The sequence below is a fragment of the Chanos chanos genome, chromosome 3, assembly GCF_902362185.1.
Source record: "Chanos chanos chromosome 3, fChaCha1.1, whole genome shotgun sequence".
NCBI classification, from domain to species: domain Eukaryota; kingdom Metazoa; phylum Chordata; class Actinopteri; order Gonorynchiformes; family Chanidae; genus Chanos; species Chanos chanos.
The window spans coordinates 31,061,941-31,134,029 of record NC_044497.1 but is presented as its reverse complement, the minus strand read 5'-3'; the positions used below and the strand labels follow the sequence as shown (position 1 = coordinate 31,134,029).

Sequence of the window (72,089 nt, the reverse complement as noted above, 5' to 3'; positions counted from 1 at the left end):
GGTGTTTGTTAATTAAAGATAGAGTAATTAGAGACAGTTCTTACAACAGCTTTTAGGAGCCTGATAAGGCGCTAATCCTCTGAAGTAAGGCAGGGATAGATGGAAGTAGTCCCTGGTGTAAGCTAGCCCACCCCAGTGCTGCCAGGCCGGAAGGGAAATCTCTCCTATTTAAAGACAAGGATTTGCCACGATGAAAATAAATAATAAATAAATAAATAAATAGAAACAGCAGGCATCACCAAGTAGGCCAAGCATCACTGAGGAACCTAAGAGGGGTGAGGTACTTTTCAGTAACCCTCTCAGCCCCCTGTTGTCTTAAAACTGTATGCTAATTTAGGTGGCAAAATGCTTGAGTTTCAAGGAGCTTCTGCTGGAGAAGAAATATCTTTGACTATCCTGGATACATGGCATGAATTAGGGATAGTTTTTTTACTGATCCAAATGTCAACATAATAAATGATTGATTCATGAATTAATGATGTGAATGTGATCACAATTGACTGTATGAGCTTGTTTTAGTAGATGCTTTTTTTTGACACCTTCAGATGTGATGTTCTCATTCTCTGTGGTAGCTGGAAGGAAAAGCCCTATTGTGAAAACAGGCAAAATTTTGTAATAGTAACACATGGCAGTTAGTTCCCATATGCTTCACTTTGGATAATCTATAATTCAGTGGCGGCAGATGTCGGTGTGAATGATTCATAAGTGTACTCAAGATTGCATTCTTCATGGTACATTGGTGTTACTGCCACCTTCCTGAATTTGATAATTCACCATGACTGGTAAACCCCCAAACTTATGTTTTTAGCACTATGATGGCCTTTGACACCAGTCCCTTTGCCTTATCCAAAATGTCCATTATAAAGCTAATTATATCAAGTTATTTGACCTCAGAAAGACAACACACTTCAATGTACAGCAAGCAGTCCTGTTCATTTGCAGGGGCCATTTTCTTGACTGTCCAATGAAATTAAACTGTTCACCATTAGACTTGTTGTAAGATGTTGTAAATATAACCAACAGTTTAGTTTAAGGTGGCATTTTGGAGTGAAACATTACAAAGAGGAGACTTCAGAAAGAGAACTCAGAGTCGGGTCAGACGTGATACGGGAAAACTGCTGCAGTGATTTGAGGAGCTGAGGGCCTGAGTGAAGGAGGGTTGAGGTCCTAATGTTCGGTAATTGGCCTGCGGCGACGGCGGCGACAGCGGCGGTGGGGATGGAGGCGACGGTGTCTGTATCCAGGTGCCTGCACACCTTGCTGTTTTTTTTTTTTTTTTCAAAAGCGTGCCTGCAGCGATGGTGGGGAGGGGGGGGGGTGCGTGGGGTGGGGTGGGGTGGGGTGGGGTATGAAGCATTCCTCAGCAGGGGGATAACGCAGCCGCCACTCTGCCCCAGCGCCAGCCATAAAGCAGCCGCCGCAATCTGACACCTCAGCAGCGGGAGAGAGCTCACGTGGTCTGCTAAAGACACACACACACACGCACACACACACACGCACGCACACACGCACACACGCGCGCACACACACACTCTGGGGAAAGATGAGACGGGGTTGCACATCAGCGCTGCCTCACAGTAAGCCTATCCGGGAGACGTGTCTGGGCTTGTGCGCTGTCGCTGTGCTTGCCTCACGCACGCTTGCATATGCTCACACATTTTTGGGGGGGTGGGGGGGGGCAAGGATTCTCAGCTCATAAACACAGCTATGAATGAACACTCTTAGTTACCATGAAAGAGTTCAGAAAACAGCGTCCTTTCCCAACCCTCTGTCCTCTTTGTCCCTCATCCCCCATCCAACCAAAGTTTAGAGAGGAAAGAAGCAGAGGCCTAGGACACTGCTGAACTTTAGAGGTGAGTGGGCTTGCTAGCTAGCTTGTTAACCACTGATCTTTGGGATGTACCATCCAAACTAAACTAATTCCTTTTAACACTCTTTGGGTGTAGTATTTAATGAGGAGGGTTGGAGTGTTGGTGTATGTGAGCTTTGGAATTAGGTGGCATTATGTTTGTTAAATTTTCAACAGTGAGTCAATCCCGAGATCAAACTTCATTTGAAGTCATTTTACCTTAAAATGAACATGTGTTTTTAATGAGTGGATTCAGCTTCATCACTGAGGTGTTAAAGAGTTCTTTGAAGGCTGTACGGAACGATTTAGAATAGCAGTCCTGAATCTTTACCTCACACAGCAATGTGCCCATCAATTTTCTATTCATTAAAAAATCCGTCTGGAAACAGCGAGTCTTAAAATAATGTTGAATAAATGGAAAAGAAGCAAGCTCTTTTGGAGTCTGTGGTCCATACACAATAAGACAGTGGAAATGCGTCAGTGTTTAAGGAGTAGAGGCTGCAGAATGGCCCCAGTCCCTGAAGAGGTTAGCCAGGTCACCGTGCACTGCCATGCCATGGAGATATATTGACAGGTTGAAACCTAGAGGCTCCTGCAGGTGAAGAACACTGCTTTAGGGGGGGAGAGCAGAAGTGTAGTCTTTCTGAGAGAAAGGGAGAGAGAGAGAGTGAGAGAGAGGGGGAGAGAGAGAGAGACACAGAGAGAGAGAGAGAGACACACAGAGAGAGGGAGAAGGAGAGGGAGAGAGAGAGAGAAACAGTGAGTGAGACAGATTGCTTATCTACTTAATATCTCTGATGTGAGCTCTCTGTGTCTGTGTTGAGTGTTTTAAGCAGGAACTGGGATGTTGGTGCTGGAGGTCTGGTGGTCTGGGTGAGGAGAGGACTCACTGGGCAGTGCTGTCAACTCATAGTGAGTTTTGCTGATAGTCTGATATGACTGACCATTGTATGATTCTGACACTATGTCCTCCTTAAATTTTCATTTGTCCAAATGTTCAAATGTTTTCTGTTCAAATGTTTTCTGTCTCATTTGAGGTAAAGGAAGACTAGGCCACTTGAGGGTGATTTTTTTTCTGTTGTATTGTGAGACCTGAGAAATATATCTAGACATACATTCAGGGTAAAAAAATAACCCTGTTGTGGAAACCTCAAAAAAGTAAAAACTCAAAAGGTCTGTAAGGTTACACTTCACTGAAAATGTTTTGAGGCAGTCACTAGCCTAACATTTTTTACTCACTTTAATGCATTCAGGTTTATAGTCTACTGTTTTTTTTTTTATTTTTTACTGGCATTATTTGGCAATCAGCTGCACTAAGAATGAATCCACTTGAATCTATGTAAATAAAGAGGAACAACCCGGCGTTTGTTTTTGGTTTTTCCTTTTCCCTCTCAGCTCTGTCAGTGTACAATGAACATCAAAAAATAGCATAACCAACACTTAAAAATTTGCATAACACAATTTTGACAAAACTCAAAATATTTAGTGAAGAATCCATACTGTAAACTTACACTTTTCTTCAAAGTTTCAATTTTGTCTCTGAATTGTTATGATAAAGAACATAAAGGATTGTTAATTAACCACTGTGATTCTAGAAGTTCCACAAAGTATTTTGAAGAAGCACAGCATTTCTTACAAACACCTACTACCATAATCAAAAGTCAGCATTAATGGAGAATCTTTGGTTGTCATTTGTGAAGAATATCCGATTTAGAATCCATATATAGAAACCAAAACTGCATCTCTGAGGGGGCAATGCACTGTACGAGAGTTTTTTTGTGTGGTTATACTTGTCTGACTCACTCCTAAATTAGAAGTGTGTCTTTTTTAGAAGAAAAGCAGTGGTTGTTATCAGCACTCAGAATTCAGCTGAGGGTCTGCCCGCCTCCCTCCTCCTGCGTAAGATTGGGGATGTATGTGGGACACGACAACAATGATTCAGAATTGCACCATTATTTTTTCCATTCACAAAAACCCTCTGAAGATGTGATTCGAGGACTCCTTGTTCTGTTTAAACACACCCCAAAATGCGTTGCCACACAAATGACACTAGATCTTCTGTAATCAAAAGCATCTCGCACAGCGAGTGGGAGTGTTGCAGGCAAACCCTTCTGTGGCCTACTCTCATTCTATATCTACACTCATGACATTTTCGCTTTTCGCTCATGTCTCTCCTCCTCGTTCTCACTTTCGTTACCCACAAGCACCAGTCGCAATGTGTGTGTGTGTGTGTGTGTGTGTGTGCGTGCGTGCGTGTGTGTGTGTGTGTGTGTGTGTGTATGTGTATGTGTGTGTGTGTCTGTGTGTGTATATGTGTGTGTATATGTGTGTGTCTGCCCACCAACAGCAGGGTTTCCCTTCAGCGTGTGTGTGTGGGCTCACTCATATCTGAGTAGACGTTCCACTCTCCGCATTTTCAAGGGCTCACACATTTCCACTCCTTATCGCTTTGGTAACTCTTTATTCAAAAGACACGATTGCTTAATGACAACCGTTCTCTTTGCTACATTTCCAAACAGCAAAGCTGGTAAACTGACTTGCCAGTTTGTCACAGTTGAACTACGCTGATTTTAGTGTGACATAACAATGCCGCAATTCGCCTTAACCACCACAGACATATCACCTCACTATGGTAACAGCTGTTACAGAGTGTACCCAGTTTATGACATATTTTGTTACAGCATCAAATCCAGTATTTTATATGAAAATTCATGAAGCGGTCATTTATTGAGTGGTTTCTGATATTGCTTCACTGGTAGATTTAACATTCATAAAAAGAAAATAAAGATACTACTTCCACACAAAACAATAACCCAGATAAAAAGCACAAACAAACAGAAAACAGCACTGCTGTTTTTATCACGGTAAATGTGTACGTTTAAAGCTTTTGGATCCATGTTTCAAAAGCAAATACGTTTATGAAAAAATAATACTTTTTATAAAACTATGCTCTGTTTCTTAGTCTATTATTAAAACTGTATCAAACCCATCCCTTTCCAGTACCTCTGTGTATGAAAAACAGCTCATGCAAATGCAGATGACATTAGAGTGAGTTCTGTGAGGATGTCTGCGCATGTGTATATTTGTGTGTTTTCTCTCCTCTCTTCAGTGTGGTGTTTGACTTGTGCAGGAAGCGCGTCACGCCGCTAACTGGAAGCAGATGTCAGAGGCCGCTGGGGATTGTCACAATGGAACATGCTTGTCAAAGGGAAACTTTCCTCTCCTCCTCTCTCTCTCTCTCTCTCTCTCTCTCTCTCTCTCTCTCTGCAGCACTATCAAAGCCATCGCCTGTTTGGGTGCTGATTGATCGCCAGAGTCGCTACCTCTGTAGGTGCAGAGAGAGAGAGAGAGAGAGAGAGAGAGAGAGAGAGAGAGAGAGAGACAGGGTAAGAGAAAGAGAATGAGAGAGACCAGAAGTATGTTGCCTTGGAAACTGTGGGACTCAAAAAAAAAAAAAAGAAAAAGAAAATAAGAAAACCTCACTGTGGTGGTTAGCCTCACTCTCTGATGGGTCACGGGCACTCTCCACCTGACACGTTATCTTAATTATTTATTGTTTTAATTTGTAGACTCACCAGGCAGGAGCACATTCACAGATGTGTGTGTGTGTGTTTGTGTGTGTGTGTGCGCGCGTGCGTGTGTGTGTGTGTGGGTGCGTGCGTGCGTGCGTGCATGTGGGTGCGTGCGCGCGCATGTACATGTGTGTGGGTGTGTGTGTGTGTGTGTAGGTCTGAGTGGAAGAGAGAGCCAGAGAGAATAAGACTGATGGACTAGAAGAGAAATTTTCAAAACTGCTTCCCTTATATTGATATTAACAATGGTCAGATGGTCAGATCAATGTCCAAAGAGAAAACCCCTTTTTTTTTGTGGAGACCACAGTTTCTTCTCTGCCCTCTTTTCCGCCACACAATCACAGGACGAAAGGCAGACTTGTTCAGCACCTGTCTCGCCCTCTACCCCCCCCCCCCCCCGTTTCTCTCTCTCTTTCTCTCTCTCTCTCTCTCTCTCTCTCTCTCTTTCTCTCTCTCTCTCTTTCTCTCTCTCTCTCTCTCTCTCTCTCCTTCTCTGAGTTGGTCTCTGCTTCCTCCGCGCCCTGAGGCACAGCCCGCCCCCCTCTATGCTTCACTGCGTCTGCTGCAGCCCTCCACTGGGCACACTGCCAAGTGTAAGTGTGCCCCCAGCTTTGCCCAGACTGCCAGCCTGTCTATTCGCTACCAATTTGGTGTCCAGAATGCCCACATGTATTTTCCCAGAATAGAGGCCACCAGAGAGATTTTCATTTTGGGACTAGCACATGCACTGTCGGTGTATGAATATGTAAATATTTCTGATTGCTTAGATTTCAGGTGGTGTGAGAGGAATTGTTTGTGTTTGAATGAATGGTATAATTTTGCCCTGAATAAACTGCTTCAAAACAGGGATATAAGGCACACAGACTTAGCCTGAGGCTGAGGAGTCAGCATAACTACCACCGCTACTATTACTACTACTACTGCTACTACTACTGCTACTACTACTACTGATATAATAATCCATTTATTATTGGTATTATTGTTGTTGTTGTTAAATATTGTTTAATGTTTAGATGTGTTGATTGAGTATTGTGGAGCCCTATGAAAGGAAATAAAACTCTGAGAGATGGAGTGCTCCTGTTATCAGAGCCCTGGCTCCCCTCTGTACAAACCATGCTGCACGTCTCCCTGCCCCCCACAGATCTATTGGCAGTACGTCCTGTGTGTCCCCCCAGATCAATACCCGTCCTCCCAGCCTGAGTCAGGCCTGACCCCGGTGTGACCACACACTATGTGCTGGCTAGGCCTGCTGCGTAGCTGGGTTTGGTGGACTCTGTAATTTGCCACTGAATACTAATTAATGTATCAAGCTATCTGGGTCTCTACGGAAACAGAAATAGTCTAAAAGTCTGTCATCATATCAAGGTCATAGCAAGGTCAACTCTCCTGAGTTCCTGAATCAGGACAAACCGGATGGGAAACATGCTGGAAAATATCAAGCCAATTCTTGTGATTCATGGTCAAATTATTCTTTTCTTGATGAAGCTAGAGGATAGAAACTGTCTTGGCAATTGTGATATTGTGCCACATTTTAGACAGGCTTATGCGTCATGCATATATATATATTATTTCTTGGGGTTCAGCAATCAGTTCATTGCTCCCAAAGCTGGCTGTAAAAGAGTGTGTGTTTTCCACAGAGGAAGCAGCAGTTGTTAGCCATTTTTAACAGTCTACTTGTGAGAGTGTGTTTGTGTCTGTGCATGCATGTTTGTGTGTGTATTCAAAAAAAGAGGAGGGATGATTTGGTGAGTTGGACCCTGCTGGTACCATGCTGCAGGCTCAGGGTGTGAGTTGCCATCAGTGATAATTGAACTCTGCCAGTGAGGTAAGGATAGAGCACGACGGTTGGTGAATGAGAGCAAGAAAGAAAGAAAGAAAGAGAAAGGAAGAAAGACAGTAAAAACATTAGTGAGGTGGAAGTTCCCCTGGGGTTTGGGTCCCTGTCTGTCTTTTTTCTCTTGGTTTAAATATCTAGCCTGGTGCTTGAGGGAGTCCGCTGTCTTATCTGCTGATAATTGGGTTCTGCAATTACAAAGCACACTTATAAACTACAGACCCACAAAAGAAAAAGGAACACCCGCAAAATCATCCGTTTGTGGCCTCAAAAAATAAACTGGGATTTTACATCCAAAACATCTATTTTAGAGTCCATGCGGTTCTATATTACTCATCTGTCCTGTTCAACACTGCTGGAGAGGAACTGATGGAAAGCCATTGAAAAAGGAAAAAAGGCTGTCAGTAAACTCATGTGCAATCTCAGACATGCAGTCAGGAAATGAACATTTATGTCTGACCATATTCTGAGGGGTGTGTGTGTGTGTGTGTGTGTGTGTGTGGTGTGGACCAAATGTCCCCGTGATGAAGTAAATATCTGACAAGTGGTGGTTTTATGGGGACATGTGCTGGTCCCCACAACTTTAAATGTTTTTTTGCCCAAAAGATATTGCTGTTCTTTGTAAAACAAAAAGTGCCAAAACATTTCCTTGGTCAGGATTAAAGTTGGGGTTAGGGTTTGGTTATTATTACAGTAAAGTTGGTGTGGGAATTTCCCACTAAGATATGAATACAAACATGTGTGTACGTGTGTGTGTGTATGCGCGCGTGCGCGTGTGTATTAGTAAGGTTCGTTCATGTCTAGTTATTTTACAGAGAGCCACACCAATATCAAATGCATACCTTTTCAGTACCAGCTATAGGCCTATTATTTCACTGGATCACAGTGCTCTCTCCAGGCAGACTGACCCTTAGGAATCAAGCTTTTCTGGGGTAGAAGAAGAAGAAGAAGAAGAAGAAGAAGAAGAAGTACAGTGTGTCACACACACTGACCAGTGAGCAGTGAAATGCAGCATCTGCATTTAACCCAGTGAGCACACATACACTAGAGCAGTGAGCAGTACTGGCATATCATAACCTGTTCCAGCCCTGATGTTCCTCTGAGTTGCTTTGAAGGCCTAGAATATCAAATAGGCATGTTTAAACAACACTTTTACAGAAAAGAAAAAAAAACTGGCACAGAGAAACAAGCAGCTGAAATTAGGCCGGTAGAGTACACTGTGATCTGTAGGCATTGAGAACTTGAGAAGGTGTGAATCAGGTTATATGTGGAGGGCTGTGGGTTGTGGGGGTTCTAAGTGGTTTTCAGGCTGTGTCAGTCGCTAACACCGTATCGTGAGTGCTGCGACAGTGGTCACAGAGAAAGTGAAGGGACAGAAAGGGCGTGAGTGAAGAACAGTGCTGGTTAAGAGGATTGAAGTCAGGGGCCCTTAAGCCTATAGATACTTCTGACATGACAGCCCCCTGGATGACTGGTCAGTGTGGTGAGGAGGATATGAAAGAGAGGCCTGTTGACAGAGGATTGTATGGTTTTCAACCATCCATACTGTGCCAGCATTTTAGGAGAATTGTTTAGGAAGACTGTTGTCTTTCTGTTGTGCCCCCCATTTACTTGTGTCACATGTGCTCCTGAATTAGAGTTAAACTGAGTTAGATTGCCAGAGACTGGTGCCGTTAAACAGTAAACACAGGTGTTCTCTGCAGCTTCTCCACAATAAAAACCCCAAATCAGTCCTTTTTGGTTTCATGGGGAAAAAATGCTAAGGAGGCTGTGGTGATCAGAGAATGTGGTCTTCTGAGAGGAAGTTCTTTCACTGGGTGCAGTCATCTTCTGCCACTCACAACTCGGTCACATTTAGTTTCAGTAGCAACCTCTTATCAGCATACGTGTCAGTTTTAACATTTGCCTTATCGTTTTAAATCATAGATTCAATCTTTCTCAAAGATCATTTAGGCTGACTAGTGTTTACTTTGTTTTGTTTTTGATGTTTGAAATTGAGTGGGTATATAAGTGCGCTGCAAGCCATCCAAGCAAAAACAGTTTTACATATTCTGTCTTAAAGACCAATGCCAATATACACATTGCTTCGTCCTGCCTCTCATGAGAACCAATGAAAACAGCATAAACAAGGTCATGCACCACTCAAAAAATAAACAAAAAACAACAAAGGAACCAAACTTTGCACACTGACCAGAAACAGGTTATCTTTAACCCATCTGACATTTATTGGAAATCTGCAGCAGCCAGCACTCTTAATGGCACAGTTTAATAAATGAGGTTTTAAGAATGGTTTATGACATTGCAGATGAAAAATACAAAACACTGAAAATCCAGGAATATGATCGAAAAACTTTCTGAGAGGGCCATCAATACCAAGCTAAGGGCTAATTATGGGCCTCTATGTTAACAAGAGTGAAGTTCCTCATTAACACTTTCAAACACTATCAAAACATATCCCAGATCATTTGAGAAGGCAAAAAGTGCTTGCCTGAGTTTGACGCTTCCTGTACATACAAACCATGGAAAACCAGGAGTACCAGTATGGGATCAGTATGGGATAAGGTACTAGATATCAGGTATAAGAGGAAGAACAAAGGAAGAGAATATAAACAAGAGTTATTCTCAACTAGCGAAAGTTCTCGAGGATACACAGGTTAGCTCCTCTGTCCTGTAAAAGTACATCTTACAGCAAGATATAAAGTATGATAATACACTAGAATCACTCACACAACCCATCCATGTGTGGCTCCTTAAATTCGCTGTGGCTGTGCTTCACACAGATACATACAGACCTTGTGATAGATAACCCTGCATGCATTTTCTCTGCTTCGTTTTCCGTGACCACCAAGACTTTGGTCAATAGCAATTGCAGCGTTCGTCCGCGAGCAGACAAATTCATTTCAATTACAATTACCTTAGTGCCGACATTGATTTATGGCATTGTTTTCTTTCCTACGCCGTCCCCATTCCCATTAATCACTACATGCCTGCCCCTATGATCGACACTTCATCTGCCTGCCAAGTCCAATCGCGTCGCCAAGCATTCCTGAGCCGTGCCCCCTGCTCGGGACTCCAAAGACTGCAGGGAATATTACTGTCCTTAATTTACACTCCATCTTCCTACATTTAAACCAAACAGTGCAAAGTTGTGGGAAAGCTCACAAAACACTTTGCAACCTCTTTATTTTGTTTTATTTTGAAGTGAGGACAATCTAATCATCAGTGGAATAAATCTGTCTTCAGAGAGTGACATATTCTAAGCTTTGGTAAAAATGGATAGGTAATCCACATACATCTGGGAAGTTGACTCATTTTATGATAATATTTGTACATGCTGTCTTTGAGGGATTTATGAATAAATGGCACTAAATGATTTACTCTTTTATGTTGCTTCTCACAGAAACAACAGAATAATCCATCTACAGTCTGAGTCAAAGGAGAAATTACTGAAACTGTGCTAGAGTCCTCCTTTGACGCTATTTGGTATACATGCAGGGGGTTTCCTGTCCACTCATATACAACCATTACTACAACATCCCAACCAATAACCACTCAGCTGATGTGATGAATAAAAAAGTTAATCTACATTTACAAGCTTTTGGCCATGTTCAGGGATTCATAAATAGAACTTGCGATTTGGAGGCTTGAACTACTAGTTCCAAGTCCTTCCCTTCCCTAATTCACCATACGGTCAGTTTAACACAAACAGCACCTATTTTAGTTTGTCTGGAAACATTAAGGGCTTGTAAGGTCTTCCTCCTTCATGCTGCGCACCGAGTCACCAGACATTTTCTAAATTTGAGAGGAGGACCAAGAACAGGCAAGCCCATGGTGCCGGCACTACGTCAAATGAAGTGCGGAGGCCACTCCTCAGGGCTTTAGCAACCACTGGTCCCGCTGTGCTTTCCCACTGCTGTGCTGTCTTGAATGTCACGTGGAAAAAGCCCACACACTCAACGGTACTCCTACAATTTGGAGAAGACTCGGGATTCAAGACTCCTGTAAAAACAAGCTGCCGTGGTCTTGTCTGGACAGACTAAACATCTGTTTGGACAACATTCTGGTTGTGTGTGTTTTTGGATGTTGGGAATTGGTGCAGATGAATATGGGTTCTATCCTGTTTGTCATGAAAAGAAAATCTACAGGTACAGTTTTGTCTTAGGAAACCAAATGTAAGAGCATACCTCTTGAAAAAGAGTGAGTGAACAGATTCACACAATTTCAGAAATTCCCACGCCATTAAGCGTGATCCAGGAATGAAAATATTACTTAACTAATTTCAAGTGACCAAAGTAGCCTTTGTCCCCATTCAGAGTTCACCGAGAAAACCGAGAATGCTTTCTGTGGATTGGAGTGTTTGAAGTCTTTGGATTCACCTCAATTACAAAGTTCACGTGTAAACATAGAGAGGAATTTTCAGCTGGAAACATCTGTCATCAGGCTTTCCAGGTTGCCTTTCCCTTCCAATGTATTGCTTCCTTTGCCGGTTAAAGGTAAAAAAGTATTTCCAGGGAATCCTGTGCTTAAAACAACTGGTCTGTCTGGATCTGCTAGAGACTTTGTGAAGCATCTGCATTTCTGTTCTGATATAACTCAACACTTCCATCATCTCCAGTACTAAAGATTATCTCAGGTGTGTATAAATCTAGAGCTTGGACACTGCATAACCTCTAAGGACTGAGCTTTTGTTTGAAAATGCATTCTGTATTTGCCATTCATTCTAATCACATTTCCATACTCTTGATAGTAGATTGCCCATTTGACCACTGTCCTCTTTCACTGTAACAGGCGGCAGCACATCCACTGGCTGCTGATGGGAAGTGTTTGTTTCACACCCATGGGAGACCAAGGCCGGACACTATCAAACTGTGGGAGTAACAGACTAAGAGGCAGGTGGAGCTAATTAATTTGTTTTTGTCTTTGGGGGCCAGTTTTGCCATGTTTTTAGTCTACTCAGGTATCGAAGACCACATCTACATTCTGTTGTAAGTTGATCTACGTTTGAATTGCGTGATTAAGAGACATTTTTTTGCTGATGATACAGTGTATCTGAAGCATTAATTGAATATTAGTCTTAATGGGGTTTTTATTAGATAATTTCAGAGGATCTGTTTTGAGTGTGGCCACTTGTAAGATTCTCCTGGGGCTGTGATCTAGATTTTCTATATAGCTTATCAAATAAGATATAATGACATGATTATGGAAAACTGGCTTAATTCCTCAGAACTCTTTGAACCAGTTCATTCTTGCAAAACAACAAATATCCGTACAGAGTGTACAATATCTCATGCGCTCATCTCTGCATAAGATTATGGTTTTTGGTTTTTTGGCCCATGCCTTTGATATACAACTCACAAACAGACACAAAAAAAAACTCTGCCACCCCTCTGTACCTGAGGTCCACCATGGAGCCAGCAGTGGGCCAGGTGTGAGGGTACTACGCCTGGTTCATTCAGAGTTGTATTGGGTTTTCTCCAGGAAGTGCAGCTCCCCCGGAGCACCGGTCAGATGAAAGGCACAGTGCAACATCGATCGAACTGTGGAGGGGGGAGGGATGGAGCATGGTGAGAGCGATGCAGAGCTGCCAGAGAATGCGAAAGAGAATGAGACTGAGGGTGGCCAAGGAGCACAGAGTGCAGTGGTGGGGGTGGGGGGGCAGTTCGAGTGTTAGGGTGAGGGGAGGGTGGTGGTAAGTGCTGTCCAGTTACACCCTATCTCACTCCACTAGGCCTTCACACTAATCTGTGTGAAGTGTGCAGTGTAATGTTCTTGATGAGGGTTGTCAGGCCAACGCACTGTGCTTTAAGGTCAAGGAAAAAGCTGACCTTCAAGGATGTTATGCCCACACACACACACACACACACACACACACACAAAGTCATCTACAGTATTCCATGGCAGTTCGTACTTTAGAGGACAGTGGTCAAATTTATCTTTTGGGTGAATGAACTGAACTGAATCACATCCATGTAACAATGTGTTGCTTTTACTTACCATTGTGTTGCAGAAGCTTTGCCTCTCTTTGTATTTTCTTTTCACCATTTATTTCTGATGTATCCATGAGCCAATGAGAGCTGTGATCCCATAATTGATGAATAAATGAATGCATAACTGACCATCTACTAGCCAGCAACCAGTTTGAAACCGGGTGGTGAGGGACTCACCAGGATTCAATGAATGAATTGGTGAAGTGTTTTTGAAATCGCAGGTTCTACATTTATTAACCTTTCATGTATTCTCAAGAATACATAATCCTGAGCTAACATATACAGAGTTGACACAAATGTGTGCACATTTTAAATGGACTTGTCTATGCCTCTTACCCTATGACCCTTCATTTGAACTGAAAGCACAAAGGATCAAACTATGGTGAATTTAAGGGTTTTCTTATAGCATGAGTTGGATTTGTCTTTTTATTCTCTGTGCATTTTTGTTTACTGCTCTGATATCAAACCTGTTCTGTTTACTGACTCTGTCAGAGTGAAAGATCACGTCATAGGAGTTAGCTCATTTCTTCACAGGATTAAACAGAGGAAAACACATCTTTTATGCGTCGTAATGTATACTAGCATGACAACTTATGCACCCCCACGTTAAGTCCATGGTAACTGCTGTTACGGATGTTGTTGGCTCCACCAACACTCCTATTCAAAGGTTTCGGATCAAGCAGCATGACAGGATACCAACTCTCAGGTGATGCATGCATCCATGAATGCTCATCCGTTTGTCATGCTGGACAAGTGTGACGTATGTATTTGAAGCATAGAACTAATATTATGGAGATTAGAAAGCATACATTCTCTCCCCACCTACTGGCCAGCAACCAGTTCCTGAAGTGAAAATGGTGGTAATGAATGAATCAGCACATGAATGAGTTGCACATGTCCATTTTTGGAATGTCATTGATTGCAGCAACCTGATTTACAGCTTTATTACTACCTATCTGTGATGAACTGAAAGACTATTTGAGAGCAACGCAGTCAGTATGGTGCTGTGTGATAACTATCAGATGTTAATAGGGGCAAAAACATCAATAAACACTTTACATACTGTTACTAATTACATAATAATGGAAGTTCAACCCATGACATGGGCATTAGGCTCTGAAAGGAGTGACCAAGTCAGACAGCAGTACAGCTCATCTTATTAATTTAGCATATTGTCAGGGACCAGCAAACAAATCCATGTAATATTTATTTTGTGTGTACTGTACAAAATGACCATGTACCCATAGAAAAAACAGTTGTATATCAAATTTCTTGCTGTGAAGACACTTTTTTGCTGCCTAAGGAGTCAAAAGTGGATAAGGTATAAGCAAAAAATCTGGATAAATCAAAATATACGGCATTCCTCTGAACAATGAATCAGTAAAAGTGAAGGAATCGGTTGGTGAAGGAATCTTTCCATTAAACTCAAGCAATAGTCCCCTACTTGATTTGAAAGCTAGAGCAGACTTTTCACAGGCCTGGAGGGAGTGGCAAAGCAGGTCGTTAGACACATCCTGCTATGACTGTTAATTTTTTGCAGGTTGTGATTTGGTTACATGACAGTAGTGTTCCTAATGTGTGTTCAAAACCCTATAGAGTTTTAGAGTTTTAATCTGCTTAAAAAATAGATAGATAGATAGATAGATAGATAGATAGATAGATAGATAGATAGATAGATAGACAGACAGATAGATAGATAGATAGATAGATAGATAGATAGATAGATAGATAGATAGATAGATAGATAGGTGCATACACACACATACATACATACATACAAGACACTTTGGCATTTTCAACAAAACAAGAGTAAATCATTTTGTTATTTTAACACAGATGTGTTCCATAAATTGTAGCTGGCAATATCAGGGGCAATTATGACTTACGGACTACCATTTTCTAGATATGCAGACATTTTACATGGCAAGAAACAATAGCCAACTTATAACAGGTCAGTGATCCATCTGAAACTGCTAGGGCTTGCTACTTCAAATCAGAGAGAAGCATTTTTATTATTTGCCCAACTTGCCAGTGAAAACTGTCTTCTGTAACTTGCTAAAGGTGCAATTTTGATGTTTGAAATATTGTAAAAATGCAGAATAGGGCAAATTAGGAGATATTTTTGGAGGATAATCCTTACAGTGTCATTTCTGAAACAGAAACTGTGCCGTGAGTTGGGCACTAACACATTACCAAGTCATGACTCATGTTTTCAGTTGGTCTTTGTAATTTGTCATGATCATTGAATTGCTGGGTCATCTAAAAATAAGAAAAGTCAGTTAAATTAATTTGAATTTTGATATGGGAAAGCTTAGCCTATTCTGTATTCCCTGTTCTAAGGGAAACACACACAGAAAAGACTTTACCCTTCAAGTGCATTAAAGATAGAAACCACTGGTCCACCAGACTCCAGCTCTTTAACAGAAAAATAATCCTTCATTTTTATCTGTTACAAGGATCCAAAGATCTGCATTGTGCGGGCCTACAAGACCAAACCAAAAACTAAAAATAAAATAAAAAAAAGTGTGAAAGAAATAGCTGACTTACATGCATCATTATTCAGATTTTTTCACTAGTGGTTTTCAGTCCGTATGTCTTGAAATTTCATCTCCTTTGAAGGCGATTTAGGGCGTGACCGGCCGATGGAGACAATGTGCCCCGGGGGACAGATCGGCCGAGGCGGCACGCTAATTGAAACGTGTCGGCGACTCATCGACGTCTTGGCTCTGGTTTCAGGGCTATTTCAAACCACAATGCTGTTTGCTGGTTTCACATCACACAGGAGAAAAATCAATATGGTCAGTGGTATGGAATTATTCTTTGCAAGCGCATATAACTCCCACCGTCACTGGTAGATGCTGATGCCGTTTTTATGTTAAAAACGCAAATCATACTGAAATGAATATGAGTTACAACGTTTCACGTGTATGTTAATTTTAACTATTCTTGGTAGTCTAGAATGAAATCAAGTAATTTTAAGCACTAGGACCAATAGTAATGCTGCATTAGCGCACACAAAGACGAAATAAGAGGGAGTTCATGTGTTTTTCTTGAATTTGCCCCTACTTTAAGGCATCAGCGGCATGCGTTGCTCGTGGGCCAATATGAACTATCTGAAATAGATTGCCGGACAGATAAGGAATAATTTACGTTCCCGTAACTACCTTGGACAAAGATAGCGAGTTACTGGTGCCGATAACTCCCACACACACAGGGAAGCTATCTTTAACTGCAAACCGTAATACACCAGGGGTAGCTGTTGAAACTTTGCATGCGAGTGGCTTCCATGAGCTAGTCTATTTTAACCGTGATCTCTCATGGTAGCAGACTGTGCTAGTACACTATTTCAAATTTGAATTAACCGAGAGAAAACCGAAACTCTGGATGATCAAAATGGGTGACCATAGCAATTAATGTAATGTATGTATGATTAATGTATGATTATCAAATTAGGATGTTTTTCGCATTGGCGTGTGTGTGTGTATGTGTGTGTGTGTGTGTGTGTGTGAGAGAGAGAGAGAGAGAGAGAGCGCGTGCGCTAGTGAAAGGAAAGTATCTGAGGAGAGCGCAAGAGGGTCGGGTGTCGTGTCTTCGATCGGCGCTGCGATGACAGACACAGACGCTAGTCTAAAATCAGTATCCTCCTGGGCTGCCTGCCCGTCCGTCCTACAAGGAAATAAATCCCATGTGGACGAGCCGGCATTTGAGATCAGAGACAGCAGCCTGGCCCTTCAGATCTCCCGACCGAGGCGGAGGGCGCCGGCACAACAACACAAACCCGATGAAGCTAGTCAGGTCTTAGGTTAGGTTACACAGGATCATAACTCCAGCACAGCAGAAACTACGAAGAGGTTTTTGTTTTTAAGTGAGGACGAACAAGCTGTAAAACGGATAAAATTACGTTAGATAGACAGTTAACCTATGAGAAAGAGTTGTTTTGGAGTAGTTGGCCGGAGGAAACTCGACCCTTTTATGCAGATTGCAGACACCTGCCATTGGTTTAATGTTCCGCACACGTTAAATATCATGGTATGAAGTGGATCACTAAATTAAAATTAAATGACAGAGCATACTCTCTATGTGCTCACTTATTTACCATATTATTAATACCGTGTAATGTCATTCAGTAATAATGTGGGATAGTCAACAGGTCGATTTGGATCATAATTTTTCAATGTTATCGACACAATGATTTTTCTTATTTGCGCCATTTGTATAACCAATCAGTGTATCAGGTTTTAATCGTTAAAATTAAATATATTCTCCATTTTATAATTCTCTTGTGATTATGTAAAACGCCTAAAGAGGAAATTCTAGCTTTTCCACTAAAGAGTTAATTACTCCCGCTGTGTCTCTGAGTGTCTGGATGTCGATTGGGGGAAACGACGGAGAGAAAGACGCCGCTTTTTCCAATAAGGGTAGGCCCATATATTTTGCAGCTCATGTCTGAAAGGCTGGCTCCAAGCACTAGGGGTGGGCTCTCGCTCTCTGATGGTTTTCCAGTGAGTATTTGTCAGGTCAGACTGTGCACCGCCCGGCGGTCTCCGCTCCTCTCCCCGGGTTATTTATTACCTCTCTCCCCCGCCGGCAGCGCTGCGGCTCCGGGGCTGCTGCCAACAACGGCGCGGAGGCGGGGGGCATGTAAGGGGGTTAGCTACAGACGGCAAAGTAGAAACAAATCAAAACAACTACGTTGTCACCAAGGCTTTCACACACGTTTAGTCAGTAGACACGTATTTACACGATACATGGCAGCTATTTTGTTTATTAAGTGTGCGTTGAAAATATCAGTTTGTATCATAGTCAAGGCTATCAATCCTCCAACATTAACCAATTGGTTCTCTGTTACGTTTTCTGTGTATCCTTGTAAATTACCTAAATGCTCCAAAACAGTCCCAAATGCAAGAGGAACCTCCATGGAAAATAGGATAGGGCATCTGACTTGACAGGAACATACAAGAGAGAAACAAAATTGACCACTATAGCACAAAGTCATGAAATAACTCAACTGTACACATCATTCACAAAGCAGATTACTAATGTGTATTCTCAAACATGTACATGATTCAGCCCTCAGGCAATGAAGACCTGAGTGTTGTAATGTGTAACGTGTGTGTGTTTGTAGTCATGTATTACTCATTCACGCAATCGACCTTACATGTAATTCAGCAAAAATATTGTTTTGCATTATACCAGCAGCCCTTCATTCTCTCTCTCTCTCTCTCTCTCTCTCTCTCTCTCTCTTTCTCTCTTTCTTTCTTGCTTCTACCAGAACAGTGTCTGCTCTCAGAGGAGAATGCTGAAGTAAAACATTAGGCCTGTGTATTTTCTGTGAAGGTGATTTAGGGACACCTGAAATGTAAGATATCAAAAGGAAAGTGAATATAATCATCTGAACAGTGTAGGTGGCTTGTACAGTCATCTTGAAACGGTGAAAATATGGGGGAGGGGAGAAAAGAGTACACAGCTTATTATACAGAAATGGGCAAATGTGGGGGCAGAAAGTTCAGGGGAAGCCTTCTTGAACCCAGTCCGTAGGAAGGATATCTCGTTGTCATCTTTAAATTCAGGGGAACCCCTCTTTCGTAAATGCTGCACTTTTGAGTATTTAGAGAGGAACTCATGACTCATTGGGTAGGGTTTCACTGAGGAAGGTTGTGGGTGTCAAGGGGCAGGGGTATCCCCTACAGGGGATCCTCGCACTTATTATGTTTTTTAGGGCTCTCCTAAATGTACACCACAGTTCCTCTGAACTTTTTGCCCTTTTGATTATTTCCAACACTCAGGTTTTGGGTTAAGATTTACATGACTGATTTCAGGAATAAGAGAGCCTGTCTGGCAGTGTTTATACAGTGTACTGAGAAAAGCATCGAAAGAAAAGAAAAAAAGCTTTCTTAGTATGTGTCAGTGTGTTAGGTTTTCTCTGTTTTGACCTGTTTTCGTACTTGAAAACAGTAAAACTTGCTGTTCTTCTTTTTCTTTTTTCACTGTTTCAATTGTTTTATTTGTGCAAAGCAGCGTCACAGGAACCAAGACTCAAGAAGAGGAGCCTATCCTTACTGCTGAAGTACAGGTACACATTTTAAATGGTTTAGAGCGTGAAACTCTGTCTTCTTAAAAAAGCCCTCACACAACTCCGAGAACGAATATGTAAATACATATATGTAAACATGTAAATATGCTACTTTATTTAAACAACTGGCCCAGCAATTGGATCCAATAGTCTCCCACCATTTCCTTTTATTTACTCTTTATGGCACTAATCTTAATAAACTGAATAAGCAAAACCACACTGAGGTCTCTTGCATTTGCTCGATACTTGTTTGGGTTCAACACATCTAGGCTGACTAGGGCTTTAGTCAGTAGAGAGGGATTAAATGAAAATGGGCTGTGAAAGAATACTGGGACAGTCTTCCAAGACTCACTCAAATGCATTTTCAAGCTCTGCTTTCAAGCCGTACTCTGAGAGTTAATGAGAGTCGCCAGCATTTGTTGCATGTTTGTACCATTGCATTCAGTGTGGCCCCCGTGTTCCCTACATGGAAGAAAGACAAAGGAAGGTGCAGCGGAGTGGTACAGCAAACCTACTGGTAAAGCATGTATGACTGTTGGTTGAGACTGGTAGATCTCTCTATAAATGAAGAAGTCAGTGTTTCTGAAATGTTGTCAGAAATGGAATTTGAGCTGGTGACAAGGTTCACCAGTTAAACCTGACACAGCTATTGATGGATTTTCAACACGGAAGTCCCTTTGATGGCTTGCACATGGTCATTTGGATGCTATCTGGAGCTAACAGTTGTTCCTAGAGATATTCCCTTTTGAGGACCTGAAACAAAGTTCAGAGAAAGACCCACAATATGGCACTATTGTGCGCACAGCTGTGCATGCTATACAAACATATAACATGAAGATTAATTTATTATGTGCTTTCTCAGCCTTGAGTGATTGATTAGTGTTATGATATTGATAGTTTAATTAATGTTTATCATAATAAACAATAAACAAAATAGCCAAACAAGTAATAGTCACTGATCCAGCTGAAATGTTAAAGAGAACTTCCCACCAAAGGAAGAAATTAGTTGACACCAACATAAAATTATATTTCTGTTTTATAAGCACTGGAAGTCATATATTGTTGTATTGCATGCCGATAATAAAGACTGAAAATATTTTCGATCAACTTTGTCTTCTTTTAGTGAGAGATTAAAGTGGGCTATATCAGGTTAAGTTAAAGGTGGGGGATGTGAAACTCAAAATCAAGTTGTTTGACCTATATATTTTGCCTGGATACAAAATAATTATGTAATGACAATGAAACAAGGGATTATCTCGCTTGCATGTGTGAGCAGGGAGTCAACTTTAATAAATAAATAAATAAAGGGGTGGAAAATATTACAGCACCGTCCGTCGTGATCCCCCCTCGAGTTTTCGCGCTCGCAAAGCCTCCGCTGTTTAAATGGGCCAAGTTAGAGAAGCGGCGAAGAGTGCAAATCTTGTTTGGTCTGGGTCTATGAACTAAAGCGTGACTTTAACGATATATACAGGGTTAAAAAAACAACCCATGCAAACATCCCATTAGATTCATACATTTGTTTCACTCGACTAGTTAAATTAAGGAATGCAGAGGAGGGATAATCATTTACTCCTGCTTAGTCTTTGAATACGGAGTTTCTGTTTTGTTTATTTGCCGCCCTTATTTCATTGTATTCTTCCTAAAACGTTGAAAGTACTCTGAAATATCCAGTGACTTTCGTTTTGTTTATTAGTTACGTGAAGTTGACGAGGGGAACGAATTTAGACATATCAAAGTTTCGATAAATAACGAAAACAAATACATCAAAGTTATCAAAAGCTTGTATACGGACGACAACACCTCTAATTAAACAGTGAGTCAACACGGGGTCAGTAATCATTAATTCAATAAAATGTTCACGGTTAAAATCTCCCCAAGATGTCACGTATTAGCCCGGCGAGTCCGATTAAATGTGGTAGGCAGGAGCGCGGTGAAACCTGTCACGCGAGTGGAGCACTGAACTCGGCAGAGAGCGAGGCCATTGAAAAGTGGGAACTGGTGCATGGCAATCTGTTGGTGAACTTACGCGGTCTGCTGTCAGACAGCGACGCGGGAGCCCTGCGTAAAACAAAGTGGTGCGCCTTGAAGTCTACAGCTAACCAACTCCGAAACGAGGATACAGAAGTTGGGTTGGACGAACTGCTAATCACTTGTTACCGGCGCTACGCCTCTAGTAACATGCCTGCCATCAAAAAGGAGAGACTGGATGGGGACGATATGGCATTAGCTGCCTTCAACCAGCCTGAATACCTGGCCCCTTTAAATGCCACCGCTATCCCCGTGGTGACCCCACATCCACCGCCGTACGATCACATTTTCGCCCATCACCGCGCTTACTTGGGGCTACACGACACGGCGCTGCATCAACAGCACCTTCACCATCACCCTGACGACTTAATGCTGGAGAGATTCTCCTCCATCCCCGACTTTCAGCCGTTTTTCGACAACGGGGAACCATGTATCGAAGTGGAATGCGGAGAGAATAAGGCATTACTCTACATTAACAAACTATGTCAGGGCAGTAAAGGACCTTCCATCAAATACCGGGGTGAGTGGCTAACCCCAAACGAGTTCCAGTTTGTAAGTGGAAGAGAGACAGCAAAAGACTGGAAACGAAGTATTAGACACAAAGGTAAGCCTCTTTAATTAGCAGTTGTATATGATATATTTTTTCACTCCTGAGATAGTTTACGGTCAGATTTTATTAAACTAGGTTGTTGTTTTGTTATGTTGCACTTTCTCTGGTTGTGCTTTGCGTTTTTGGAAATAAAGTGTTACTCTCCATCACACCGGGTAACCTACGGTGCTGAGTTTACTGAAGGGTGTCAAAAACAGAATAGGACACACATTCATACACTTGGCTGTACCCTTGTCCGTTCCTATTAACCAAAGGGAGCTCCGGGAATCACACACATTCAAAAAAAGAAAAAAAAAAGAAAGAAAGACGTTGTGCGTAATGTGGCGATTGAGATTTGCCTCAAATTAGGATTATTGGTCCAAATAGTGCTGTCACTTTGTACTTGAATCTTGACTCATACGCTAACGAAACGAGAGATTCATGAAAGTTAATGTTGCTAAGTTGAAGAGAGGGGTTGGTAACCCATTTCAGATAGTCTACTGTTTCTCGCTGGGCTACGGCTGCTTCATTTTATTATCGCCGAGCAATAGGTAAGCACGTTTCTACAGAATTACGGTAAACTAGAGAGGGATTTCGAGCTATAGTGGATAAGTGTATGGGAAAAGGTAGTGTGTCTGATTTTTATTCTTTTATTTACTGATTTCAGAATTGCTGAATGGGCGCTTACATTTTGTTATTCATCCGGTAATTATGTATTGTATTCACACTTCTCACCTGTGATCAGTACTATTCGGGGTTTGAAAGAGCACTATCGTCAAGCATTTCGCGCACTGTGTAAATTTCCTTCATGCTGACGGAGCTGAAATGCATTAGTTAGAACAAGGGGAGGACAGCTCCTAAAAGCGCGGAGAACAGCCTCATCTTAGTGGCTTGGTTTTTCGGGATGACACTGAAACTGCATGTTTAGACCACACTGTGGATTGATACATATATCTCATAACAGACTGAAACGAGGTGGACTGCACTGAATTAATTTAAAATACATTAGAATGTGTCTCATTTTTTTAAATTTAACCATATTGGTTAACTTCACCAGCAGACTTCTTACCAGGGCTTCTACAGTCATTATTGCGAGGAATTCATTGAAAGTGCTGCGGTGTAGGCTACTATATAAATGATAACTCAAAATAACGACTTATTTTTCATTTTTATTCGAATTTAATGTCACTGAACGGGATGTTAGCATGTCCAGATCAAACCACGTTCTATTTCCACTCTGTTTTTAACAGTTTTATTATACTTGACAGATGACCTTGTGTGCTTTGGAGGCCACATTAAAAATGTTGAAAAAGTCACTGTTCCCTATTTCTCTCACGTAGGGAAAAGTCTGAAGACCCTTATGTCCAAAGGAATCTTACAGGTACATCCACCAATCTGTGATTGCCCGGGGTGTCGAATTTCATCTCCAGTGGTAAGATTACTGTTCTGTGGGTTCCATTTTTACTCTATGTGTCTCATCAACATTCGTATAATTTCTATTTTAAGGTTGCATAGCTCTGTAACTTTTTTCTTTTACATATCAGTAATTTTTTAGTCTTCATTAATCACTTGTATTTGGAACTGATCAATGGAAGGCTCCCTCATGTAGGCTGTTGTGATTTGATATGTTTTTTGAGAGAAGTGTGACAGTAAAAGAATGACAACACAGGACTTCAAGTGCAAAGTGCAAGGTCACACAGGGAAAGCATGTTCAAAACACACATACACACACACACACACAGACGCACACACACACACACAGATGTACAGACACTCACAAATGATGTCTGATCTGATTTAAAATGTGATGTGATAGTTTGGATTTGGTCGTTAGCTTGCCATTCTTATTCTGCTGTTTATCTGCAAAGAGATGTAGCCCAAATGACTACATTGTTTGAAGAGATTTAGTCAAGGGGGCAATTGATATGTTGTTGGTGTCAAATCTTCCTCTTAGATGTGAAGGATTAGGAATAGGCAAAATGCCTGGAATTTTGTTTGTTTGTGTTTGTGTGTGTGTGTGTAAGAGGCAGAGGTGTTTGATGAAGGTCTGATCAAGGGTCGGTCAGTGGTTGCATGGAAGAAAAATGCAGCTGTGTAATTCTCACTTGTCTCACTTGTTATTGTATCCAGAAGAGTAAAGTACCAGTGATCCCATACTGTGTAGGTTATATGCAGACAGCATGAGAGGGCAACTCTAATTAGACTTCTAATGCCAGTCTTGCCTGTGAGTCTTTGTGCAACGTGGAAGTCAATTAGGCCCTGATCATAGCCTAATTCATGACCAGGGCCTAATTCATGACCAGGGCCTAATTCGTTGCTTGCTGGTTTTACTCCACTTCCACAGGTGCCCCTGGAACTAGTGGACAGCACTGTGTGTGTGAGTGTGTGTGTGTGTGTGTGTGTGTGTGTCTTATTTGATAGTTTGTGTCTGTGTGTGTGTCTGTGTGTGTCTGTGTGGTGAGTGTGTGTACATGCCTGGCTTGATGGTGGTGGAATCTGTCCACACAGGTGCTGTGTTTTTATCTGAACTGAGCGCATCTGTCATCGCCTCCAACGGTTAATCTGGAGGAAAGGGTGTAAGAGGCTTACCAAGCTACTGAGCGTGGCTACTGGTGATTATTGTGTGTGCCTCACGCAAGGCAAAGGCGGTTTAGATAAGCTGGAGGTGTTGGAGTGATACAGGTAAAGTAGTAGGGCGTGCTACGGCCAGAGCCACTGATAAAACCATAATGGATTTGTTTTTTTGGGAGTTTTGGACTTTTTGTTGCATTTTGTCGTGCTTTATATGCACAAAGGAAGTTGGTAAAGGTCACGTTTTTTGTCAACTTGTCGTTGTTATCGAAGACTTGAAAAATGCTTTCGGTTCTTACTTTTTAGATTTTTTTATGAGTGAAGAGCTGTTTTCTTTTTTTCTACAAACTGATTTTCGAAATTTATAAGCGAACAGAACGTTTTTTCACAACTGACTTTTCAATTGAATATGGTTTTTTTCCAAGCAATGTAATTACATCCCTCAATTTACCTTGTAGTGAACAACAAATGGAATACTTACAAAGACAGCTTTTCACATATATTCTGCTATTTCATTTCACTGACAATGCAGACTTAGCTGAAAGTCATCATAATCTCTCTGTGAGTGTTTCTTGAGCTGTAGCAGTCTGGCTGTGACTGATGGTTTAGTTCCTATCTTACTGTATTGAGGACACCGTGATATTTGAATAAAACTATACCTCTTGGTTAAGTTTTCTCCTCAGATGCTTTATAATGGTCTCTTTATATATGCATGGCCTATGAACAGTTGTAACAATGGTGTTCTAACATGTATAGATTAATTTACCTTTATTTGATTCAGGGTACAGTCAGTCTTACTGATGTTCTTTGATTTACTAATGGAGTCAAGATGCTTATTTCACCAAGCTAAAATCTTTAGTGAAATTCCAGTTTTCAAGAACTCTGATTCTAATTCACTTATTTTTATTTGCTTTCAATCTCCTAGTATGTCCAAGAGCTTTTTACTGTTGCTTCTGTATGCCATGTGGCTATTCAAGTGCCCCCCCCCCCCCCCCAACCCCCACCACCCCTCCTTCTTTTCCCGTAAGCACCGTGCCGTTTTGTGAGAGGTGTGGACGCTGAAAGCAGGCTGCCAAGCTTGTCTCGCCTGTCTCCACGTTCAACCCCCCTTCCCCCCCGAAGGGCAAGGCATACACCGTCACTCCCTCTGAGTTAACAAGGCACACACGTCACAGCACATTCACTCTCTGTCTCTCTCTCTCCCTCTCTCTCCCTCTCTCTCGTGTGTATACACACAACATACACAACACACACACACACACACACAAGTGCAGCGCTTGCATGCAGGCAGTCACAAATATACACAAAGTACAGAAATAACATAGATGTCTTGGATTACACTCACACCTCTCTCTTGCAGTTTACATGCCCATACACACAAACACTGAGCACCATACACATAAAAACTTACTAATAGTCTCACTGCCTCTCAGTTTGTATTATACATGATCATCATATAGTTTCAAAAACTCTTACCATTTTTAAGAAATATTAAATTCATTCATTTTTTTTTACAAAGTCAGTTTAAAGTAATCAAGATTTGCATTCAGGAGCTCAGAATACACTAAGCGAATACCTAACTGTTACAGACTGTTTTGCCTGTATTTTTCAAAACCTGTATCTCTTATACTTTCACCCAAAACAATACCTAACACAATTACAAATGAGAGAATCATGTTTAGTGCGGCATTGAAAGTAGAAAATAATTAGAAAGAAGACAAGGTAGTTCTTGTGTGATGGCAGTGGCTTTTGCACTGGCCGTTTTGGTTTTTAACTGCGGAAATGGTCTCATGTGAAAGATATGAACCCTATTTACTTTTTTGGGCTGTGAGACTTATCCATCGTGTGTCACAGTACCGTTTTAGTACAGCCTGGGCCAAGTGTAGCACACTCAGTTGTCTAAAGAGCCATAAAGAGAACTAGGTTGTGCTGATTGGGACATTATCTGGTAGGCATTGTATGCCTTTTTGATCAACACTGTCCCTTGAACATAGTCATGATGTCCATTTCTCTTTCTGGTCTATTCAAACTATCACAGAACCCTAGTTTATGTTCAGGACTATCATATTAGATCTAAAGAAGGACCACTGAGGGTTTGGTTTCTTAAATAGTTCTTTAAGTACTATTCCAAACCAGTTTAATGTGGTTGAGGAGTATTATCTTAACAGTAAGGCGTATGTTTATTTGTGGCCCGTGACCTTTGATCTAACACATAGCCATTGTAGTCATAGACATATTTGCTGTTAAAGTACTTGAACATTTTGTCAGTTTGGTGTGTTTGAATGGTGGTGACATTGTCTCTTTTAAGAGCGCTGGCTGATGAGCTATGCTGCCTGTTGTCTCCCTGGAGAAACGCACTTCCTCCACACTGTTTTTTCAGCAGAACGAGCGGAGGCCGGCAGGAAATTACACTCTCCTCCGGCTCGTAAATATCTCCTCCAATCAGGGCTTCCCCCCACTGCATCCTGGGTCAAAAAAAAAAAAAAAAAAAAAAGAGTTCTCTTTCTGGGGGTTGGGGCTGGCAAGGAACCACTGGTTTAGTTTAGGACTTCCATGGCCAGGTTTGAGAAGCAGGGAAGTCAATAGTTGAGTTATTACAAAAAGAATGAATAAGAAAAAAGAGATGAAGCAGTATGCTAAGTATGAAAGTCAGCATTTGTTTTTGTGTGATGATGTCCAGTATCATCCTACTCTACTCATACATGTCAAGGACAGAGAGACTGCTAATCCCATGACTGTAATGACAGTAGAGATATAGTGAGTTTATTTGAGTAGCTCTGTGGTGATATGATGATTATGCAATTGTTAGTGCATTATAGTATGGTCATTGCAATTTGTTTGGTTATGTGTAGTAATTCTGTTCTGGCAAAGCGGTGCTGTGAAGTTTAGCACGGAATGGGGCCTGACGCCACTCTGTCTCACAGCAGCTCATTCCCTGCGGGGGGTTCAAAAAATCATGTGAGTGTGTGTGTGTGAGAGACTGTGTTGGTGCGGGAAGACTCGTGTGTTGGTATGTTTGTATCTCTCCCACACGGTGTCGAGGCTACGCTGCTATGGCAACGGCAAAATTCTGCTTCAGGACAGTAAGAAGGCATACAGCCCCTGCAGTCCGTTGCGTTTGAACAAGAAGCAAAAAGAAATCGGAACACAGCTTTAAAACACAACCCTGAAATGCTAGCCTAAACTGCGAGGGTCTGTCAGTCGGCAAATCTCACTGTTCCTTATTTGCTTTGAAAAGCAGCGACGATCAGCTCAGCAGTAAACGCTGACATCCTAACATGCACATCCACACTCCCTTGTGTTCAAGTTAAACTCAGTCACGAGCCATCACATTCGCATAACTTGTGAACCTCCAAAAATACCTTAGTGTGAAAACTTGCTCACAGTCGGGTCCACGGTAGATTCACTCTGTTGTGAAGGGCGGTGGGCCTGTGGTTGACAGGGAGAGAGAGAGAGGCACACACACTGGAGTCGCAATGTGAGGGCCCCCAGTGTCAGGCATGGGTGGGACACTGTGGGAGTTGATGGGGAAGGTGCATGGTTTATCTATCAGGGCCTTGCAGCTGATTATAACAAAACCGCTAGGTCTATAATTAGAATGGCTCCGCCCGCTGTAGCTTTTTACAGATATTTGACCCCATTTTACTGTCTGCAATCCAAAATTCTGCATTCTGTATTTCTTTCTTTACTACATAGAAGAATTTCATGAAAAGATTCATTCCTTCATCCTTTTTTTCCAAGCTGCTTACCCTAATTGAGGTTGCGGGGTGCTGGAGCCTATCCCAGCGCTCGTTAGGCGAAAGGCGGGGGAGAGGCCCTCGACAGGTCGCCAGTCCATCGCAGTCATGAAAAATATGACAATTTGAAAAACTAGGCTTCAGAAAACAAATCAGATTCTTTAGTAATATCTGATGCTATGAATTCAAACCTTTTAGATTGATATTTTTTCTTGCTTTTTTCCCATTCTTTTATTCACCCCAGTTTCATTCTTGCCTTGTCCCCCCCCCCAAACACCCTCCACCCTCTCCTCCATCCGTTCTGTCTCTGGGGAGTATGGTGGAGTCGTTACCTGTCCATAAAGCTCTCCTGTGGCTGTCTTTGTGGGGCTATCCAAACACATCCAGAGCGAGGCTTGTTCGCTTCACTGCACTGCCACTGACCCCCCAGCGCGGAGAAGCGCTCCACTGGTCCGAAACAGCCCACTCAACGCCTGGGCCGCGGGGCTGGGTCGGACGGCTGCAGCCTGTAGAGGAGGGAAGCACTGGGTTAGGCTTCTTTTCCCACAGTATTTTTGAAATTTCTCTTTTTATTTTAAATTGTGAGACCAGCGTTTCTAGTTGTCATTCGTTGACTTGTTTAACTTAACTTATCTGATGATGGTCATAAAATTGCGGGGTATTTTTTCTTTTGTGGTCCATTAAAAATTTTAATCTTCTGTATTTATGACGTCTTTATATGTGGAATACACCTTAGGAAAAAAGAAAAACACAGAAGCCCCGTTCTCCAAAACTAATATTGTGTGTCTAATGATGTGGTTTGCTGCTTTTGCTGGCTACATGAGATATGTAAAGAGCTGATTTGATTACGCCATGTGCTCTTAACAGAAAACAAAAGCGTGTCTTTTGTGACACAGCTGGGGAGGAACATGCTTAGGGAGTGCACATGCAATGTTTGTTTTAGTCTTTTTTTTCTCTCTCTCTCTCTCTCCTCTCAGTGGACCAGTCAGTGTAGCAACCACCGCCTGGCCCGCCACAATCCTTTCCTCCACCTCCCTCTCTCCCTCTGCTCCCTCTCTCCCTCTCTCCACCCTCCCCCTCTCCCCCCTGAGCTCGCGCCAAGTCTGCCCGCCATCCCGCCTCCGCACTCACACATAGAGGTTACGGCACGCACGCACACACACACACACACACACACACACACACACACACACACACAGAGGTTACGGCAGACAGACGCGTGACTCATTAGGCATTCGTCCCCCGGGGAGAGCGCTGGGGGGGCGCGTGCGAGAGCGCTGCAGCTGCAGGCATGTCACGGGCTGCTACCGCTGTGTGTGTGTGTGTGTGTGTGTGTGTGTGTGTGTGTGCGTGCGCCCCTGCAGCAGGGCACTGCACTTTGAGGAAATACTATGGCAAGAAAATAAATCTCTTGCCTTTTTAATGCAATCTTCAACCATGTGAATTAAATTACTTGACAAAAACACTGAAGAACTTATAAAAATCTCTCCTGCTTTAAGAGGTGCAAACTTTTGTAAAATATCTTACTTTCATTTGAAGATTGGACAGCAAAGAACTGAAAAGAGAAAATGTTCAATTTTATTTTGCGTTATAAGCATCCACTTCAAACGATTGCTGGCTCTTTGGAGGAGCAGTGTTATATAATAAAGCTACAACACACATTTTTGGTTAAATTAGTGTTTTTTGGTGAATGTGCAGAATGTTGTATTTGTAGTCTTTCCTTCGTACTTTCAGCTCACACATAAAGTAGAGCAGTATAATCACCCTTCCTCTTGTTTATTAACAAGGGGAAATACCTCATATTGACATGACTTAGGCCCCAATTTTAACTGTATACTGTTTCAGCAGTCTAACACCATTTCTTAAACTGCATCAGTATGTGTAGCTTAGTTTTTCAGTTATTCTTTTGATGATGATATGTTTCTTCCTTGGTCTTATGCTTGCCCTTCTGTCAAACAGGAGACAAATTAGAAAATAATAATGATAATAATAATAATAATAATAATAATAATAATAATAATAATAATACTTGGAACATTTATGTCACACAGTTGCCTTGTAAATGCTGTGTCCCAGGAAACTAGCACTTCTGCTACACCAGCATTGGAGTGGTAACCGGTGACATTTTGTCAGCCACCAAACCCAGGGTTTGAAAATAGTCCAGTGCGTGTGTGTGTGTGTATGTGTGTGTGTGTGTGCGTGTGTGTTATATGTACTGATGTAAATATAGCTTTTTGCGTCAAAGGGCAGACATTTTGCGTAGGAGGGTTTATTCATAGCAGTGCTTTTTTAGAGGAAATTTATTCAACACGTTTTTCCACAGATCACCGGCACTGGACCACATTTGGTGTTGCCAAAAAGCTCTGGTAATGTGTATGAAAAAAAAAAAAACAGCTTGCGTGTGTCTGTTCGTGTATAATGTGCGCGTGAGCCTCTGTGGGAGTGTTTTTTTTTTTTTTTTTTTTAAATATATAGTTTTGTTTTGGAACACCCTCCTCCGTGGTGTTGCCGGAAATAGCACACAGCCACCCCCGGTTCTGCGTCAGTGACGCTGAATGAAGGGCGGGGTCTGCGGAGGGGCTTTCCGGCAGGAGGAGATGGGGTGGGGGGTGGGGTGTGGGAAGGGGTGGGCAGAGCGAGAGCTTGGCTATGGAGACATTGGTGTGTTGTGGCCATGTGGTGAACAGCCTGTGCACCGCAGACTCGGTCAGATACAGCTCTGCTGCTGTCCAGCCCGCCTCATACATGTTTCAACATTCACAGATGTAGGCAAAAGAATGTGACAACATGTGAATTACAGTGTATGTGTGTACATGTATGTATGCCGGCGAATGTGAGTCTGTATTCGGGTGCTTATGTAGTTCTCGTGTGGACACTTCCATGTGCAGACTGAAAAACAGTGAGTGACTGAGTGAGTGAGGGGGAGGGAGAGAGAGGGAGAGAGAGAGAGAGAGAGAGAGAGAGTTTTTTGAGTTTCAGAGTATATGTTCAGTTTTCGAGCTCAAAAAGTTACTCCACTGTACTTTCCCAGATCTTTCTCTCAAAAAAAAGAGAAGAAACTGAGAAGAATCTGCTGTCTCTGCAAAAGGGGAAAAAAAGGGAAACCGTGTAGAAGTATGCAGTCTGCTCATCCTCAGGGATGTTTTCATCTTTTTCTCCTTTTTTCCTCCTCTTTTTTAATGTATGCCACTTGAGAGAATCCAGAGGGGTTGCACCTGTTTGCCTCTTGGCTAGTCTCTCCACCCCTGCCCTGACCTGCCACTCATATTGCTGTCCTCACGGGGCTTCCGCGTGTGTGTGTGTGTGTGTGTGTATGGAGAGCTCGCGTGTGGAGGAAGGGATAGCTGGAGGGTGCGTCAAAGTAAAGACATGGGCCTCGTACGTATGCATACTCTCTCATACACACACACACACACACACACACACACACACACAAACATACACATACACACACGGAGACTGCATTTTGACAGAAGAAAATTTCAAAGCTTGGTCCAACAGATGATCTTGTTCTCTCTTCTTTCCAAATTCTTTCAGTTTGTGCATCTATCTATTTCTCTATCTTCATCTATCTACCTCGTTCCCCTCACCCAGGGGAACTGGAGGAGGCACATTAATCTGCACCGACCCCTTCAGGTCACATTAAAGGTCGCCCAGCTTCACTCACTAAGCCCCGAGGGCCTCTCCTCTCCTTCTTCATCTTCCGCTCCCTTTAGATCTCTCAGGCAGTGAGGGCGAGTGAGATAGAGAAAGAGATGGAAATGGAGAATAGCTATCAGGTCTCACTCCCTCACCCTCCCTCTCCATCACCAAAACTCTGACATCCGTAGTCTTCTCCTTTGCAGGCTGTGGTTAGGCTAACTCTTTCACGTCTGCGTTGTTGTAAGGGATGTATCAAACATTTTGCATTTGCCATCAGGAACATTCTCATCTGATGTTTGGCTACTTTCTGCTACATATTTGATTTGTTGGACCTTAGGGCTCAATTTACATTTTTTTTTAAGGCAGTTGAAGTGAGAGCTAGAGAAACAGCATCTAATGAATCTTACTTGCTTAGTTTGGAGAGAAAATAGCAATACACAGGTTCAGATTTTACAAAGTCATTGCAATGCATTGTTCTTGGCACTCTTCTGTCTCTATGTCTCCATCCATTCCCTTGGTATGGTTGTCAGGGACAGCAAACTACAATCTATGCATGTCAGCATTTTGCTTTGTTTCTGCCTTGTATAAAATGCTGCGTTTGAGAGCAATTGCTTTCTGTCAGTTGTTAACAATATCTTCGATGGTATATTGGTGATAAAATATTGAGGACTGATCTTGCTGGTGGCCTTTTTTTAATGTTCATTAGAAACTCATGGATAGGGCCCCTTGTCAGGTTGCGTCATGTCACTTCCTGTGAACAATTCTGCAGGCAAAATTTGTACAAATATATTTGCTTTGTGTATTATGATTGCTTCTAATGTGTTATAAATGTATTGCGTTGGCCCAAAGGTGGCAGCAGCATTGATCGGCATGTGTAATGGATTAGAGATATTATGCTTTTCTCTTCTCAATCGCCCAGTACTGTAAATATGGATGTGTGTGTGTGTGTGTGTGAGAGAGAGAGAGAGAGAGAAAGAGAGTGTGTGTGTGTGTCTGTGCATGTGTGTGTGAGAGAGAGAGAGAGAAAGAGAAAGAGGGTGTTTGCGTGTGTGTGTCTGTGTGTGTGTTTTGGGGGGCGGTGATTTGAATATTACGACCTGGTTCTCAGAGGCTCTGTCCCTGTGTGTGTGTGTGTGTGTGTGTATGCGTGCAGAATCGTGGACGCCTGGCAGAGAAACGGACCATCCCCCTTCCACCCACACGGATCCCCAAGAAGGAGCTGGCCTCCATTTTCAGCAGTGACGACAGCGAGGGGAGTGAACGAGCTAGTGGAGACCATGCTGACATCAAACAAGAGGACGAACTGCACTACAGTATCATGAGAAAAAGGTGTGTGTTTTTTTTTTACATGTGTGCGTATATTTGAGCTTCCTGTTAGCCGTACTCACATACATCCTCACTAAGTCCTTTAGACAGCACCAGAAGATACAGGCACAGGTCGGTATCCCTCTCGGCTCACTGCTTCCCTCTATCTCAGAATGAGCACGTGTTGATCAAACAAAGCCTTGGCCTGTTTTCTGCTCCTCTTCTTTAACTGGGGTCAGCAGTGCTACGCACAGCCCACAGTGTAAGGTCAGCCGATGCCTGCTCATCAAACATCAGAGCGTCGTTAAGGCCGATTTATAGCCCCCCGAGTGTCAACCACCCAGACTCCCCCCCCCCCCCGGGCTGAATACTCACAAACACAAATGTATGCACCACTCCTACGGACACACACACATACACGCACACACACACACACACACACACGAACACACACATATATATACAGACATAGGACGCTCTGAATCTAAATGCGGCCTGAAGAACACACGCTTACAGAAATAGATGTATGCACCTCATACGTACTGTACAGTTACAGGGCAGCAAAGTATGCCATTCCTGCAGTCGTGTTTGATGTGTCTCAGAGCATTAAGGGCAAATCATGTGTGTCTGTGTGCAGAACACATCAGATGTCTTTTTAGGTTGTGTAAGAGCTCCTATCTGTGGAAAATTCAAAATGAACAGAAAACAAAGGCCTTTGTTCCATCAGTGACAAATGTGTTTGGAATATTTTCATGCACCAGTGTGATTATTACTGCCTAATGAATGCAATGGTTCACTTAGATATACCGCTTTACCTAGATGGTTTTATCATCTAAAACAGTATGTAGCTGAGACGGTCGTGGAGTATCAGTGAGATTTGCTTCATGTAAATATGAATTTTCTCTCAGTGCTGCAGAACACAGAATTTATCTCATTTTGTGTTACCTCATATTGCTGTCTTATCAGAATTGGGGAAATTAATTGTTTTAGTGTTCATTAATATCTCGCTTCCCTCACTCTTTACTCCTATATTCTTTAATATTTAGTACTGTTGCAATAGGCTTTCCTTGGACGTAGGCTAACATTAGCAGCTGAGGCTGTTGTTGCACTAGCGATTTCGGCTGTACGCATTACAGATGATCACTAGCCAGCAGATGTCAGCCCAGGCAGGTGACCATGGGGAAACTCACTTTGGTCAAACACTCTTGCTGCTAATTAACGCACACAGACAATCCAACCTCGATGCTAGGCAGTATAGAGGAAGTCATTTGAACCTGTCAGGAGAGGAGCTAAGTCTGCAGTGCTTGCCAGTGGTTGACTCTGTTGTGAGATCTGTTATGAGTTCTTTGTAGCATTTCAGTTCAGAGTATCTGTTTTCTGCCCTGTTTGAGGGGAGATGTAAGCTGCGAAGTGCAGAGTGAAAGTGCGTTAGAGACATTTGTTTGGAGCATTAAGGATAGCTAGGAGGCTTCAGCTTGGCTAATTAACAGAACAGGAAATGGAAGTGGCTCCTATCTCATTAGCAATTTGGCTCCAGCGAAAATGTCACAGACTTATCCTGATGTAGTTCAGGCTCCACAATTTCAAGTGCACAGTTGCAACTCTATATGTGTATGTGGTTTAAACTTTGCAGAGTTATTGGCACTGTAGTGCCCTCACCCGTGTTCAACCACATGCATAGTCATGCCCTGAGAAGGTTCTTTGTCCCAGTATGGTTCAGTAGCACTTACATAGAGGATCTGGGAAAAATTAAAGTGTACACTTAAAGAAAGGAAAACACAAGACAAAACAAAAGAACGACCACAATAACAATGAAAACGAACTTCTGCCTCTCCCTTAAAGATGGTTTGACCATTGAATGATCCAAAAATGCATTTTTAACCTCAGTAAATTTGATCGACCTTTAATATCATTTATTTTTTAACAGTTTTACAGACTGTAAGATGTTGCATGCTGTTAAATTATTATATTTTAAGAATCATCTACCCCCTCAGTGAATGGACCCTTGTTTGAATGTGACGAATGTGTGAAAGAACTTTATTTTCTGGGAATGAGATGGGAAAGTTTTTTTTCCCAGTAGTGGAAGGTGGAGCAATTGGAATGTCTAAGAGGCTTCATGCCTGTGTGCGTTAAGCCGACGCTGTCAATTCGGGTCATTACAAAGTGCTGTAGGCACGTCGCTCAATGGGCTGCCTCAAACTCCACATATACACGCAAACACACGCACGCGTACTCCACCAAAGCAAAGAGGTCATTGTGAGGTCAGTCCATTATGACAGACCAGATGAACAGAGATGGAGACTGTAACGTTTGGCTGTGATGTCATTCACTACTTGGAAGGGTATTTTGAAGAGAAATCAGAGGCATTTTTTGTTCCCCAAAATCCCCTCATCCCCTTAGCTTCATTCATGCTCGTCTCAGAATACAGGCTCAGATCTGTGTAAAAACCCTTAAGATGTTAAAAGTGATTCTGCTTTTAGAACCTTGGAATACCAGAGGGAGGTTGTGATAAAAACTTATATACACACACACACACACACACACATTCATTACTCTTGATTTATTTATTCAGTCATTGCGAGACAATAAGTCTTTAATGGATATCTGGCTGAGTCCTGGCTCCTTCACTCAGTGGCTCCTTAGTACGATGACACCGGCGCAGGGACCATAATGCATTGAAAGGTCCGACTAACCTCGTTAAACTGATTCTCCCTCAACACTTCTGCCGTCTCCGTGTAAAGATGATAATGAATTTAAAGAACACTTATGACTAATATGGAGGGCTTTTACCCTGTTAAAGGCGGCGGACTGCAGGGAGCCACGGTTCTCCTCTGTTCCGGGTCCGTACTTTGTGCAAATGCGGGTCTAACCAAAAGAGATAATGGGATGTTCAATCTATGAAATTCGATTTCCATTGAGCAGGGCATGGTAAGTGAGTTGTGGAGGGGGTCTTAACAAATTGGATTTAGTCAATGGATGGAGAAAAATGGGGGAAAGGCTTTGTGTATGAGTGTATGTACGCCTCATCAACACATGATTGGGATTATTGTTATGGTTATGACGTACAGAATTATTTACGGACTCTTATTCCTTCACACCAGCCTACACTCATCCACTCTCCATCTCACCTTTAAAAACGACACTCCGTACTCAATGTTAATAAAAGAGCTTGCCAAAATTTTTACAGTTGCTAAAAATATGTATGTATCAAGTAGTCTGTAGTGCCAGTGAGTTTAGGGAGTGGGAAAAGGGATTTCCCAATTTAACTGAGTGAAAAGTCTTTGAATAATGTCATTTCAAAGGCTCCCTACACCTCAGTACATCTTTTAACCAGATTAATGTTAATGGTAGGCGGCTTTTCGGGTGATTAGTTCTTTGGGTTGAACAGAGCAGTATGTGGTGACAGAAAAGGTTCTGGTTGAGTTAAGCAGGGTTACAGAACCCCAGAACCCAATGGCCCTGTGATTAATAATGCTCTGTCACAAAGAGTACAAATTTAGAGTGAAAGCTCGGGCTCTTCAAGACATCCATTATCCAAAAGACAGGTCCTGCACCGTGTGGAAAACAAATTCCAAGTTTCAAAGGAAAACACAGGAAGGAGAAAGTATGTGTTTATCATTAGATGTCTCTTGTTTTTACTCTCAAATGCCTAAAGTTTTTCCAGTGTGAAGAAGTCATTATGCGTGCAATGCCTAATATATTTCTCGTAGCCTACCTGTGTGCAGTGCTGGTAGATGGGTCAGTAACAGGGCTTTAGAAATGCTGACAGCTTGTCTGGGTAATTACTGAGCAACCATCAAGGATTATATAAGATGGTATACCTGCTTACTGAGGACAACCCACAGACAAAGAACCTCCTCTGCAAAAGTGCCCAACCCCAACTGCTATTATCAGATTATTTTGGAATAAACTTGTGCAGTCCCTGGATTTGGTGCAGATATATTTACCATGCACTGATATATTTTCGATACAGTACATTTTCTGACGGTTAATACATTTTCATTCAGATGAAAAAAAAGTGTAGTATGAAAGCATAAGTGGATTAGATGGATAAAACTTGTGGATGGAGTTTGATTTGTGAGTGGTGGAGCTTTCCATAAAAGAAGAAGGAGAGGTGAAGGAAACGAAGCAGACAACCGTTGCACCTGTCTGGGCATACATAGTGCTAGTCTACCCTCTGGGTTTACATAGTCATTAATGCGTTTTTTGGTGGAGGAAGAGCTGGACTCGTCTGCATTTAGCATTAGAAGGGCTCCTCCTGTGAGGCGTGCCTTCGTCTACTTTGGTGGCTGTCTAGACCTGTCCATGAGCACTCTGCCAGCCAGGAGTGGAACTCAATTGGGCCAAGCCCAACAACCGAAGCCAACCCAAACCAGCTCTTTCAGCTCCACCACATCTGGCATGGCTCAGAGAATCCTGGTATGTACCAAAGCAAGAGCATTTTCTGACTTGTGTAGATGTCTGGTTTTTAGATATTTTCGAGTATCTTTGAGCTGTGTACAGTAGTTTGAATATATTGGCAGTGTCAATTCATTTCGGGCCCATGCATGTTTGACGCCGTTCCCAGACATATCTTACTAGACATAAATGCTGATGTACATCAGATACTGCTGGTTATTAGATATGAATGAATTCTTTGCAAATGCATATCTGCATATGAAATGCATATGAAATCTGAGCTCTGAGGGATATATACATACACACACACACACACACACACACACACACATATATATATATATATATATATATATATATATATATACACACACACACACACACACACACACATATATATATATATGTACATACACACACACATATATACACATACTCATCATATATGTTTTGCATAAGATCAGTAAGTAGTTTCTGAAAGCCTGCCTGAGCAAAGGTTGAAGGTCATCATTATAATCATACACAGGAGATTAGGGATGGCTGCCTTTGTGTGGTCCTCAGGTCCTGGTAGACTGTGGCCTCTACGTCAGTTCTGAGAAAAAAAGGGTTCGCTCGTAAGAACTGGCCACAGATGACTTCGGCTCCTGCTGTATTCAGTCATTTTTGTTTTGTCAAAGAGTTTTCCTGTGTAATTTTGGAATGCCTCCACTGGACTGCTGGGAAGTGGGCATGACGCTAAGAATTCCTGGAAAGGTAAAGCAGTGATTAGTGGCCACAGCTCTGCAAAAGAATTATTGCCTCCACCACTGTCCCTAAGGGACTCCACAGGTTAACGCTACTATACTCTCAAGAGATTTCACATCCTTACAAACTCAGGAATTGAGACTGAATTGTAATATGTACTGGTGGAAAGTGAATAACTAAGGGTGTTGATATTGCTAATGGTAAGCACACTGTGCTAGCTTCCTTATATCCATCATTTCTCAAATTGATTCTCTTGACATGTATTAACATCTTTCATGATTATGCTTTAAAGGATATACAGAGTCAAGTTGTTAAATGGGCTAGATTTATACAGCAGTGGATTATGTGGGCTAAAATCCAACTGAAAATGAACACGCCTCAGACAGTTATGTTGTCTTGTTATATCGTGTGTCGCCTGATCTTGATTACGCTTTTTTTTTTTTTTTTGTTACAGGCTCAGTTTTACTTCTTTCTGTATTAAAAGTTTAAACTCCTCCCTTCATCTGCCTGTCAAAGCAAAGAAGAATCTTGATCCAAGTTGTTATAGATTTTTCCTGTGTGATGCTTATTTACACTTTAGACAGTACTTTGATTCCCCTTGCATCAACTCAACAGGATAATCAATGTCATTAATGCCACATCTACTCAAGAGACATAACTTCAGTCGGACATCTTACTAAGCATCTCAGAGGATTTTAAATTACCGTGCTTTATCCCCATTACCCTAATACTGCCAAATATAGCCAGGTTCAACATGGAGAAATTACTTTATTTCACTCATACTTTTCTATTGTACTGCAGACTTATCGACCTCCCATCAGCTTTTATAAGGCAGATACAACCGAAAGCCCAGAAGAATGCGCTCCTCTGTTATTTATTTATGTAGCTATTTCTGTATTTATTTATTACTGCCTCTGCTAGCTGAGGCTTTGGTTGCAGGCTGCTTTTCGATCTGAATGTGACCAGAATATAAATATGTTTTGTTTAAAATAAATAAAGAAAGAAAACCATATTTTCTCTCAGATACTTTTTTTTTGCAAAGTTTATCATTTTTTCTGACCATTTTTTTTTTCTTCAACCAAGTACGTAATATTGAGACTTGCATGTCTGTTGGGTATGGTAGAGATTGGTATTGGATTTGTCGTGCTAGTATTTAGAGATAGCCGGTCCTGCTTTGACTTGGCTCAAGAATGCCTCAAATTTATCTCATTCGCAGAGAATTTGCAGAAAGTGGACTCCGTGCTGTTTCAAAAAGGGCTTGATAACCCAAAATACTGCAGCGGGCCATGTTTTGATTGTTAGCCATATGGATGAATGATTTCTCTATCTCCTCCTCCACAGCAGTGCTCTCTATGTGTGTCTGAGCTGTGAGGGCCAAACTGTCAGCGCTTCCAAAGTAATGGTGTCAGACATGGCGTCAGGGTTCCCAGCCTGCCAGCTCTAGCTGTGACCTCCTATATCTGGTGCCGGCGCCCCTCTCCTGTGTCACTGCAGGGGCAACCTGAGCGGCGCTGCCTGTCTCCATGGCGCTGGTGCCACGACGAGTGTGGCGTTTGTAGCGATTGGCTGTTCTATTCTGACTTCTCGGCACCTGCAGCTGCCCCTGTTGAGACCATGCTGACAGTCTTTCCTATCTCTCTTTTCCACTGAGAACTCAGAGTAACGCTTACTGGCTCGAATCTCGGGTTGAGATTGAAAGAAGGGAAACCCTTTGCAGGTGTGCTCTTGGTTTTTTCCCACATCCTTATTGACCCGTGTTGAAAAGCAGCTCCTCCTATAGCTGCATATGAGGACCAGCTGTGAGTGCTTTCAGCTGTATGGAGTGTTTGTGGTGAGGAAATGTAACAGCTACTGGTAACAGTACTGTTAATGCAAGAAACCATATCTGTTTGGCATCAGGGAAAAGCTGCTGCTTTTTGTGGTATTTCAGCTTTTCTTTTCTTTTTTTTTAATCAACTTGTGCTGTTGGGTTTGGCCGCCTCTCAGCAGTTCTGATTTCAGCTTATTTACATCCAGGAACTTTTTATATGCCTAACCAGGAAATTAACATATATAGTAGGTAAAATAAAAGCAGTGCTTATATCTCTAATATTGTTTCTGTCCTTGGACTATGACAGAGAATGCAGGACTATGGTAGACTACAGTGAGTCTGTGAGGGTACCAGTGCTGTCACTGCACACTACCATAAGCTGGACTGCTATCAGAGTATACCATGCCTTCTTTATAGTCATACTAAAATAAATATGGCATGTTGAAAATATTAAAAACTTTTACAGCCCTTTCTGGTGGTATGTTTTCAGTTAATCATCGCGTTCGGTGCGATGGTTGTGGATTACGGCGGTGGACGGTGGTGTCTGGGGCCCGGGTCGTTTGTGGGTCATCGTGTTGATGTTGTGGATAGAGATGAGAGATATTGACCAGTTTAAAGGAGAGATTACGCTCATCGCCTCCAGTGTTCTCCTGGTGCTAAGTAGCGGCTCACGTCTTTAGCAGAGCTGTCAGTTCCTACCGGTCCTGCCCTGCCCAGGAGCGCTGACTCAGGTGATCAGGACTTACCTTTAGTCCTGACGCAGATTATGACCTTGGCCGCCTGTTGAGGAGGCCTCATTAGCGGCCCTCATCGGGACAGCCCAGGAAAAGTGTGCTAATTACCCTGCTAACAGTGTCCTTGCTATGTTAGCTACTTTGCCCGGGGATAATAACCTGCCTGGGTGAGGAGTTCAGGGTGGATATACAGTTTAGACTGAAAGGGGGATGGACGAGATTTAATTGGAAAGGGGGTGGGGGAGAGGGGGCGGGGAGTTTGGACAAAGGTGACTGTCGCCTTTTCAAACACATTTTAAATGCGCTAATCAAACATATGCAAGAACACTTGCTTGTTTTGTTAAACCCAGTATGTGTGTCTTTTGCCAGCTGAATGCCATGAAATGGTTGAATTCTGGGTGAATTATTTTTATACATCGTGTCCACTGCTGATGTTTACTGTAAGCCTTTTTTTTAAAAAATGAATTTCATTGAGTCATGTTTCATGTCAGCATGCTGGATTATATACTAAATCAGGATACGTTAGATGAGATATTCTTCTCTTCTAGATGAATAGATGAATATTATAGTGTAGTATGATATGTGTAACAGATTCAGCCAAATGATTTCCATACTATAGTTCAGGTCCCGATCTACTGTCAAATGTTTGGTAACCCAGCTTGGTCTGAGAGAACAAACTCCTCTTACCGACTTAACACGTAACTCGCTGTCATTACTGATCGACGCCCTGTAATCTGCCCTCTGTGAAACTACAATTTTAGACACCACAAACAGCATGCACTGCGGGCACCAGCAACAAAATGGTGGCAGGCAGGAATGGTTCAGCGTGCCCAACTGAAGGCTTACAAATGGCACCTCGACCTCCCTCATCGTGACTGAGCAGCCGGCTATAGAGAGATATGTATTTGATATTCCCAAAATGCTAATCGGGTCCTCCACATCATTATGCTGCATTAGGAGCTCAGAGCCTTAATCAGATTTTATTGAAATACCTTCATGACACAGTTAGTTCTCCTGTGTCTCTCCAATGGTAAAACACTGGCTCAAGCAGCCCCCAGTGAACAACAGTGGGGATGACAAAAAAAAAAAAAGGGCAGAGTGATGGATGGATAGATGGATGGATGAGGGAGAAGGGACAGAGAGAGGGAGGAATGGATGGATGGTCTCGTCCAATCTTAATCTCGAAAACCTTTAGCCTGGAAGGGAGTGTTAGAGAAAGGGTGTCACATGACAGACAGAGAGACTGCTCAGACCTGGAGCTACCCAGTCAAGACTCTGTCACTGCTGCTCATTCATTTGTGGAGCTCCAGCTTGGAGGCGAGTTGTATCCAGATGTATATTTACATCTTTAATAGGTGTTTCAGTGTGTAATTAAAGGCTCTTGAGTTTGTGAAGGCATTTTCAAGACTTAAAATAGATTCCAAAGACTTAGTGCTGCTACTTTATTTATTTTACACTGATCTCATCAGCTTCTCGAAACTTCCCCTTGTCATGACCTGCAGACATGTTCACCCATAAACATACCATATAGAATATTTACAAGATTATTTTCCTTAACTGGCGTGAGGTATTTCTAAAGATTACATTTCTCCTAGCTTCCCTTATGTGTCTCACATGTCCGGACTGATTTCAGGAGTGCTATCGTAAAAACTATAATCACTTGATTTTAAGCTCATAAACTGCTTATGAGTCCTGAATGTGTTGATTAGTACATCTTATGGTTGAAGATGAGACAGGCTGAGACACAAAATTGCTTTATGCAGGAGTCTGTCTGCGCCTATTACGCCTCTTAAAATCCAAAAGACAGTTGGCAGTTTGGCTGTCGATCGGCAACGAGAGTTAAATGTAACTCACAGTTGCACTGGTGGAACAATAGGCATCGATTATGGACGACTTGAGTGCGTAACAGGTAGAGAACAAGCTATTTGTACATCTGTCAGATATGTAGTTGTTATGTGTATCTGTGCATATTCTATGCATCATTTGTCTGGTCGGTTATTTGGTTCCGTGTTCTTCCCCGACAATGTAGAAGCCACACATGAAATTTACTAACTATGTAGTCATTGCTGTACAATATACGATTTATTACTACGCATGTGGTTGTTCCTATACAATGTTCCTTGCTATTACTGCTGATTTTTTGGATACATGCTTTTTTAAAAGGAAGAATTAGTAGTAGTTTTTCAACTGTCTTTTTAGTTTTTATCAATGAAGCCTTGTCCTAGTATGATAGTATATTTACAATAACTTTGTGTCATCTGTATGAGATAAGAATTGCTCATCTCTCTCTCTCTCTCTTTCTCTCTCCCTCACTCTCTCTCTCTCTCTCTCCCCCTCTCACTCTCTCTCTCTCTCTTTCTCTGTCTCTTTCCTTTTGTTTCAGTCGTGACAGTGACCTCTCTACGATCATCTCCAACCTGCATCACACCCGACAACACGGCATGCCAGAGGGGCAACCCTGTTCAGACGTAACCCTCGCCTCCTCACACACAGGTAGGCTACGCCTCCACTTTGGCAGAGAGAGAGAGCGAGAATGGATAATTACTGCACGCCTACCGCATAGACACATGTTAGGTGTCGTATGTATCAGAAAAAGTGCTGCAGTGCCACAAAGGATTGTTTGTTTGTTTGTTTGTTTGTTTTCAAATAGATTTATTGTATTTAACAGAAAAATTATGTGTTTGTGAAAACATTAGAGTTTGCTCAATTGCTCCTCCTCTTTGATTCTCTCTCTCTCTCTCTCGCTCTCTCTCTCTCTCTCTCTCTCTCTCTCTCTCTCTCTCTCTTTCTCTCTCTTTCTCTCTCTCTCTCTCTCTGAGCATTAGGATGTTAATTGTGTCTAATTTTCGTGATAAGGGACAGTAAGTTCATCACTCATCCTTAGTTCATTACTTAGTGTGCTGTCTTTATTTCCCTTCACCGGACAGGTTTGCCCTTAGTCTCAGTTGAGATAACCACTCACAGTAAATTACTTTATTTATGTGTGCTAATCCAAACGAGAGCCATAATATCTGTCTTAATATGAAACTACATGTTTCTAATGAATCAGTAATTAAAAATCGAAAACAAACATTGCTGGGAACCAAGAGGTGACAGTTTATGATATATACGAAACGCAATCATATCATTATGTTTACGAGCTTCCTCAGTAAATAAAATATCTGTCAAGGATATTAGTGTTGGTTCTGTTGGTTAAGTGTTCACAAACATTTAAATCATAGATCACCTGGAGACGTTTGTCACTAGTGTTACATTTTACCAAGGCAGTCAAAAATAATAATTAATAATAACAATAATAATTTGGTTGATTTATAGAGACTTAATTTAAAAAAAATGTGTGTGTGTGTATATATATATATATATATATATATATGTATATATGTAGTTGTATTGCTAAGAGTTCATCTTAGACTTAGTTTAATGCAGGTTAAAAGGACATGTATTCTGGCTGACTGATCAAGACTATGGACTGAAGTATGGACTGAAAATGACCAATACTGACTGAAAATGACCACTGAGCATGGGGGTTAGCTGTTTGTCTATATCTGTGCCATATGTGGAGGTATAGCTCTTGGAATCCTATTACAAACAGTGGCATCAGTTCAGCATGATTAAATCCAGATTTTCTGGGTTTCCCTGACCCTCTAACTAATTGTCCAAAAGATAAATCATCTGAAGCAGCAAATCACCTTTATTGGACTGGATGTTTGGACTGGACAAGAGATCTAAGGGCTGGATTTTAAAAAGACACATTTAATCTCTCCTAATCTTAATTGAGAAATCTCAATTAATTGTAAGCTTAATTGAAGAGGACACAAAAGGATGAGTCGGGGAGTCACCCTCGGTGGTACTGAAGACCAAAATCTGTCAGTTTGAGCATTAAAGGGAGATTTCAGAGCCGGTTTAAGCAGCTCGCCCCATGTCTGTAAACAAGTCCAATCCGATCACCTGGTGCCTCTAATTCTGTCTGCCAGTGAAATTAGAGTGCTGCCACCCTAGAGGAGCGCAGGACAGACACAGGGGAAGTGTGTCTTGTATTACTGATAATGAAATTAAGTGAAAGACCACACAGCATAGGGATATGACTATCTTGAGGAGACATTTGAAATAAGTAGAATTTATTTGTGGCTAAGGTCAAATAGTTTTTTTTTTTTTTTTGGTATTCAGTGTGTTTTCACTATTGTGATGTGGTGCAAAGCAGTGACTGTTTGGTTGTTTCTGAACACATACGCAGCTTTGTCTCTGAGTTCATAACCAGCGTCAAAGGCTGGCCCAACTGTTCTTTTTCCATGTTAGACTAAGAGGCTGAGTTGGCTTTCGTAACGCCACTTAGTCTCTTCCACTTCCTTTTAAGTCTGATTTCAGCAGTGGGTCTGTGGTTGGGGGAAGAGGGAGAGAGAGAGAGAAAGAAAGAGAGAGAGAAATGAGTTGGAAAAGTGGAGGAGAAATGACTGAGCGGAGTGCTGTATGGTATCAGGGGAGGGCAGACGGCGGCGGTGGAGTCGCGACAGGCGGAGGGGAAAAGGGAGAGAGCTGGACGCTTTGCCGAAGAGGGCCGTTAATTAAATCTGAGGGACAGACATGAGAGCTGACCCAGGCGTCAGCCGTAGCCAGCAACCGAGGCGGCCCCCTGCTCCCGCCGAGCGGCCGTGCTGGCCCGGGGCAGCCGGGGGAGGGGGGGGGGGGGGGGGGGGGGGCTGGGGAGGGCGAGGAGCGGCGGGGGTGAGAGAGGGGAGGGGTTGGGCGCCTGCAGATCGTCTGGCTCCCTGTGTAGACTCCTAAACGTGGCTTTGCGGTCAGACCAGAGACTCTTAATAGGCGTGTAAGGTGTTTTTGCTCGCCTCTTTTCTTTTCTTTTCTTTTTTTCCTGCTTTGTACGGACGAGAGTATCCTGATATTGTTTCTGATATGTGTGTATATGTGTGTGTGTGTGTGTGTGTGTGTGTGTATGTGTTTGTTTCCGTGTGTCTTAGTGACAGAGAGAGAAGGGGCATAGCTGTTTATTCTGTAAAAGAACTGGAGTCATTCCCTGTCTGCAGTCTTTAGAGTGAGTTCTGTTCTCCACACATGTGGTTTAAAATGTTGTGTATGTACAGAGAGCACTGTAGTCAGCTTGGCTGCAAATGAATTGTTTGTGGTGTTTATGTTTTTTTTCCCTAGAATTACCCTCCCCCTACATCTAGTAGCCAATTTGCCCTCCTTCTCTCTCTGTCTTTTTTTTTCCATACTCCCTCCCTCTCCCTCTATTGCTCTTCTTTTTTCCCCCTGTCCCTGTTTCTTTTTTTTTTCTGTTCTTTTGCTGTGTCTTCACCCCCCCCCCCCCCCCAACCACCACCACCGATTTCTCCCTCTCCATTCTTTCTAACCACCCTCTTCTCTCTCCCCTGCCCCCCCCCCCCCATTCCCCCTTTTCCTCTACCTCCCTCCCCCCTCTCTTTTCCTCCCCTGAGGCGCGCTGCGGGAGAGTGGCAGTAGTCGGAGGCGGAGCAGCATCCTCTGGACTAGCGGAAGCGCCACACTCCTTTTCCCCCCCGTAGCCAATCAATGGCAGCCTTTCAGGCACGGCAGAGCCCTGCAAACAGGGGGATCAATAAGTTATTAGCACCATTCTGTCAGCTGTAATGTGGAGATTGATCGGAGGCCGCGGCTCCGGCGCTCCGCCCGCCACTTCTCCAGCCTGATAAAGATGACAGATTAAGGGAATAAGAAAAGGGAATTAAAGAGTCTGGCCAGTCTGAGCTGTCAGGGGCCAGGAAAGGAGGGAAGAGGAAGAACGTGAGCAGAGAAGGAGGAAAGATTAGGGGTCGGTTGATGTTGCATCCTTCCAGTTTTTTACACCCCCCCACTGTTTCGCTCTATTCTCTTCCTAACTCTTAACCTTCTCTATTTAAGTGATTGACCCCAACTCTGTCTCATCTCACCTCCTTTTAAAACATCAAATAACTGTCACAGTAAAGGTTCTCCTTTTTCAGAGTCAGCCCGACTGGAGCTTTCTCATTTTTTCTAGTTGGTTGGAAGCGGAAAGAGATGGTTTTTCACACATGGAGGAGAGCGAGGCTGCTGAAGTCTTAGCAGAGCACCAGTCTAACCTGTCTAATGTGCAGTAGTGGAGGGAGCTACAGGTTTTGGTGTGTGTGGCACGGCTCTGAGACAAGGCTACTGGGTGGTAGAGCTGTGTGGTGTTAAATGGGAACATCAAGCGCTTTAAGAGGTAACGTTTAATTGGTATTAAAGGCTCTCCGTCTTTAAAATCTCTGGCCCACAGGCACCCGCTGGTAAGAGCGCTCCGTCTTCCGTTGCAAAAGCCGACAGAAAAAGAGTTCACATCATGATCTCCACCGTGTCTGTTTTTCCTCTCATTTTCAGTTTGATATATTTTCACCTGTTGTCTTGTCGTTGGAAAGAGTGAGTCATTTAGATAAGAAAAGTGTGGTCTTTTTGTGATGCCAAAACTGTATTCTGTCTTACAATACCCAATTTATTTATAAATGTTAAATTGCTAATTTATAAATGTTACAAATAAAAGCCTGATTTTGTGACTGAAATGGGCAGACACACGCGCACACACACATACAGACGCACAACAACAAATGCAAAAAAGGAAATGAAAAAAAAAAAAAGACAGTTTGTATATGGCTGGATATGGTGGATAAGATTTCATATGGTGTAGAGGGGCAGCTGTCGGAGTGTGTCAGTATCCATCTTCAGTTCTCTTGGTAGAGTAAAGATTTCCTCTGCAGGCTGGCGCTGAACCTTTCCTTTTGTCAGGCGCATTACTTCAGCAATACGGAAAGCTCTGAAAAGCAGACAGAGCCTCGTTTAGAGCCAAGTTTCCTCTCCTCTGTCTGTTTCTTTGCCATAGGCTAACAAACCCCCCAAAACCTTTTAGCCTTCGGTTTTAGCACAGAGTGATTCTAAACCTGCCTGCACCAGTAGGAACTTTTGCACCAGGGCAGATGGAATGGTTTTTGATTTGCATAAAATAACGCCAATCTGTGCTCTACTCAAAAAGATAACGTCTGTAGTTAACTCAAGTATTTTACTCATTTAGTCTGTGTGTGTGTGTGCGTGTGTGTGCGTGTGTGTGTGTGTGTGTGTGTGTGTGTGTGTGTGTGTGTGTGACATAATTTGCATTCACGACATTTCTGGTTACTCAGGGGCTTTTGCTATGGCAGGAGATTTGTGTGTGTGTGTGTGTGTGTGTGTGTGTGTGTGCGTGTGTGTGTGTGTGTGTGTGTGTGCGCGCATGCATGTGTTTGATTAGAGATTCTGAGTGTGAGCGATGGTTGAGCTGAACAATGGAGGGAGGCTGTGGAATAGGAGAAGATGAACCCTGAGGCAGGGACAGCGTGGGCAGGATGAGAGAGCAGGAAAGGACAGGGCCCATGGTGGGTTGACTGGAGGACTGATATGTTTCTGTAGTCCTAAACGTTAGAGCTGCAGATAGCTGTGCACTGAGCCTTGTGAGAGAGACACTACTCCAAGACTCATAGCCCTCTACAACTTGGCTGACCACATCGATCTGAACAAGACATTTCTGTATTAGTCTTTCATTCAGATGTTTATTCAGTACTTAATTTCCTGGTTGTGATTTTACAAAGAGAATTCTCACCTCTGATTTTGCCGGTCTCAGAGTTTAAAGTTATGTGTTTATATATAAAATATAGCTCTCGGCGGAGTGCTAAAAGCCAGAATAAGCAGAAATCATGTATACCTCAAAACAGGGAATACCTTAGTTTTAGAGTGTTTGTGAAAAAGAGAGATGGTCAGATAGAGAGAGTGAGAGAAGGAGGGAGTAAACGACTGTCCTTGGGCAGAGGGGGGAGGAGAGGAGAGATGATTCAGAGCCATTAGAGAACCTCTCTCTCTCTCTCTCTCTCTCTCTGTCTCTCTCTGGAGCGGGATAGGGAGTGCTCCCCTCAGAGAACACATCAAACACCATCATTACTGAACCTTGTTGTTCACAAAAACCCTCCCAGACCTTGCTACACCTCTACAAAAAACCCTTTTAAGCAAAAGCTTGCGTTTCTCTCCCTCTTTTTAGCGAGGCATTGAAAGGCTGTTGGATAAAACAGTGTGGTTTAGGTTTATGTGGCATTTTGTGTAGCAGATGTTCCTACATGATCATAAATGTATGAAAAAAATGTCTGACCTGGAGTGGACTTTTTTATGGCTGTTTTTATTGAAACAGGAAGTATCTCTCTGATTATGATTATGATAATGGTTTGGGATAGATTATTAATCTTAAGTTCCTGAAAAATCGAAGTCTATCGGAAGTTTCCACTAGAATATTGAATCAAATACATTGAGTATATGTGTGTGTGTATGTGTGTGTGTGTGTGTGTGTGTGTGTGTGTGTGTGTGTGTGTGTGTGTGTGTGTTTGTGTACTATGTTTTTATTATATTCTATGTACCAAATGTCACCATGATTAATTAAATATCTGAGAAGTGGTGGTTTTATGGGGATAGCTGCTGGTCCCCACAATTTTAATTGTCTTTTTTCCCTTAAAGATATTATGTTATTGGTGAAACAACAAGGGTTAAAATATATCTTTGACTGGTGTTAAGATTAGGGTTGATGGTAGGGTCAGGGTTGGGTTATTACTCTTTAGTTACAGTAAAGTGGGAGTCAGTGGGAATTCCCCATGATATGAATACAAATGTGTGTGTGTGTGTGTCTGTGTCTAATTGGACTGTTGCGTTTGGGAATCAGTTTCTTTCTCTGATCTGTGATGATGGTCTATTTCCTGTGTAGTGTAAAGATGCTCTCTTCAGGTGAGCTTTATAGCGCCGTGGGTTTAAATGATCGAACCGCTCCACTGAGGGAACACTAGGATAGGAGGATGGTCTGTTCAATTGTGTGTATGTGAGGCGCTCTTTTAGAGTTGTAGGTTTGCACACACGGTCCACTAAAATGAGGATGCTACCCTTGATAAACACAACAGACAGACAAGGGGAGAATGCAGAAAAGGCTTGTGATGTGCACGCAGTGCTGTAAACATACAAACGGAGGAGCATGAGTCTCAGAGAGAGGAAGATGTGGCTTTATCTGCAGTGTGAGGGAAGAGAGAGAGAGAGTGAGAGTGAGAGAGAGAGAGAGAAATGACAAACAGCCTCTTCCTTCCTGCTGGCATGCTGCACCATGCACTCAGCGCACACACCCCCCCCCCCCCCCATGGTTATTAGCAGGATATTGATTTGAGATGTGTTTTGGGGGGGGGGGTGAAATCGTACACGAGATTCTCTCCTAACTGAGGCGCTGCACGGCGGACCTGCAGACAGCCTCAACTCTCTCTCCTAGACCACAATAGGTGGAGAATGAAAGCAAACCCACAGGGTAAGAGGTGAGAGTGAGAGGGAGAGAGACAGAGAGAGAGAGAGAGAGATAGAGAGACCGAAAGACAGAGAGAGAGAGAGGTAGTGGCAGCGAGGGAACAAGAGAGTGAATAAGAGAGAGAAAAAGACAGAAAGAGGGAGGGAGAGAAAGAGTGAAAGAGAACTAAAGGAAGTAAGAGATTAGCAAAAGGACGAAAGCATTACATCAAGTGCAAACGGTACGAAGGAGGCAGAGCAACAAAGGAGGGAAAAAGGGAGTCTCAGTTTTCTGATGAAACAAGGACACAGCCAAGGTTGTTCTGTTCTTTCCTGCAGGCTCTTGTCTGCTTAGACATTGCAGGGGCTTCTTATAACTTTCAGCCTAGCCAAAAGGAACAGGGGGTTGTGTAAGCAGAGAGAGACGGGCAGAGAGAGAAAGACAGACAGAAAGTGAGAAAGAGTGAGCGAGATTGGTGGAGATTGAGATGGTGGAGATAGAGAGGTATGTGTTAAAATTGTAGCAAGAGGGTGTGTGACAAGGAGAGAAAAAGAAAGAAAAAAAAAACAAAAAAAAGGAAAAGAGAGAAAGAGGCTGAAGGGACTGAATCCTCCTCTCTGCACGTGCTTGAATAAGAACCAGATCTGTCATCCTCCCAGGCTCAGGGCCTGTCACATCTCCTCTGGCAGAACCAGCGGCATCTTCACTACCCACCAGCTCCCTCTCCTCTCACAGCGTCAGCATGTACGCAGGTACAGAAGGCACAGAGAGCCAAGCCGGCCTCGCTCCTCTCTGCCCTGGCTTCTGAACGCTCTCAGCTGGGACTGACCGCCACTTCTTCTGCTCCTCTGTTTACAGATGACATTTTAGGCAAGAGGAGATCCTACTCCCCCAACAGCAGCAGCGAGTGCCCTACTGAGAGCAAGAAGTCCCGCAGTGTTTCTCCTAAAGGTAAGGAGCCCCCTTCTGGGGAAATATGGGTCTTCAGTATATACATATATATATATATATATATATATATATATATATATATATATATATATATATATATATATATATATATATATATATATACACACACACACACACAGTATGTGTGTGTGTGTGTGTGTGTGTGAGAGAGAGAGAGAGTGTATTTGTGGGAGTGATCAAGGACCATAGCTTGGTGTGGTCAGAGCTGTTTAACCTTAAAGCGTCAATTAGAGTAAGCGGCCAAAAGGGTTAGATAAAGTGATAGGGAGGTGGAGGAGGAGGGCAGGTTCTCTAATTTCACTGAGAGATGGAGGAGAGGAGGGGCGGCTGGAAGGAGGTGCCTGTTTAGTGGAAGCACTGACTTTGACATCTCCACCCCTTGTCCTTTACTTGCTCTCTTACTCTCTCATTCTCTTATACACACACACACACACACACACACACGCACACATACTTGTGCGAACAGCACGCGCGCACTCACATACACACACACACAAATACACAAAGCACACATGCACATTTATGTGCAAACACCGCAGGAAATATATATGGACACACACAAAATGCATCCACTTAGAATGACATAAATGTAAACACAGGCACACAAATTATTGTAAACGTACACACATACACACCGCTCAAAGATTCAAACTTTCTGTCTCGGTCTCTAAATAAACACTCATCCATACATACTCTACCCGTACACACACATTAGACATGCAGAGAGAGAGAGAGGGAGAGAGAGAAGGTGTGTGGGGGGAGGGGTGTTGCCATGGGAGGAAGTTATTGAAAGGGAAGTGAGGCTAGAGCTCCTGTTGTGTGTGTGTGTGTGTGTGTGTCTGTGAGAGAGTGGTAATGCCCTGTCAGAAACAGCATCCCTGGTAGGACAGGGATTAAAATACAAGGCACAGAAACGCCTGTTTGTTCTATAGAACATGCTCAGAAGTGCCCTTTAAACAGTGTGTTACAAACCTCCTTTTGCTCCAGGGCTTTCAAAATGTGGCCCATTTTCGGATGGCTTAGTTTGGCACCTTAGTTTGTCACATTCTCACATAGACTGTAAATTTCTGTGTTGTTTGTCATGCACTGAAAGTTAGGTATGTGTAGTGGAGCTGTGTATTGCCATTATTATAGCGGCATTTGTGAATAATTATGTAAATGTTGTTATGAAACGCATATGGTATTGGGTCTATGTTTAGTTTGGTATGGGTTGTAAGAGGTCTGTGAGCACTGTTCTCTAAGTCAGTTTACTCTCTGTGCAGTGCTGTTTCAAACTGGACTGCGGATATCTCAACTTCAGTATCGCTCTCTCTCACCCCTTACAGTCAGGAGTTCTTACTGTCTCAGATGACAAGGGAATGACAGCTAAAAAGATACAGTTAGAATCTATTTCTTGCTCCCCCCCCCCCCCCTCTCTCACACACACACACAGGCATATACACTCACACACACACACACAGTGGACACTTAGTTTGGTGAGTGTTGGTGGGAAGGCATGCTCTTGTACACCACAGCAAGCAGTTTAACCCCCGCCCCTCCCTACACTCCCTCTCTGGAGGGGCACAAATCACATGCATGTTCGCCCATGGCAACAGCCCACACGCCACAACTGGGACAGCGACGCATACCCTAGCACAGATCCAGCGCCTGCCTCTCAGATTTAGGTTAGCTATTCAACAACCTTGTCCAAAGAGAGCGTGTGTGGGGGGCGAACTGAGAAAGATACAGAGAGAGAGAGAGGGAGAGAGAGAGAGAGAGAGAGAGAGAGAGAGAATAAGAGAGTGAGAGAGAGAACAGAGAACACACTCTGGTCATGCAATGTACACATGACATATTTCATTTGTGTTCATTTGTTTTTATCTTTTCTTTTTTCCTGGTTAACCATGAGGGGAGGACACAGTTAAGAGTAGTGTTTGTTGTTTACAGAGACTGAACACACAGTGTTTCTGAACATCACATATTCCCTTCAGCAGCATCTGACCACAAGATTACATGGATACTCGCAGAGTATTTGTGTGTGTGTTCGTGAGTGTTGCTGTTATTGCTTCTTAGCTGGGTCTTAATGACTTGAGTGATTACGGTGGGTGTGTTTTGAAGAAGTGTTGAAGATTCACAAATGATATCATTTCATGCTATGCTAAATGACATTTGTGCTTTTGTATTCATTAGCTATTCTTTATCCACATATCTGTTTTTAAGGCTCTGCTGTAACTTCATCTCCTCTGACCTTTTGGCTCTTCTAGAGGCACTAACACACACTCTTACACACATTTGACATTCTGTATATGCTAACTCTCTGCTACAGCTAATTACTGTGGTACTATATTAGTATGGGTTTAGAGTACTGCTGATCTAATGTCTTTTGTCTGTGATTCGCATTTCCACCCAAACAACACTCTGTGCGTGTGTGTGTATATGTGTGTGTGTCGTATGAAAGACAAGCTGCTGTCCCTGTGTAAAGCTCCCTCCACAGACACACACCTGGTGAGGGAGCAGTCCTGGGTACATCAGGTTTTACCTTTAATGACTAAAGCAGACAGAAAATCCGCTATGAGTAGGACTTATCACACGCTGAGCAGAGGGAAGCAGAGATACTACCTGATTTTGAGCTGGAAAATCCAGACTTTTTTACCCTACTGTGGCAGAGTGGCTACCCCCCGTGGTGTAGGCAGACAGGAAAATACAGACGCAGTCTCCCAAACCTTAAACTGGCATAGATACATAGACATAAAAGAACGTGGCATTCAGAGAAAACCATACACAGAGATGCATTCTCCCTCTCTCTCTCTCTCTCATACACACACACACTCACACACACACACACACACACACACACACAAACACCTGAAGGCCCCTGGGTGGATTATCTGGTGCTTGGTGGAGGAGACAGAGACGGCGCTGCCTCCCCTCAACCCCCAGCCCACCTCCCCCAGCCAACCTCCCCACCGCCTCCACTGCCTCGCTCCTGCTCGCCTGCCTGGGGCCAGGCTCAAGTTTCAATGAGGAGGGTAAAAATATCCCTCCTCCTCTCCACTCCACCTCCTCTTTTCCCCCGTCCCCCAATACAGACTTGGGTTACTCCCATCTTTTCCTTTCTGCTCCAGACCGTAGCTCAGCACCGGAGAGCTGAGGATGAAAGCTGCAGACTGATTTCAAATTTTCTTTATTCACTTCCTCACAATGGACAGAGATTCACACCGATACGCACGCTGGCTCGCTCACTCACCCATTGTCATGGGATTCTCACTCTAGATTCACACTTACTCATTCACTCACTCACTCACTTGCAATGGGCACTGTTTCGTTTTCTCTCACTCTCTGAGTCTCTAACCCACTAAGAGTCCAGCCCTTCTCTACTGTGCAGTAGGCTGGGGTCAGAGGTCGCTCACAGCCTCTTTGTGTTACCTGTCTCACTTCATGTTGGCACGATACAATATAAGACATCTGTCTCTCTCTCTCTCTCTCTCTCTCTCTGTCTTTGTGCCCTTCCAGAAAACTCTCACACCCCTGCATTGGAGCAGGCCAGTCACATGACCCCTGAGGAGCACTACAGGCGGATGATGTCAGCTCTGAATGAGCATGGCTCCTACGAAGAGCAACAGCAGCGTCTTTACCAGCTCGCCAACAACATGGGTGTCTCAAGCCACGGTGAGTGTGTGACACCAGTCACACAGCCAGTGCCTTCCCTCCAGTATGTGTCCGTGCGTTTGCTTACAGGTTAGATCATAGGAACTAAACTCATTTAACATATGTTTTTATGTCCTTTCGCCCAAGCCAATCAGGGTACGTTTGTATATGTAAGGAAAATCACTTTATCTTGTTGAAGAAGTGATGCAATTAGTGTTCCCAGAGGTTTTAAGAACGAGGGGAAGAGACTAGAGTTTTCTAGTGTATTCTGTGGTTCTAGTAGTGGATACTGCTGACAATTCTATTTACAGCCCCGGCCCACCCAATGTCAAAATGTCAGTTTGAGTGATCTGTGAGTGCCTCGGCACACAGTAGTAAATAACACTGCCATTGGAGCCTGAGGTTTGTCAGATATTGATTTGGGCTCTTTGATTGGCTGCAAGCCAACCCTCTAAATTATCAATACCATGGAAACGACAAGCACGCCAACAACCCCGACCCCCCGTTCCGTTTTCTTTTGATTGTTTGTTTGTTTGTCGGTATAGGAATGAAACATCAAAAGATAAGTAGGGAGGAAAAAATCTGTCCACCCATCTCACGTATCCCCTTTCTTTTAGCAGTTTATATCTTACACACAGGCCCGTAAACTCACAGGACATTTATTGTTAACCTCTTTGACGTTTTTTTGTTTGTTTGTTTTTTTTATTATTATTTTTTTTTTTTTACATTAATTGCCACAAGCTTTTACGACCTCTTGCAGTAGCATAAATCTAATCAAACTCACATCCACGTGGAATCTGAGTACGCATTGCTTTAATTTTTATTTGATCAGTAATGATTTTTAATTGCAGGCTGCAAATCCAAGGGGCGAGCACCATAAACTTTTTAATTGCCCCTCTACTGCATCTGTGAGGAATTAGTGCCGTCGTTGGAGTGTTTGTTGGATTTTTAATTTTTTTTTTAAAGCCTTTAGTGCAGCGTTAGCTACCATAACCCTGTTTGAAAGTTAGCTGGGTTTAAACTGTGGTGCATTGCAGTTTCAGGCTCCTCCACAGTCCATGCTTTACCCAGTGCTGCTAAAATCTCACTCTTTCTTTTACCCAGTGCTGCTAAAATCTCACTCTTTCTCTTACCGCCCATTGACTCCTCAGCTATTCCTCTTTCTTCTCTTCCCCTCCTTACAGTGAGACTCCCTCCCTCTGTCCTTCCCTTTCCTCACTTCACACATAGAGTGTGACAGACACAAAAAAGTGGAGAGAAGTAGCAAGCAAGGAGAGAGAGAGAGAGAGAGAGAGAGAGAGCGGGAGAGAGAGAGTTAAAAAGAGAGAGAGAAGAAGAATGAGGATCCTCTGCTCCTTGTTTCCGTATGAATATTACGTTGTCTATTTGATCTGTCAATAGAACCATGGAGAATAATGTCAGATGTGTCGTTTTATAACTCGTGCCATGCGGAGCAAGCTCCTGAAGCCGCCGGGTTTTTTTCCACCTTCAGGAATGTGAGTGTGATGACTTGCCCGTGCAGGTTGATCTCATAAGCCAATGATAAGGCCATGCCAGGTGGGCACCGACAACACGGTTGGCTGCCAGGTCTTTTATGGGCGTAATATTCGTTCTCACTTTTGCACCCAGCCGTTGTTGTGAGTATGTCAGTAAACATTTTTTTTCTCTCTCTCTTTGACCAGCTTTCGGACTTTTCTTCTCTCTCAGTTGACACGGTGTCACAAATTCACTATATCACACGTACTTGTAATAAAACCCTATAGACCATAAAGTTTTTATGTAATTTAGCTGCAGTTTCCAATTTAGCTTAGGAGATTTTTTGCTTTGGTATAGCACTCAAGAAATTCAATCCATCTGTCTGCCCTTAAAATTCTTTCTCGTTTTTTTTTCTGTTTTTTTGTTTCTTGAGCACAGCTGAATTTATGATCTTGTTTGTTTTCACTCCTGTTCCATTGCTCATGCTTTGGTGGTTTTTGTTTTTTGGGGCTGAGTTTTCAGGGAAACCTCTCTGGCATAAGAAAGCACAAGCCCCAGCTGGATTTCTTCACCACCCTGTCTCTCAACAACTCCATCCCTCTCTCTCTCTCTCTCTCTTTCTCTCTCTCTCTCTCTTCCCTTCACTATCTTTCCTTGTTTTAGACCTCTATTCTGCTTTTCTCTTTTTTATCCGTGCCTTCATCATGCCTTCTCCCTTCCATCTTTCCCTGATATGTACGTATGTGTGTGTGTATGTGTGTGTGTGTGTGTGTGTGTGTGTGTGTGTTTGCTGGCCTTACAAAAGCATTGGATTCTGTACTGTAGAGGATGTGAATAGCCCTGTGAGGGCCCCTTGACACTAACACGAAACCGAGCCAGACCCCTCTGACCCCCCACAGTCCTCTCCCCAAGCTTCCCTCCACATCCCCAGACCCCTCCATGCACAGGCCTGCTTTTATATTCTTTCTTTTTTTCTTTTTCTTTCTTTCTTTCTTTTTTTTTTTTTGCTTTGCCCCCCATCTTTTTTTTTTTTTTTTTTTTACTCCTTCTCTCCCTCTTGCAAGAGTCCCTGCAGAGCATCCTTTCATGTGTTTGAAGTAGAGGCCCTGAAATGAAAGGATGTGAAGGAGGCAAGGGTCGGGAGGGTGGTGTGTGTGTGTGTGTGTGTGTGTGTGTGTGTGGGTGAAGGGGGTGGGTGAAGGCTAAGGTGTTGTTCTCTGTGCTCCTTGGCCGTGAGGTGGCCAGGAAAGGCCTCTCTTCTATACCCCCTCCCCCTTCCAAATGCCCCCTTGTTGGAGAAAGACAGGGGTTGAGAAGAGGTAAGGGCTTTGGATGAGCTTTGCAGCTTTGCAGTTCCTGCCAACAATGTGTCTGTGCCACTCAGAGATCAGAATAATGAGAGATGGTTTGTCAGAGACATTTAGGAATATGTGTCAAATGGATTATTGGTCTGTCGGGGTAAACCTTTACCCACAAATACCTGTTTTACCATCCCAAGCTCATTCAGTCCTGCCAAACGCTGTGACACATTAGGGCAGCGTGTACCTGCCGCAAATGAGATTCATGTCAGAAGAGTTTCACGTCTTGGACTTCACATTAATACTTCTAAAGAGATGGCACAGAAAGGCTTTGAAAAAAGGACTAAAATATGGGGAGGGTCAGGTTGCCAGTTTGGTTAAGGATAAACTTTTATAGACATGGTTACAGTATAACTGGACTGGAGTTTCACAGAAGGTTCACTGAGGGCGAATGTTTTTGTTAGACCCTCCTGAATGAATGAGAGGACGTACCTAAGTTTCATTTTTTCATTTTTATTGGTTTCATACTGGTTACTGATTCATTAAAGTGAGACTGGCTATCACTCACAATCACTCTTCCTTTCTTGTCGTCCTCTCATCCCTTCTTTCGCTCTGTGTGCTATGCTGTATGGATGTGTGGTCTGCTCAGAGGTACAGCCCCAGGTGACCCCCTGTGCTGGCTTGTTCTTCTATAGATGAAACAGAATAATGTAAATATGGGCACCAGGCAGGACGAAACTTGGGAGAGGAGCAGTGGAGAGAGAGAGAGAGAGAGAGAGAGAGAGAAGAGAGAGGGTTCAGAGTCACTTTGAATTTCATCCTTTTTTTTTCTTACCATTTCTTTTCTCTACTAACACAGTGAGTGATGGAGAGACTTTTCTTTTTTGAATCTTTCTAGAAGGTTCTATTTCAATATTACCATCCCTAGTTACTGAGTGGAGTAGGGCTCCAGTTTGCGGGGCGCTGTTGTTCTCGCTCTCTGTCTCTCTCTCTCTCTGTCTCTGTCTCTCTCCCTCTCTCTCTCTCTCTGGCAGTTAGAGAAGGCTGTGTGCTGTCTGCCTGGTCCCCTGCAGGCAGAGCAATAAACAGATCAATACAGTGAGGCTCTCCGCATTAATATCTGTCGCGGCGCCTCTGACCCGATCGGTCAGCCTCACACGCCGTCCTCGGAAATGGCCGCTAGCTCCCACGGGAACCGTCTAATTAAAAAAGAGCCGGAGGAAAGAGGAGAAAGAGGCAGAGAGGGAGGGGGGGGGGAGAGAGAGAGAAGGCAGAGAGAAAGAGAGGGAGAAAAATGGAGGCAAGCACAACATGTTGGATGGATTTTCTGTTTAGCACCCTTTCATTAGAGTCCTTGTTCATTTTGTGACCCTGTTGGTTTGGCTGTGTGTGTGTGTGTGTGTGTGTGTCTGTGGGTACCTCTCCAAAAAAGCGGGGAGATATTATTAAGAAACGCGCCACCCCAACCAGTCACCTGTCTGCTCTGTTTTCTCTCAACAGTTTTTGAGAAGGAGAGGGAGAAAAAGAAATAATTACAGTGTGAGGAAAGAGTGAAAGAGGAATTCTGGATATTGGTTTTTCAGAATACATTTTTCAAGGCCACAAAAGGAGAGTTTTCTCCAAATATCCTTAACACATTTTAGTATCTGCTGAAAAGTGGTTTATAAATTTACAAGTAAATTTTCCAAACCTCCTAGTTTTCAACTCTCCCTCAGAAAAGCAGACAGACTGCTCCCTCCCACAGGGATTAAAACCCTAAACTTCCTCCACTTTCACACTGAGCTTTTTAACAGCAGGCATAAGCTGGAGAGACATACACTGGTGAAATTCCATACTGAATAACAGTTACACTGATAAAAGGCTTAGTGTACAAATTAAACATAAAATTCCTTATCTGTCCTACTGATTTTGTATATGATTTCACCTTATGCTATAGATATTATATGACACTGAGGAAGAAAATGCCAGAATGCTAGAATATCATCATAATGCCCACCCTCCATCTCCTGTTGTGATTATGTACATACATACACACACAAACACACACACACACACACACACACACACACACATGTATATTATATATTATATATATATATATATATATATATATATATATATATATAACATCACAATGACGCAACTGCTCCAAAGGACTGACCTTATCAGTGTTGTTAATGTAAAGAAAGCTTCTGGGATGGATTAGTAGGACTGGGTCTGGGCTAGGTTCAGAAGGACTGGCTCTGAGATAAATTAATAGGGCTCGATGTCTCTTGTAGAGCTGATGCGTGTGCGTCAGGAGACTTTGGCTGCTGTGAGGAACCCAGGAGCTATGGAGGCTCACCTGCCTTCTGCAGGCAGCTCATCCAGCCAGCGCCGCAAACAAGGCCTACCCCAGCACCGAGACGCCCACTTCTCCGAGAGGTATGAACTCACACATGCCCACACTCACACACAGAACAGTCTGACCTTCTAAACTGTATACAGTGTACTCATACATGTTTAAGTTCACTGTGCTATTGATTTTTAATGCAACCAGGAGATATAACAGGCTTCGAGCCTTTCGAAGAGTTGTTTCCATGGCCTTTGGCCAGAGGAGAGATTTTCCTGCTCTGGCTAACATGGGAATGACTCAACACGCACATATGGTTGTTCTCCTCATGACTCCAAATTGTGGGGGATGTTGAGTTTGAACGAAGTCCATGTGTGGATAAAATGCCCCCTCTTCGTTGAGGAAATCTCCCTAGTTCACTTAAAGACTGTGGTTACAAAGGGAAAAAAAAATCACAGCCTCTAAGATAACATGAATATTTTACATGAATAATGAACCCAACGTCTATTCTAATGAATACTGCATGAATGGAGGAGTGGGTGACTGTATCTGAGAGGGAATAAAAAAGAAAAGAAAAATTAAACCATGCCCTACTCTAAAGATGGGGATGGGGGTGGGGGGTGTTGGAAGAAAAAGGGGGAGAGAAATAGAGGGAAAAAATCTAGTTAATAGGCACTACCAGTGGGCATCGCTCCTTCTGTATCCCCTGTTCGATTTGATCTCGTCAGGAGGGTATTTATGGTGCTCAGAGGCTAGGCTGGTTGTCTAAGGCGACCCCCCCCCCACACACACACACCCTCCCTCCCCTTCCTCAACACTTCCCTCCTGCCTCCTCCCTCTCTACTCTCCTCCCCCTCTCAGTGAGGGCCCGTTGCTCCCGGCGCTCCCCTCCGCCTCCAAACAAAGCCCAGGCAGTGGGAGTGGGCGGGTAATTGCTTGTCGATTATTTATGTGGCGCGGGGAGCCGGAGGATCGATAATGGGCTGGCGAGGCGGGAGGAAGCGGGGCCGCCCGACGCGGGGGTGTTCCAATCCCAGCCCAGTGGCCTGCCGGGAGCGCAGCGTGCCTTTCTGGCCAGCCAGTCGGTGTAGCGCTCCAACGGCTCTGAATAATTAGCCACACAGGACCGGTGTATGTTAACTAGGGCTGCACGCTTCCCAGGTCGGGGGCGAGAGGAGGGAGGGAAGTGTGTGTGTGCTTTTTTTTTTTTTTTTTCTTGCTTACACACTCATACTCTCTCTCTCTCTCTCTCTCTCTCTCTCTCTCCCCTCTCTCTCTCTCCCCCTCTCCCCCCCCCCCTCTCTCTCTCATGTCCCGTTACTCTACTACTTTCTCCTCCTTTAACCATTTCTTTAATTGTGTTCTTATCTGCCTGGAACACTGGTAACTTGAAACCTTAAGCCGGAACTCCTTTTTTTCCCCTCATGCTCTTCCCAAACATCATTATACTGGAGGGCAGTAACGGACCCAAGCCTGTGTCATTGACTCTTTGTGACATTGTAAAAGGACAGGCACGGCTGCTCTGGCCCCCCATAAAACATTGACTCAGAGGGAACTGGACTAAAAGGGTGAGCCCGGAAACCATTCCTCAAGCTCACCTTTCCATCGACTCTCCATAATTGATTATCTGACGCCCATTAGTGGCTATTGTTAAAAACAAATCATTACAGAGATCGATATTCCTAAAGCCTGGGCGGCCATTTGTCTGGGTTTAAATGGCAGATCGCATTTAGGAATCTGCAAGGCAAATCCTAATGTGTTTGGCATGTGGGCTGTCCGTCTGAACAGACAGTGGTCTGGGGAGAGAAGGAGAGCGAGAGAAATAGATAGATAGAGATAGAGACAGAGAGAAAGAGAGAGAGACAGAGAGAAAGAGAGACAGAGAGGGAGAGAGAGAGAGAACATGAGAGAGAGAATGCGAGAGAGCGAGAGAGAGATGGAGAGAGCGAGAGTCTCATACATTTTAATGAGCTTCCTGTGCAAATGTGTTCCCGCCGAGGCGCGGCAAGCGCATAATCCCCCACGCTCCTCTCATTAAAGGCCGTCCTGTCAGCTCCGCTCCGCTCCACTCCTCTCTGCTCCTCTCCGGCCTGTCCAGCCCAGCTCGTCTCCCCATGCCACCCTCTGACAGGAAAACGACACTGCCGCTGCTCTGACAGGACGTCACACATGAGCAAACACCCTGTACTTTCTCCTGCATCTGAGAGAGAGGGAGACAGAGAGAGAGAGAGAGGGTTTGGTATCTTAGGTGTCGTTGTGTACATTTTGGGTAAAAATACAAGTTAGTTCTCTTCAGTCAATTGGCCTTGAACATGAAGGACATATAGAGATATAGAGAGATGCAAACGAAAATTCATGAGAATTTTTAGTCTGTGAAAAGGGCAAAACAGAAAATGTTTTTCAGGTGGATTCTGAGAATTTCTGAGCACACATATGCAGTTAAACAGAATTATAGGCAGACTGTGAGTGAGGTGAAGGAGAGAGTAAGCTTCAGTTACGAAAACAACCCCCTCCCTCTCCTCCTCCTCCTTCTCCTGCTCTCTCTCTCTCTCTCCCTCTGCTTCTCCCTCTCTACGGGCTGAAACCCAGAGTGAAACGGTTAATGTCGGCCTCATTCCCAAATTGCTTCCTATAAAACGAAAGGCACGTCTGCCGGGCACGTCTCCCCATGATTACAGCTAATTACGATCGAGCGGACGCCTCGCGGCCCCAGTCATGCAGCTTTAATTGACCGTTATTCATCTGCAGGCCGTCCAGGGCGGTGCAGAGCTTGGCAGGCCCGGCCACCGCCGCCCTGGCTAATTGTGAGGCCTGAGGGATTAGGCCAGGTGATTACACACTTCACAGTGTAATTACATAAGCATCGCTCGGCTGCCGGCCCGGCTCCCGGCCGAAGGTCACGCGCTGCCTCTCTCTCCCCCCCAAGATTAATTGGAGCTGCCACCAAAGCGCAAGGCTCCGGCGGAAAGCGGTTATACGATTAGCATTAACATTTCAACAGCAGCCAATCGATCGATGATTCCTCCCCACCACCGCAACCACCCCACCTTTCCGCCCCTTCTCTCACTCCTTTTCCGTTTCTTTCTTTCTTTCTTTCTTTCTCTCTCTCTCTCTCTGTTTTGTTCGATGGTAAGACGTGCAAGGCCTGTTTAGTTTTGATGTGACGGAAGCATAAGCAGAACAAAACAAAGTGTTTTTTTTTACTGTTTCTTTCATTTCATGTGTTTTTGTTATTGTTGTTTTTCCATTGGTCTTACTTGTATGTGTGTGTGTGTGTGTGTGTGTGTGTGTTTTCGGCAGAACCGCTCACTCTCTTTCTCCCCTGGAGCAACTGCTGCTCAGTTAGAAGTACAAAGCAACAGTGCTCCTCTTTCTTACGTTGGGGTGGGGTGTGTATGTGTGTGTGTGTGTGTAAATGAGTGAGTGTGTGTTCACATGTATATGTGTGATGGGGTTTTGCACATCGTGAACACTGAAGCAGAGCACAAGTTGAGGCAGTAAAGAGAGGACCAGGCAGAGGGGCTATAAAAAGATTTAAAAAAAAAAAAAAAATAGCATCTAGACAATCTCCTGTTCTCCACTGCCGCCTGAATTTCAACACCTCACCACTCTCCGCCAGTCATCATAGCTCCTGTTCACTCAACCAGTAACAACAACCTGGAGAACACATCTTCATATTTTCTCTCTCCATCCTAAAATCCCTCCCTCCTTTCTGCTCTTACCATCCTTTTTTTTCCAATAATGATAGATGCAGCACAGAGTAAAAGCTGCCTGTATTCTATAGCTGTACAAAAAAAAAAAAAAAAAAAAAAAAAAAACAGAGGGGAAAAAAAGCATAATGGAAAGGCTTTTGAAAAAAAAAAAAAAAACGGAGGCTGTGCGACACGCCACCTTTTATTGGCTGAATATGGCAGAAAGAGAGGAGCAGGAAGGGGATGAGGGGTGCTGGGGAGGGAGAGGGGGGCTGGCGGAGGAGGGTGGAGAGGAAGGTCTGTGTTAATTAGGAGGTCCTTCAGTTCGGAGCTCAGGCAAGGCAACAGGGGCTGCCCCAGCTGTCGGAGGAAGACATGCTCTTATTGTGCATTCAGCCCTCATTATGAGAATAACTGGGTTGGGGAGGGAGAGAGGCAGAGAGAGAGAGAGAGAGAGCGAGAGATGGGGAGAGAGAAGGAGGAGGGGCTGAAGAGGCCGGGGGTACAAACATGGCTAGCGGCCGTACTGATGAGGGGCTGTTGCGCCTTGCATGCGCTGGAGAGGAAGATAAAAATAAACCGAAGGGGCGCCTGCAACAGAATTACCATAACAGTAAAGTGCCATGCAGAATGGAGTTTACTGTGGAAAATTCCCCTCATGCTTTTCTCTTTGAAGACCAAAGAGAATTTTTTTTTTCAATTATTTAGATTATTTAGATTATTTCACAGTCTCCCAGGTTTTCGGAAAACATGGGTACCCTTGTTGTACTTTCAGTTTATGCCTGTATGTCTGGTGTGCGTTGAACGGTTCTGAATATCTAAATGGAGTGAGTTTTGTGTTTGTGTGTGTCCACAGAGAGATTTCCCATCCTCCTCCACTGCTGTCTCCTCAGAGTGCCCCACACATTGCTCTTGGCCCTCATCTCAGGCCCCCGTTCCTGGGCATGCCCTCTGCCCTGTGCCAAACTCCAGGTAAATCTGAAAGCCCATTTAGCAAGGCATCCCACTCTTCAACACAGTATATATGGCACAAAGACAAAAACCTTTCATAGTTACGCACAAACATACAAGCGGTGCACGCATCCTAGAGCAATATCCCGGAACAGACTTTGATCCCATTGACATATTGAGATTATGGAAAACATCCATAAAACGGTGTACATTGTATCAAGTGGCCTTCAGAAATTAAATCTATTTGAGTTTGAATATTGAGAACAGATGGGTAGAAACATTGGAACATAGAGTTCATGTGATGAGATTTATGAAATAGTAAAATGTGTATGAATTTATTCTCTTTGCATTTCCTATAGGATATGGTTTCCTGCAGCCTGCTCAGGCAGAGATATTTGCACGGCAGCAAGAGATGCTTCGTAAACAGAACCTCGCGAGGTAATACATCAGCTAAAAAAACGCAGAACAACTTCCACCATGCACTATCAGACATCTTCACTTCACACTGCTATCGCTAATGGCTAACAATACTAGTCTGTTCCCATATTTGCTTGTCCTGTTGTTGCCACTTCGTGAGGGCCAGGACTACATGATAGTCATTTGTTCATACTGAGTGCTAGAAGGGATTGGCCTGGCCGAACCTATTGCTAATATTGAGCAATGAGGTGAAGCTGTGCCATGATACACTCAAGACCTCCCTGCTAAGGCTTGCCTCCAAACAACTGCTTTGCCAGGATTATGTATAGTTCCCCCTCTTCATGGTCAGTTTTGTATGGAAAATCTGTATAGTTTTTATAGGTACATGGCAAATAGTCAAGGGTTTGACTGTACATTTCTCAGAGTAGTACTCTATCCAACATCAGGTCTGAGTTTTGTTGTGTGTGCACGTTTGTGTAACTTGTGTACAGGTTGGAGATGTCTGCAGAGCTGCTGAGACAGAAAGAGCTGGAAAACCTGCATAGGCAGCGTTTGCTAGGTGACCCGCTCGGTTTGCACCCAGGTTTACCTGCCGAGCACCCCGCCCTGCGCAGCCTACAGGACATTCCTGAGGGTCACCCACTCCGCGAGGAGATCAACCGTCGCAACGCCATGCTCGTGCTCCGCCACAACAACACGCCGCTGCTCTCCCTCAACCACCAGGGGGTGGCGGCAGGCACGTCTTCCAAAGAGTCCTGCAGCCGCAAGAGTTCACGGAAAGGAGGGCACCTCCGCGGAGACCAACACGGGGGTCCGTCCGACGCTAAAGAGTCGCAGGCGGAAGGGCGGAGTCGCGACAGTGAGGCGGACGGCCAGGACGAGGAAATGAAAGACTCGGAGAGCGATGCGGAGACTGGAGAGGACAGGCCAGAGGGATTCGGCAAAGCTGACGGACACAGCCTGAACACAGACATGTGCCAAGGCAAGGACGCAGTGAAGCCGTGTGAGGGGGTGAAGGAGCTGGCTGAGGGATCTGGACGACTCAGCGCACCCTGCAGTTCCACTGGACCTGAGTCACCCACTCACCACCTCTTTAATCCGGGTCTGGGCAAGAGTGAAGCTAAGTACCTGCCACCTGGGACTGTGCCACCCACACTACCTGGTTTGCCCACCCTACCTGGCCAGACATTGCCCTTCAGCTTCCCTTACACCAGCCCCTATTTCCATGCTGGTGAGTGTTACTTCATGAGATCAGATTTAACTCATTGTTAACGTGTCTTTCCTTTTTATGGATTCTTCATACACCTTGTTAACGCCTAACGTTTTGAAAATCACTATTAACAGTCGATGTGTGTCACTGGCATTATACTGTCTTAGACTGAATTATACCAAATCCCGTTGGCTTCACCTGTACTTCTGTATCTTTGTTGCGTATTTTTGAATATTAGAATCAGAGAGACTCTGTCAAATGCAAGTTCTGATATAGTCTTACACAGAGCTTCTGTGTGTGCTTATCTTAAAGGAGGTAGTTGACAGGCCCCATACCAAAGTAACAATGATGTCAGACAAGACACACACATAGAGAGAAGGGGTTAAATGAGTAGCTGAATCATATAAATGGTTGGGCCCACTCTCAGTTCATGGCTCAAATGTCCTTTAGACTGGTTTGTGTGAACTACCAGAACCACTGGGTGTTTTTAGGTTTGGTGTTGCTTGAATGTAATTCCTGTTAGAAATTTAGTAGCTAGGACATAAGATAAAGGAACCATATAAGAGTACTGGGACATGACTCAGTTACTCAAGTAGTTCAAATACTTATTTGAACACACACATGCGCAGACACACACACACACACACACACACACACACACACACACACACACACTCAGTCAGGGCTCAGCCTTGTGTCTGATAGACCATGTACCTACTCCTTTGTTTTTATGACCTATAAATGTATACTAAATAGGATACCTCCACAAAGACACAGCCCAGAGCAAGTTCCCTTACAGAGGTGAACTCCTTATGACAAAAGGTACTGTCATTTGTGAGCCCTGTCCTATCCTTAACAGCCACCTCAAAGCAGAGAAGGCCCAAATGTCTAACAAATCATTTATACATACGAGCAAACGCAGCACACAAATGAAGATTTCGAGACTAAAAAGTGTGAGGCACTTTGCTAGCAGTGGCACAAATGAGCAGAGAACTGGCATAGTTTGTGGTACACACTCTGGACACACCATCATCATTTAAATGGAGGTGAAGAGCAGCTATTTGGAATAGGTTTACATCCATTTCTGTCATCTTCCAGCACACTCTCTTCCACTCCCCTCTGTTCTCCATCCCCCCCCACCCCTCTCTCGCTCTCTCTCTCTCCCCCCCCTTTCCACACCCCCCCAGCAGCTTTAGAGTAGTCCCAGCCATCTGAAACACATTACCTGCTCTTTCTGTTTCCATCTCGCCAGACCTCCCCCAGGAAGGGGCCCTGTCGCTGACCCTTGCTGAACTCTGTAATAGACGGGGTCATTAACAGAGCGCTACACGCTTGTGTGCGAGTGCGTGCGAGTCTGTGCGTGTGTGTGCGTCTGTGTGTGTGTGTCTCCGTATGAGAGAGTGGGCCTCGTGACGCCGGAGCTTGTGAAGGTTCTCTAATGATTTATGTTTCCTCCCGGCCTGGCGGGCCGCGCAGGCGCCATGGGAGGTCTGTTTGTGGACGGAGAGGAGGCGGTGCCAATGGAGGACATCAGCAAGTGGAGTGTGGAGGAGGTGTGCAGCTTCATCAGTGGCCTGGCAGGCTGTGCCGAGTACACACAGGTGAGGACAAGAGCAGGAGCAGAGGCCTGGACATTGGCTCTCCCCTCCGGGCAAGGTGCCATTGGGAGATAGAGAAACAGAGAAAAGAAAGAGAGAGAGAGAGAGAGAGAGAGAGAGGGAAAAGGAGACTTGAGATTTAATTAATAGTGTATATTGCACCAGAGCCAAATAGTGTTCCTCTCCGTTTTTAAGACAACCCAAAAAAAAAATAAACCCAACGTTTTTTTAAGGCCGCTCTGCACTGCTCTTATCTTTGTCTTTCACAGCTCTGTCACAAACATTACACCTCGGCAAAAACAAAAACAAAAAAAAAACAACTTAAAGCTTTGCTACACACACATCTTCCACCAGCAAATCTCACTGCTTTGCCCCACATCTATAGATAATAGCTTCACCAATCTACACCACACCTCACTCTGAATGCTCTGCGCATGCAACATCTCATAACATGAAAGCCATATTAGCGTCAGGGGACGTCTCTGTGGTAAAAGTGTGACCTCTTTGGCTGAAGTGCGCTTCTTTTGTGTAGTTGTTCAGAGAGCAGGCCATCGATGGGGAGACGCTGCCACTGTTAACAGAGGAGCACCTCCTAAACAACATGGGACTTAAGCTGGGACCAGCCCTCAAGATCCGCTCACAGGTAACACAGCCCTGTCACAGGCGAAGAGTTTTAGGGAAAGCTTGGAGATGGGAAGAAAGGGGCCTTTCAGAAGTAATGCTTATGCTTTTACTGTTGTTAGCCTCAAAAATGAACATTTTTCATTTTTTCTCCTTCTCCAAATAATTCAGTGTTTCTCTAAAAGAGGACACCAACAAAAAAATCTGTTTTGTATGATTTTAGTCAATGGTTGAGAAAGATTATGTTCACCAACCAGCTCCTCAATACATTATTAGCAAAAATTCATTAGTAATCCGGTTTTTCCTCAGACTTACCCAAGCACTACAAAAAAAGGTAGAGAAATGTTTCTTTTGTAAAGGCAGAATTGTGTATATTACTTAATACAAAGACTACAGATGAGGTAATATATACAAAATATCCCAGTTATATAGTTTTGTATATACTCCATGTCTGCTTGAATTTGTAACGCTGGCATGTTGGCTGCTTTTCTCAGGTGGCACGGCGCATTGGCAGAATATTCTACATGACCAGCTTCCCGCTGGCCCTCCCACTGCCGCCATCTGCTCTGCGCCCCCCGGACAGAGACCCCCTGCCCATGGAGAACCGGCCCCCCTCAGCTGGCAGCACCTCCTCCCCCTTCAGCGTGCCTCCGGCCTGCCGCGCCTCCCCCAAGCAGGAGAACGGAAACCCCTCCTCAGCAGGAGCTTACGACTCCACTAAACCTCCCTCGTAGAGGAGGCCATTAAAGCTTCTAACTGCTTCTCCGTATGGCAGGGGCATCACTGGAGCGAGGCGACAGACTCAGGGGAGGGGGGGGGGGCTTCTTTGAACCCCCCCCCCTCCTCACCCCCCCCAAAAAAAAAAAAAAAAGCAAACTTGAGGACCTTTATGTCGAGGCACTTATATTTGGAGAAATGGGAAATTGTGGAGAAGTGTACAAACAAGACATTGCTTGAAAATAAGACATTGATGAAGCAAAACAACCCCCACCAACTCCACTTTCCACAGAGGCAGCAAATAAAACAAATCCAAAGACTTTAAAATGAGAACTGGAGATGAGACAGGAAGAGAGCGAGCGAGAGAGAAAGAGAGAGCAGACAGCTGGTCTTTAACAACTCGCCAAAAAGAGAGGAAAACCCACAAATACAGCATTCTTTGGTGTCAGCCAGACAGACAGTATAGGAAACGTTCTCTTGCCGGAGTGAACTCTCTCTGGTACCAGACTCTTTCGGCACAAAGAATTCAAAAAAAAAAAAAAAAAAAAAAGAAAGAAAGAAAGAGGGAGAGAAAGAGACGTTTTATTTTCCTGTTTTCTCTTCTTTTTTCCATCCATTTCAATCGCCTGGAGGTAGGACAGCTCTGAGAACTAATCTCTTGGAGACACGTAAATGAATCCACAGATAAAAACTCATTTGCTGTCTTCATCAATGCAACTATGCATTCCACAGTCCAATACCAAAGATGAATGGACGTGTGGAATTTTTCTCATATCTATTGTTGATTTTTCTTTTCGTGGTTTTTTCACTGGGTTTACAGTTATATGTATAGACAAGGTACAATAGAACAGATACTGGGCCACTGTTCCACGTGTCATAAGGAGGAAGAATCTGTTGAACTTCACTGAGTCGAGAGGGAAAGCACTTCGCTGTACTGCAACCAGAAGCCATCAACCAGCAGTGTGATTTTGCTCATCTTAACTGGAAAGATAATATGAATTGATGGTCCTGTACTGGTTGCTTTGCTACTGACTGGTTCAGGATATGAGGCATTGGCCTTCAGAGCTTCAGGCTGTACTGAGGTTGTTATAAGGTCACGTTTACTGTTGTAATGAGACGAAATCTTGCTGAATTGTATAGAGGTGTGCTTAAGACAAGAATATACTGAAGGTTACATAAGTGGTACTTTCTGTTAAGTGTAGTTGCACGAATTGCATTTTCTTCATTACTGAGCAAAATGTGACTTGCTGGTACTTTTGTTCAACTTTTTTTTTTTTCCTCCCCTGTTTGCTATGTATTCCAATTGTTATGTTTTGAGCCCTACCTTTGAATGCTACTTCAGCATATAAATACAAGGAAAAAAAATATTTATAGGAAATTTTGTTGTAGTTAGATTGACAGAATACAATATGTATAAATAAATTGTCCTTTAAAATGGATCCCAAAGAACAACACTTTTTTCTCTTTGTTGCAGGGAATGGAAAGGCACAAAGCTCTTTATGCAAATCTTTTTTTTTTTTGTTGATTTGTTTTTTTTTTTTAAATATGTAAGCGACTAATTAAAAATGGTCTCTAGATTTTCCCGTCAATGTTTTGTCTTGATCCTATTTTTCTATTCACCACTGGGTGAAATAAATCCCATGGAAAACTTCCAGATGCTTTTTCCCCTTTTTTCCTCCAGAGTAATGTGTTTATTTTCCACACTCCTTCATGGCAGGGTCGGGGAGTGGTAAATCCTGGGTTGGTGGGGGGAGGGGGGGCAGGGTTCAGGTCAACAACAGCTGTCAGTGCGTGATGTTCAGTCCCGGGCTAAGGCCTCTCTGCCCCTCCCCCCCCCCCCCCCCCCCCCCCCCCCCCCCCCCCGCACTCCCACCCAGCTGATAGAACAACTGACCTTTAGGGATGCCTGCCGTCCTCTCTCTATGACCAAAAAAAAGAAAAACCAAAAAGAAAAAAAACCCCCTCTTTTACTGCATGATGTGACTGCCAGAACCAGGTGTTGTGTGTGCGATGGAGTCTGAGCAGCGTGAGTACAGACAAACCAGACTCCGGCAACTCCCTTGTAACTTCCCCAAAACACACACACACACACACACACACACACAGAGACAAACACGCGCAGCACATGCCTTGTGACATTGAGGGCTAACTCAGAGTGAAAGCAGAATTGTCCCCTAGCAGCTGACTCTCATTGTTAATGGCATTTTTAGCGTTGCCTGTGTCACTGTTAGCTATAGTAGGCACTGATGGCATGCAGGAATCTCCGCAGCGGGATGCCACACGCATAGCCCAGTGACGCAACAGACACGAGGAAAAGACCAGATACAAGCTTCAGCTTTACACCTCCGTTCAAAAGTAAACCACAGATACATGTTCAATTCAAAAAAAGATCAAGAAGAACAAGGTATCAAATACACAAAATGTCAAACCACTTTTAATAGCTCTTTATGACATATGGGGTTGGGGCAGGAAAAAGACCAGGAGAAATAGCGAATAAAAAAAAAAGGCAAAAAAAAACAAAAAACAAAAGCATAAGGGTGAGGGTAATAATAGTGGAATGGCGGTGAGAGTTGGAGGAGTGCTGGGTGAGGGTTTTGGGTGGGGTGGGGGAGGTGAGCTGGCAAGAGAACAGCTCGTTCTCTGTTCCCCCCCTCTCCCACCTGGGCAGTGCTGGTTGGCACAGGATCAGACGCCAGCCTGGCAGACTGGAGCTGTGGGCGATCCAGCAGCCCCCCCATTCCCCCACCCCCCCCCACCTTGCATCAGCCTGGCCTCTCATACTGCATCACAGGGCAAAGAACGCTCTGGGCCCACTACTGACGCACATCACAAACGCAGCACACAGATACAATTATAAAAAAAAAAAAAAAAAAATGCGGAAAAGAAAATCAGCCCCTGACTTTTGTATCTTTGATCAAATTTTCACTTAAGCCAGAAATCATCCATCATACAGAATTATCAAAATTGATAATGAAAACAAGGAGAGAAAAAA

At 43.5% G+C, this 72,089-nt stretch overlaps 1 protein-coding gene across 1 annotated transcript; it reads left to right on the top strand.

Moving 5' to 3' along the window:
* The first annotated feature begins 21,478 nt into the window (after positions 1-21,478).
* samd11 (sterile alpha motif domain containing 11) lies at positions 21,479-69,114 on the top strand. Its single transcript, XM_030770080.1, has 13 exons — positions 21,479-21,947; positions 23,273-23,364; positions 33,036-33,211; positions 43,257-43,366; positions 51,045-51,137; positions 54,651-54,806; positions 59,839-59,983; positions 64,440-64,555; positions 64,894-64,972; positions 65,443-66,182; positions 67,638-67,762; positions 68,292-68,402; positions 68,875-69,114. Exons 1-13 carry the CDS (start codon positions 21,494-21,496, stop codon positions 69,112-69,114), a joined length of 2,637 nt encoding a protein of 878 aa, XP_030625940.1. The 5' UTR covers positions 21,479-21,493.
* Positions 69,115-72,089: the final 2,975 nt, after the last annotated feature.

What these genes read in the sequence shown, in the direction of transcription:
- samd11 (XM_030770080.1), top strand. Translation starts at nt 21,494, where the DNA reads ATGCCTGCCATCAAAAAGGAGAGACTGGATGGGGACGATATGGCATTA. An exon ending in TACAGTATCATGAGAAAAAG is followed by an intron (nt 33,212 to 43,256) that starts GTGTGTGTTTTT and finishes CTTTTGTTTCAG; the next exon opens with TCGTGACAGTGACCTCTCTA. An exon ending in TGCCCTGTGCCAAACTCCAG is followed by an intron (nt 64,556 to 64,893) that starts GTAAATCTGAAA and finishes CATTTCCTATAG; the next exon opens with GATATGGTTTCCTGCAGCCT.